We start from the raw sequence: 72,089 nt of genomic DNA, 5'->3' as shown, positions 1-72,089 counted from the left end.
AAAAAATATTATCGAAATACCAAAAAACTTGAAAAAATGCCAAAAAGTATGATGAATTACCTAAAAATACGAGGAAGTATTAAAAAATATGAGAGATTACCTAATCTTGGCTTGTCTTATAAAATTTGTTTTATTTATTTAATTTTTGATTATTTTTAATTTCTTATATATAATTTTTTTAACTGAATATAATATGCAAACTTAATAATTTAAAAATTACAAATAATTTGCCCTTAACAAAATCTCTTTATTTATTTTTTAAATAGAAACAATATTAAGCGATTACAGAAATAAATAAAAAATTAAAACTCTTTTAGATTAACTCTCGCACAGCTTGAAGAGGTTCAAAAAATACCTATAGACTAATAAAATGTATACCAGTATGCTTAGCCATGAAATCCGCAACTACATTATGATATCTAGGAATATGACGGATACAAATTTTCTAATCCCTTTGTAACAATGAATGGATGATGGCTCATATTTCCATAAGAGGGCTATCAATAATTTTGCTAGACAAAATTAATTCCATCAAAAAAACATTATCAAATTCAAGTTTAATCTGTCAATATCACTTTTCCCAAGTCAAATGTAGCCCTTCAAACATAGACCTCGCTTCTATCCTGAAAACTTCATCTCTTCTTAATATTATTGAATAATATTTTTTATATTTAAAAGTTAAATTTGAAAACATACCAATAATTATGAAAATATTACGAGATAATACCATGATAAATCAGTAAGTAAAAGAAAATTATGATTTTAACAAAATAATATTTATTTTATAATTTTTGGAGATTATTTGATAATTTATTTTAAAACTTCACAAGCTTTAATTTGTGGCATGTGGATGAAAAAAAAAACACTTCTACAATTTATTTTTGAGAAAAAAATGGCATATAAAAACTTTTAAATTATTTTTCATTTTTTAAATATAAAATAATATTTTCATCTCATAAAAATAAAATCATTATACGTTAAATAAAAATAAATTCGATTTAATTCGAACAATCACAATGTTTTAATTTGTATTTTAAAAACTATCTAAGCTTCTCGATTTAGATCGATATTTGATTCCTTAATTTTTCTTGCTTAAAACTTCTAATTTCAAATAGGATTATTTGTCATGTTCCTTCTATTACGTATACCATTAATAAAATTCTAATTTTTTTTATTGCATTAGTGTCACAAATTAACTATGCACTAACTCAGTTAAGAAATTACAAAAATGATTTTCTATATTTAAAATAAATTATATTATTTAAAACTACTTTCATTTTTTTAATTAGAAGCAACAAAAACATGTATATAGTGAAATTTGAACTCAACCCAATTACATTGCAAAATTTTTAAATTTACCATTCAATCAAAATTTTATTTTAATTTACTTATACATTTCAATTTTAATATGTGCACTTTATTATCTCCATCAATTATACATCTATGTTATTAATAAAATTTCTTTACTGAATTGATATTACGAGTCAACTGGGTACCAACTTGATTGGAAAATTACAAAAATGATCTTCCGTATTTAAAACAAGTTATTTTATTTAATGATACTTTAAAATTATGCATGTGTTCTAAATACGTGATTTTTACATGTATACACATATAATAGAGTTTCTAACACTATTTTATAATTTTTAAACTAAACTTAAGAAATAAATTAAAATAAAATACTATCTAGCTTAAAAAAAAGTTTAATATCGTTTATTTATTGTTTAATAAATTTTCCAGAACCTCAAACTTAGATTTTATTAAAGCATGGAAATATGGTATTCTAAAACCGTGTCACTTCATAAATTTATTTTTTTAATTTTTTAAAATTAAATTTTTATACTTTTTCAAATACATTTTTTTAATTTTATATGTTATATATTTTAAAATTTTTAAGTGATAATATGACACAATCTTAAAATAATTTATCGTCGTCATAACAGAATTCAAGTTTAGGAACCAAAGTGAAAAATTTTACCAAATGATGAGACTAAATTAAACCAAAAAAATCAAAAACTAAATTTAAAAAAAACAAATCAAATAGAAACTTGTTTTTTTCAATTTAATTCATCCTCATCACCCGTGACAATTTTGGTCTTACATCTGAATTATTCAACAATGAGATACAAGTATGGTCTGTTTCGAAGGTCAAAACCGTCTTCACAACTTCATACAAAAAGAAGGCCTGGGCCACTGGGTTACCCCACGATAGTGGATTTTCTCAACTGGAAAAGCCCAAGGTTAGTCCAAAATAAAAACTTAATACAAGTTAAAATAAGTATAGGCCCTTCCCCAACATCTATCATTGAATTTCAAACCTAGGATATCCAACAAGACCAGTGATACATTTTTTGATCTACCTTTAATCTAATAATAGAAAGGGCATTCCATACATCTAAGTTCACTTCAACTCATAACTTCCATATTTGTAGTCAATATTGATGTTAATTGAGCAAGCACTTAATCGATTTTATGACTTTTACTTTAAAAAGTAGATAAGATTATTCATGTACGACTTGATTTGTTGAACCAAATGATGAGACAAATTGATAAATCATCGGCAAATAGAAGAGAATAAAAAAATTGCCTAATCTCTCGCATTTCACTATTCTGAAGGCTTTATCCTGATGAATCATGTAGGGTATTAGTGCAATCAAATTTGTATGGAATGTTGATTTCCTATTGTGTGAGAATAAATAAGATTGTACAGAAATTAAGTTCAAACCTAAGATATCAAAATTTTCAAAACGTTAACCTTAATCATTAACCTAAGATTTCATTGGCAATTCAAACCTTAAACCTTTCAAATATGTTGGGTGTGGGCCCAAAAGTCCCACTATGTAAGAGCCGATTTGTTTGTGTGCCCTACATATATATATACAAATGTGGGGGCAACAACTTTCTTTAAGGTGAAAAGTGTGTGCATAGAGTTAAAAGAAAAAGAGAGAAAAGTGCGAGAGCAAAATAATTCTTTTTACATAGATCGAGTTTCATATTTTTTTCCAATCAGAAGCAATGGAGCTGTTTTTTTATGGTAGCTAGTGGACTCGAAGATTTTTAAAGTGTACATTCCGATTTTCATTTTGGGTACTATAGCTTAAGGTTATTGACTTTCAAAGTCAGCCTATTTTTGGTGATATTCTCAAATATTTTTCTCTTAAAGTTTGCTTGAGATTATTTGTTGATAGCTTTGTTTGAGTTGTATATTCTTGATTGTGATTTAGTTGTGATTTTGTAGCAAGACTTTGATGATAGTGAAACTTAGATGAACTTTCAAAGTCTCGTGGTTTTTACCCTTTGCTTTAAAGGGGTTTTCTATGTAAAAATTTCATGTCTCGAATTATTATTTTGCTTGCGATATTATCATTTATTGGAATCGATTGTTGATATATTGTGTTATTGAGTTTGCCATAGTTACTGAATTGATTTTTCGAGAGAAAAATATTGGTTGTGCTTCCGTAGTATTTCATCGGGTTCGATTTCATCCCAATAATCTGGTATCAGAGAAAGGGTTACAATCAAAAAAAGGGGATTGACTTTGAAAAGATATTTTCTTCGATTGTGAAGATGTTCTCTATCAGAACTACATTAAGTTTGGCAACTTATTATGACTTAGAGGTTGAACTAGTGGATGTGAAAACTGCTTTCCTTCATAGTTATTTGGAGAAAGAGCTATACATGGAGCATTCAGAGGGTTTTATTGCACAAGGGAAAAGTATGGCTTGAAGCAAGCTCCAAGACAATGATACAAGAAGTTTTGAGTCTAGTATGGGGGAGCATGTGTAATACCCTGAAAAATTTTATAGTAAGATATTATCTTTGATATAGTAAAATAAGGAAATAAAGTGCCAAAAAGGAAAATTTTGAGTTATGACAACATTGAGAAGTAAATTATGATATCTTGATTCAAGAAAGGACTAAATTATAAAAGTGAGAAAAGTTTTGTGACCCAATAGTAAATACTCAAAATTTGAGGGATTAAAGTGTCAAATATGAAAAAATTGAAGGACTAATAGTGCAAAAAAATTAAGGGTGGAATAATCTAGAAACCAAGGAAAATTGATGAATTAGGACCAAATTGAATAGGTGAAGAATTATGAGGGACTAAATTACAATTTTACCAAATTTAAATGATGACTCAAGGATGGAATTTTAAAAGATCATAAAGGGCAAAATGATCAATTGGAAAGAGAGAGAATTCTAGAAGGCAATAATGATGCTAGAGATATTTTGATATTTTATAATTATTTAATTAGATAAATATTATTTTATTAATATTTTAATAAGATATTTTATTAGTATAAAAGGAAGGAAATATGAAGAATTTTCATAATCTTTCCCATGCAATACCAACGTGAGAAGAAGAAGAAGAAAAGAAGTTTTCATTTCTTTACAATTTGGTTCTTCTACAAAAATTCACCATTTTCACTCAAAAATCAAAAGAATTTCCATAGCTACCAAGAGAAAGATGACAAGAAGACTATGAGGAGCTAGAATATCAAGTTAGATTCAAGAAATAGAAGCTAGAGGAGAGAGAAAATTAAGTTAAAGATTGAAATCAATGAGACAAGGTAAGAACATCAAGATTTCAATATATTTTTAAGTTTGATATTATTGAAAAAGCATGGGATTAATGTTAATGTAGAGTTTCCTTACATATGGTCCTATTTTCTTGATATGTTAGTGAAGAGAAAATAAGAGAAATAGTGTATAGAAAGAAATAATGGTGTTATAAACATGGTAAATAAACATCTTGCACTAAAACAGTTTTGGATACCAGCAGTAGGCTAACTTTGAAAAATCACCATAAATTGTGGAAATCGAATTTGAGGATGTACAAACTATGGAATTAAAGATTATTGAGTTTAGTTTCTTATAGAATAAATAGTGTAAGCAATTGAATTGTGAATTATGAGAAATAATAAAATTTGTGAGACAAGGTCAGAGTGACTTCGGGTTCCCCTAATCTAAATTTGGAAAATCATCAAAAATTGGATAAAAATAATTAAGGGCTTAAATTTATATTTTTAAAATCCTTAATGAGTCTATTTTCAATAGAAATATATGGGAACATCATTTGAATCCTGTACGAGGAGATAATTTAGTTTTTAGTGAAGAAGCATCGGAACTGTCAGACAGCAGAACATGGGTGAATTTAAAGAATAAACTGTACTTATTGGCTGAATAAAAAATTATGAAAATTTTATGATAAGAAGATACATAAATCTAGTTTCATGGAAAATTAGCGGATCTTAATTTCGAGTTCTGTAACTCAAGATATAAATAATTTAGTGACTATGATGCAAATGGATAGTTTTAAATATACATATAAGTAAATAGTGAAATTATTGATAATGTTACTTGTAGTGTGACAGCCCTAAATTGACCCTAGTCGGGAAGTGGTTTCGGGACCGCTAAACCGAGTCACCGAAGTATTTGAATGTGATATTTATTGTCTAGAATATGTGAATATGAATGTGTGAAAGTTTTAAGCTTCGATTTAGTCGATTGCATGTGAATTTAGTTAATAGGACTTATGTGAGAAAATTTAGAAATGTGCTAGGCAAATGTAAGTGGCCTATTAATGCATGTTATAAAGATGATGGGTTTGCATGTCAAATTACCCAAAATTTAAACTAGTGGCCGGCCATGCTATGGGTTAAAAGGTATTATAAACATTTTATATTAGTGTTTTATGTTAGGAATAATAAAATAAGGAGCATGGGTGATGAAAAAAAGAAGAGAAAAAGTTCTCATTTTGCTCTTCTTGACTGAAAAATCAAATGAAAGAAAGGAAGAAAGGTTGAAGAGGTTCGGCCATGCTTGTAACTAGGCTAAGGTATGTTTGATGTTGCTCCATGAGATTCATGCATATTTTTAGTTGTTAGCTTGAGTTCTACCTAGCCCATGGTTTAAATCTTTGCTATGTGAGGGAGATGATACTCGGCCATGGGTGTTGTCTTCTTGGTTGGTGTTTGATGTTGTGTTGATGAGGTATGAAGATGATAGAGTTTGAGTGCTCAACAAAAAGGATTGGATGTGAGTGTGTGTGAGAATTTGAAAAAGGTAGGTCTTAGCAACTTCATGAAGCATTCGGCCATGGTAGGAAGTAGAAGAGAAATATAGTTGTTGTTCATGTTAGATGAAGTAGAGAAGTTGTGTACTAAGGCCGAATGTGACTTTGAATATTATTGAGTAATGTATGTGTTTTGAATTGATGGAATGGAGAGGATGCTTTAATTGTGTTATGAACAATTATATGTTAAATTAAGGGTTGCTAAGCTAGCTATTAAGGTGAAGTGCAAATGTTAGTATTTGATTACTAGTGTATATATGTGTTTTAGCCGAGCTTTGAACTTGAAACAAAATGGTAATTAGTCAATACAAGTGACCATATTTGTAGAATGTATTAAGTATACAATCGGCCTCAACATAGACATGCATATTCGGCCACATGAATGAATACATAGATTGATGTTGTACGTTCGGCTATAGGTAAGCATATTGATTACTTTATCTTGACTTAGAAAATCGGCTAAAGGAGAATATTGGCTAATATGTTGAATTTGATTCATGATTTCATACCCATATGACTCTAATGCCTAATATACATGGGCTAAGTACCTTGAGTTTCTCTTTGATGTTCAAAAGATTAAATCAATTTATTTGTTAAATTAAGCTCAAGAACAAAGGGGAACTAAATCTGATAAAGGAAAGGAAAAGGTGATCGAATAGCCGTGGAAATCGTTCGACAACATCCGAGGTAAGTTTTCGAGTAATGGAACTTAGATTATGATTCGATTAGATCATGTTATGAGCAAATCAAAATCATGTTCTTTGTATGTAGTTATTGAGCCGAAAATGATAATGCTTGATAAGTGGCTTGTGTTTGAATTCTAGTGATGCAAATGAAATATAGATGTGATATGATTTATTGATATACGTGCATGAATATTCGGATAATAACCGGGCTAAGTCCCGAAGGCATTTGTGCGAGTTACTATATCCGGGCTAAGTCCCGAAGGCATTTGTGCGAGTTACTATATCCGGGTTAAGTCCCGAAGGAAATTGTGGGAGTTACTATATCCGGGCTAAGTCCCGAAGGCATTTGTGCGAGTTACTATATCCGGGCTAAGTCCCGAAGGCAGTTGAGCGAGTAGCTATATCCGGCTAAATCCCGAAGGTACTTGGTTTGGGAATGAGCGATCTTGCTGTAATAATTTCAATTAATGCGCTCGTAAAATCCCAACGATGAGGTATGTTTCGTATATGCATTGGAATAGTTGATTCTTTTTAAATAGTATTCGCTCAGTCGATTAATAAGCTTCCGGCCTTTGGTTAAGTTGATCCCTTATGTATGAATATAAGGGTTGGAAATGTGAAGTAGGTATGATTTTGAGAATATGTGTAAATGAAATTATCCGTTTAGTCATATGAATGCTATACTTCAGTTGTGTCTAATTTCATTGCTCAAAACTTATTAAGCATTAAATGCTTATTCTGTTTCTTTGATCCTCTGTTTTATAGATTTTGGTTCGTCAGCTATCGGACTCGGGAGTGTCAAAGTCGAAGTCGCCCACACTATCAAAGCCCTTTTGGTACTCTTTTAGTTGAACTCTGATAATGGCATGTATAGGGCTGCCCTTTTGTTGTTAGTCAAGTACTTTGGTATTGTATATATTTGGATAGCCATGCGAAAATGGCTTATATATTTTGAGCATAGCGTTATAATCATTTTGTATATATATGGTTATTGAGAGGTGTGGAAATGCTTGGCAATGATTAGCCATTGGAATGGTTAATCACGATCATATTTTTGTGCTATGTATGTTAAAGGGCTAGTTGAATCATGAAAATTATGAAATAGGTAAAGTCTACCTTAAAAACAGATACCGATAGCAGCAGTAATTTGAATATGAAAAATCACTAAAAATAGTAGGAATAGAATTAAATTGTGAATAAATTATGTAATCAAACCTTGATGAATCTATTTTCATATGAGAGTAACGAAACGATCATATGAGCCGTATTTTAGGAGATGTTTAAGTTTTTGTGAAACAGGGCCAGAGCGAATTCTGGATCCCCTGTTCTGACTTTGGAAATTCATTATAAATTAACCAGAGATAATTAGAAGTCATACCATATATTTATAGATTTCTTTTCGAGCCTAGTTTCTTTAGAAACAAACGGCATAAGTATTGAAGCCCTGTACAGGGAGATATCTAAGTCGTAATGCATGAAGGTCAGAGTAGTCGAACCCTGAAACAGGGGAGACTTTAACTAACAAACTGTACTAATTGGCTTGACCAAAAATTCTAGAAAAAAATTTATAGATGGAAATATGAGTCTAGTTTCAGGAACAATTTATGGAACTGGTTTTCGAGTTGTGGAACTTGAGATATGATTTTTAAGGTGACAGTGACGCAGTTAGCCAGCTTGTCTGGAAATTTTAAAATGGACTGTGTAAATAAATGAATTAAGTCTGTTTGCACCTCGTGTTCGACTCCGGAAACGGTCTCGGGTACGGGGTGTTACAATTTTATTGGTATCAGAGCTACGGTTTAGTCGATTCTAGGACTACCGTAATACGTTTGGGTCTAGCTATACATGCCATTATGTGATTATTTGATAGTGTGGTGATTTCTGACAATTGAAAATGTGTTTATTTATAGTAATGGATCCCGATCCCAACCGAGCGGTAGCTGATGATCTTGAGAGTGTAGCGCCTGCTCCCGCACAAGGGACAGCGCCGACGGACTCTCAACCTATTGCTAGTAATCCGAATGATGAAGCTAGGCAAGCTTTTTATAGCGTGATGAATGATTGGTTCAACCAATACATTCGAACTAATACGACTGTTCCACAACCTCCATTCCCGACTAATACAACCCCCGCACCTACAATACCTCCGGTAACTGACCAAATAAGGTCAAATAAGCCCCCAGTTGACAGAATCCGAAAACACGGGGCTACTGAATTTAAAGCTACGGACAGCGACGATACCGAGCAAGCTGAATTTTGGTTGGACAACACTATTCGGGTACTTGATGAACTGTCTTGTACACCCGATGAATGCCTAAAGTGTACTATCTCCTTGCTACGTGATTCTGCTACTATTGGTGGAATACGTTGATTTCTGTCGTGCCCAGAGAGCAAGTAACTTGGGAGTTTTTCCAAACCGAGTTTCGAAAAAAGTATATCAGTCGGAGATTTATTGATAAAAAACGGAAAGAATTTCTTGAACTTAAATAGGGTTCCATGTCGGTTACCGACTATGAACGAAAGTTTGTAAGGCTCAGCCGGTACGCGCGAGAATGCATTTCTTCAGAAACTGTGATGTGTAAACATTTCGAAGATGGACTGGACGATGATATAAAGCTGTATGTTGGCATTTTAGAAATCCGAGAATTTGATGTACTTGTCGAGCGAGCTTGCAAAGCCGAGGAGCTCAGTATGGAGAAAAGAAAAGCTGATATGGGAGCAAAGGAGCTTCGTAAGAGGTCTTCGGGGAGGCCCTTTCAATAGTCATCAAAAAAATTTAGAGATGATTTAGGCTGATCTAGAGACACTTCGGGCTTTTCTAGACGAGATCGTGATCGACCCCCTGTGAGTACACGAGTCACTTCGGTCGCCAGTGTTGGAAATGATCTTCGAGACAGAACGGAGTGCCAGTATTGTGGTAAATGGTATTCGGGGAGTTGTAGATTCCATGACCGCTCCTGTTACAAGTGCGGATCAGTTGACCACTTTATTAAAGATTGCCCGAGATTGTCTGAACAGAATGTAAATCAGAGTGGGAAAACGGGTGCTACCACTGCTCGGGGTAGACCATCTAGGAATACGGGAAATGCTAGTGGCAATCAGAGAGGATCTAGAGATGCTACAACCAGATCTGAGGCTCATGCTCCTGCTAGAGCTTATGCTATACGCGCACGCGAGGATGCTTCCTCGCCAGATGTTATTACCGGTACTTTTACTCTCTTTGATACTAATGTGATTGCTTTGATTGACCCTGGTTCTACTCATTCTTATATATGTAAAACCTTAGCATCCAGTAAGACTTTACCTGTTGAGTCTACTGAGTTTGTAATTCGGATGTCAAATCCCTTGGGTCGTTATGTGCTTGTCGACAAAGTGTGTAAGAAATGTCCTCTAGTAATCCGAGGTTCCTATTTTCCGACCGATTTGATGCTTTTACCGTTTAATGAATTTGATGTTATCCTCGGTATGGATTGGTTGACCGTACATGATGCAATTGTAAATTGCAAAAGAAAAACCATCGATTTGAGGTGTGTAAATAACGAGATAATCCGAGTTGAGTCTACTGACTTGAATAGGTTGCTAGCTGTAATATCATCGATGTTGGCTCAGAAATATGTAGGAAAGGGGTGTGAAGCATACCTTGCGTATGTACTTGATGACAAAGGGTTAGAAAAGAAGCCTGAATCTGTGCCGGTGGTTTGTGAATATCTGGATATTTTTTTCCGAAGAATTACCGGGTTTACCACCTGTTCGGGAGGTAGAGTTTGGCATCGAGCTTGTACCTGAGACTACACCGATTTTGATAGCTCCGTACCGTATGGCACCAACGGAATTAAAGGGATTGAAAGCTCAGTTGCAAGAGTTGATGGATAGAGGTTTCGCTCGACCAAGTTTCTCACCTTGGGGTGCACCAGTATTGTTTGTGAAAAAGAAGGACGGAACCATGAGGTTGTGCATCGACTATCGTCAGCTGAATAAGGTGACAATAAAGAATAAATATCCGATACCGCGCATTGACGATTTGTTTGATCAACTAAAGGGAGCTTCGGTGTTTTCAAAGATAGATTTGAGATCGGGTTATTATCAGTTACGAATTCGAGATTCGGATATACCCAAAACTGCTTTCAGAACGAGATACGGTCACTACGAATTCTTAGTGATGCCGTTTGGGCTCACTAATGCCCCCACGGTATTTATGGATCTGATGAATCGGATCTTCAGACTGTATTTAGATCGGTTTGTAGTTGTGTTTATCGATGATATTTTGGTCTATTCGAGAAATGAAACCGATCATGCTGAACACCTGGGATTAGTGTTGCAAATTTTACGGGATAAGCAGTTGTATGCTAAGTTCAGTAAGTGTGAGTTCTGGTTAAGAGAGGTTAGCTTCTTGGGACATGTGGTATCTGCATCGGGTATTCGAGTTGATCCGAGCAAAATTTCAGCCATACTTAACTGGAAGCCTCCGAGAAATATTACTGAAGTTCGGAGCTTTTTGGGACTTTCCGGTTACTATAGACAGTTTGTAAAAGGTTTTTCGATGATAGCCACACTAATGACGAAACTACTTCAGAAAGATGTTAAGTTTGAATGGACAGAAAAGTGTCAGAAAAGTTTCGATCAATTGAAAACTCATTTGACGGAAGCTCCAGAACTAGTGCAGCCCGAATCAGGCAAGGAGTTCGTCATTTACAGTGATGCATCCTTACTTGGGTTGGGTTGTGTATTGATGCAAGAAGGTCGAGTTGTAGCTTATGCTTCGAGACAAATTGAAGCCACATGAGAAAAATTATCCAACCCATGATCTCGAATTAGCTGCCATCGTATTCGCTTTGAAAATATGGCGACATTACTTATTTGGTGAGAAGTGCCATTTATTTTCGGATCACAAAAGTCTCAAATATTTGATGACTCAAAGAGACTTGAATCTGCGACAAAGACGTTGGCTCGAGTTGTTAAAAGATTATGAGCTTGTCATTGACTATCACCCAGGAAAGGCTAATGTGGTTGCGGATGCTTTGAGTCGTAAATCACTGTTTGCTTTACGAGCGATGAATGTACACTTGTCTGTTCTATCCGACAATGTGTTAGTAGCGGAATTAAAGGCTAGACCATTGTTGATTCATCAAATTCGGGAAGCTCAGAAAGTCGATGATGAATTAGTTGCAAAACGGGCTGAATGTGTTTCGAATATGGAATCAGAGTTTCAAATTGATGATGACGATTGTTTGAGGTTCAGAAGTCGTTTGTGTGTTCCAAGAAATTCAGAACTTATTTCGATGATTCTGAACGAAGCTCATTGTAGCCGAATGTCAATTCACCCGGGGAGTACGAAAATGTACAACGATCTGAGACGTCAGTTTTGGTGGCATGGTATGAAACGAGACATTTTCGATTTTGTTTCGAAGTGTTTAATATGCCAACAAGTGAAAGCGGAACATCAAGTGCCTACAGGTTTACTTCAGCCGATCATGATACCTGAATGGAAATGGGAACGAATTGCGATGGATTTTGTATCTGGGTTACCATTGTCGGCGAGTAAAAAAGATGCGATTTGGGTTATTGTTGATAGACTGACTAAGTCAGCTCATCTTATTCCCGTACGTACGGATTATTCATTGGATAAACTAGCTGAATTGTATGTTTCTCAGATTGTGAGATTACACGGGGTACCCATTTCTATTGTGTCGGATAGAGATCCGAGATTCACCTCGCGATTTTGAAAGAAATTGCAAGAAGCTTTGGGTACCAAGTTGCATTTTAGCACCGCTTTTCATCCCTAAACCGATGGTCAATCCGAGCGGATAATTCAGATACTCGAGGATATGTTAAGATGTTGCATCCTTGAGTTTAGTGGTTCATGGGAACGATATTTACCTTTGATTGAATTCGCTTACAACAATAGTTTTCAATCAAGTATTAAGATGGCACCTTACGAGGTTTTGTACGGTCGTAAATACCGTACACCATTGTTTTGGACCGAGCTCGGTGAAAGTAAAATTTTCGGAGTTGATTTGATTAAAGATGCTGAGCGGAAAGTAAAAATAATTCGTGAAAGTTTGAAGGCAGCATCGAATCGTCAGAAGTCGTACGCGGATTTGAAACAAAAAGACATTGAGTATCAGGTGGGAGATAAAGTGTTTCTTAAAGTTTCGCCTTGGAAAAAGATACTCAGATTTGGGCGTAAGGGCAAATTGAGTCTGAGGTTCATCGGGCCATATGAATTATCCGAACGAGTCGGTCCAGTTGCGTATAGATTGATTTTACCCCCTGAACTTAAAAGATTCACGACGTCTTTCATGTTTCGATGCTTCGACGTTATAGATCTGATCCATCGCACATAATTAATCCATCAGAGGTTGAAATTCAATCCGATATGAGTTATGAAGAAGAACCGATTCGTATCCTAGCTCGTGAAGTGAAAGAGTTGCAAAACAAAAAGGTTCCTTTAGTAAAAGTGTTATGGCTTAAACACGGGATGGAAGAAGCTACCTGGGAACCCGAGAACTCTATGAAAGAACGATACCCAAACCTATTTACCGGTAAGATTTTCGGGGATGAAAATTTCTTAAAGTGGGGGAGAGTTATGACAGCCCTAAATTGACCCTAGTCGGGAAGTGGTTTTGGGACCGCTAAACCGAGTCACCGAAGTATTTGAATGTGATATTTATTGTCTAGAATATGTGAATATGAATGTGTGAAAGTTTTAAGCTTCGATTTAGTCGATTGCATGTGAATTTAGTTAATAGGACTTATGTGAGAAAATTTAGAAATGTGCTAGGCAAATGTAAGTGGCCTATTAATGCATGTTATAAAGATGATGGGTTTGCATGTCAAATTACCCAAAATTTGAACTAGTGGCCGGCCATGCTATGGGTTAAAAGGTATTATAAACATTTTATGTTAGTGTTTTATGTTAGGAATAATAAAATAAGGAGAATGGGTGATGAAAAAAAAAGAGAAAAAGTTCTCATTTTGCTCTTCTTGACCGAAAAATCAAATGAAAGAAAGGAAGAAAGGTTGAAGAGGTTCGACCATGCTTGTAACTAGGCTAAGGTATGTTTGATGTTGCTCCATGAGATTCATGCATATTTTTAGTTGTTAGCTTGAGTTCTACCTAGCCCATGGTTTAAATCTTTGCTATGTGAGGGAGATGATACTCGGCCATGGGTGTTGTCTTCTTGGTTGGTGTTTGATGTTGTGTTGATGAGGTATGAAGATGATAGAGTTTGAGTGCTCAACAAAAAGGATTGGATGTGAGTGTGTGTGAGAATTTGAAAAAGGTAGGTCTTAGCAACTTCATGAAGCATTCGGCCATGGTAGGAAGTAGAAGAGAAATATAGTTGTTGTTCATGTTAGATGAAGTAGAGAAGTTGTGTACTAAGGCCGAATGTGACTTTGAATATTATTGAGTAATGTATGTGTTTTGAATTGATGGAATGGAGAGGATGCTTTAATTGTGTTATGAACAATTATATGTTAAATTAAGGGTTGCTAAGCTAGCTATTAAGGTGAAGTGAAAATGTTAGTATTTGATTACTAGTGTATATATGTGTTTTAGCCGAGCTTTGAACTTGAAACAAAATGGTAATTAGTCAATACAAGTGACCATATTTGTAGAATGTACTAAGTATACAATCGGCCTCAACATAGACATGCATATTCGGCCACATGAATGAATACATAGATTGATGTTGTACGTTCGGCTATAGGTAAGCATATTGATTACTTTATCTTGACTTAGAAAATCGGCTAAAGGAGAATATTGGCTAATATGTTGAATTTGATTCATGATTTCATACCCATATGACTCTAATGCCTAATATACATGGGCTAAGTACCTTGAGTTTCTCTTTGATGTTCAAAATGATTAAATCAATTTATTTGTTAAATTAAGCTCAAGAACAAAGGGGAACTAAATCCGATAAAGGAAAGGAAAAGGTGATCGAATAGCCGTGGAAATCGTTCGACAACATCCGAGGTAAGTTTTCGAGTAATGGAACTTAGATTATGATTCGATTAGATCATGTTATGAGCAAATCAAAATCATGTTCTTTGTATGTAGTTATTGAGCCGAAAATGATAATGCTTGATAAGTGACTTGTGTTTGAATTCTAGTGATGAAAATGAAATATAGATGTGATATGATTTATTGATATACGTGCATGAATATTCGGATAATAACCGGGCTAAGTCCCGAAGGAATTTGTGCTAGTTACTATATCCGGGCTAAGTCCCGAAGGCAATTGTGCGAGATACTATATCCGGGCTAAGTCCCGAAGGCATTTGTGCGAGTTACTATATCCGGGCTAAGTCCCGAAGGCAGTTGAGCGAGTAGCTATATCCGGCTAAATCTCGAAGGTACTTGGTTTGGGAATGAGCGATCCTGCTGTAATAATTTCAATTAATACGCTCGTAAAATCCCAACGATGAGGTATGTTTTGTATATGCATTGGAATAGTTGATTCCTTTTAAATAGTATTCGCTCAGTCGATTAATAAGCTTCCGGCCTTTAGTTAAGTTGATCCCTTATGTATGAATATAAGGGTTGGAAATGTGAAGTAGGTATGATTTGAGAATATGTGTATATGAAATTATCCGTTTATTCATATGAATGCTATACTTCAGTTGTGCCTAATTTCATTGCTCAAAACTTACTAAGCATTAAATGCTTATTCCGTTTCTTTGATCCTCTGTTTTATAGATTTTGGTTCGTCAGCTATCGGACTCGGGAGTGTCAAAGTCGAAGTCGCCCACACTATCAAAGCCCTTTTGGTACTCTTTTACTTGAACTTTGATAATGGCATGTATAGGGCTGCCCTTTTGTTGTTAGTCAAGTACTTTGGTCTTGTATATATTTGGATAGCCATGCGAAAATGGCTTATATATTTTGAGCATAGCGTTATAATCATTTTGTATATATATGGTTATTGAGAGGTGTGGAAATGCTTGGCAATGATTAGCCATTGGAATGGTTAATCACGATCATATTTTTGTGCTATGTATGTTAAAGGGCTAGTTGAATCATGAAAATTATGAAATAGGTAAAGTCTACCTTAAAAACAGATACCGACAGCAGCAGTGATGTGAATATGAAAAATCACTAAAAATAGTAGGAATAGAATTAAATTGTGAATAAATTATGTAATCAAGCCTTGATGAATCTGTTTTCATATGAAAGTAACGAAACGATCATATGAGCCGTATTTTAGGAGATGTTTAAGTTTTCGTGAAACAGAGCCAGAGCGAATTCTGGATCCCCTGTTCTGACTTTGGAAAATCATTATAAATTAACCAGAGATAATTAGAAGTCATACCATATATTTATAGATTTCTTTTCGAGCCTAGTTTCTTTAGAAACAAACGGCATAAGTATTGAAGCCCTGTACAGGGAGATATCTAAGTCGTAATGCATGAAGGTCAGAGTAGTCGAACCCTGAAACAGGGGAGACTTTAACTAATAAACTGTACTAATTGGCTTGACCAAAAATTCTAGAAAAAAATTTATAGATTTACATATGAGTCTAGTTTCAGGAAAAATTTACGGAACTGGTTTTCGAGTTGTGGAACTTGAGATATGATTTTTAAGGTGACAGTGACGCAGTTAGCCAGCTTGTCTGGAAATTTTAAAATGGACTGTGTAAATAAATGAATTAAGTCTGTTTGCACCTCGTGTTCGACTCCGGAAACGGTCTCGGGTACGGGGTGTTACATGTAGCATGTTATATAAATTAAGGATGTGGAATGGGGAGGAGGAGGAGGAAAATAAATATATGAATTTTCAGCTAGCAAGGGTTTTGTTGGGTTTTTGACACAGGAAGAAAAACATAACCAAGTTATCCGGATGAAATATGAAGCTCTTGTTGAAGCTAGAGCAACAAAGTAATAAAACCGGATAAAGTATGAAGTAAGTTTGAGGTTCAAGGACTTGAGAGTTGCAACCAAACGAATAGAAGCAAAAGGGATGAAAAATTGAGAGTAGTATTTCATCCAGGTAACATACATACTGTTGTTTGTTGCCACCTTTAATAGGTTTACATTTAAAATGGTAATTTTTATGTTTTAGACTCAGGGACTAAATTTAATAAAAGAAGAACTGTAAGGGCAATTTTGTAAAAATGCCAAAAATGACCAAAATGAAAGAAATGAATTATTTTATTGATTAAATTAATATATTGAATGAAATTATAAATTTGGATCAAAATTAGGTGAAAATCGGGGAAAATGAAAAATTTACCAAAATACCCCTGAATCTTGATATTTTTGAAATTTTGCCGGTAAGTTCGTGTAACTTGAATTATATTCTTAAATGTTTCAAATGTATGTTATTAATGTGAATATGATTTGAATATTCATTGTATGCTAATTGGTGAAATATTGATAATATTTGATAAAAAAGGAAAATAAATCCCTGTTGGATGGAATGGATTTCAATGGATCTCTGGAAAGGAATTGACGGTAGAAAGGATCTAGCCCTGACGGTGATCCTATCCTGATATAGCCCTCCTAAAGAATACATGTAAAATGGATTTAGCCCGGACGGGTAATCCGAATTAGGGTCTGAATTTAGTTTAGATTGGTAATTTAGATCCAAGCTCATTAGAGTAATTGTCGTTGCAAGAGATTTAGCCTGGACTGGTAATCCCGACAATACTCTATGGGTTTATATTACAGGGGATTTACCCTGGACTGGTAATCCCGCTGTAAGTATGAGGTTCGCGGGAGTGTGCTTACTGAAATGAAATGTGTAAGACCATGGTTGAAAGATACCATGACAACATGAAATGAAATGTGTAAGACCATGGTTGAAAGATACCATGGCAACGTGATATGAAAAGAATAAGACCATGGTTGAAATATACCATGGCAACGTGACATGAAAAGAATAAGATCATGGTGGAAAGATACCATGGCAACGTGACATGAAAAGAATAAGATCATGGTTGAAAGATACCATGGCAACATGACATGAAATGAATAAGACCATGGTTGAAAGATACCATGGCAACATGACGGGAAATAAATAAGACCATGGTTGAAAGATACCATGGCAACATGACAGAAAATGAGTAAGACCATTGTTGAAAGACACTATGGCATCATGTCGAAGATAAATAAGATCGTGAATGAGAGACGCCAAGGCATCTATTGAACAACGAATATTCAGGTAATATGTACCAAATGACAAATGGTTATATGAATTGGTTATACAAAATGGTTGTGTGAAATGTTTACAGGAATTGGTCATATGGAAATATATGTACAAAATAGTTGTATGAAATAATTAAGAAGATAAATAAATGAAAGAAGTATAGGTACATAGAATTTAATTTACGTTAAGTTTAATATGAACTATTATCGAAATAAATATACATAAGATATATGGAAATGATGGTGCATGAAATATTGATATAACGAAATGAATATTATATGCTTATGAAAAAACGGTAAGAGAATAATATGGTTCGTGACATGTACATATATGATTATCTTTGATATGTTGATACAAGGAAATTATGTAAGTTGAGACTATTATTAAACTCAAGTGTGATATGGCGAGAAAATAGGTATATCAATGCTGAAATTTTATGAAATATGTACAAGTATACTAATAATGTTGTTGTTTGATTCTTAGACAAGTGCGCTATTGATTGAATTGGTAAGTATTCAATTGAAATTTTTGTTAAATGATATGTAAATCCTAATAATGCCCCGAAACCCTGTTCTGGCAACGGATACGGGTTAGGGGTGTTACAGCATGGCTACAAGAAAACTACTTCCAATCATTGTGTTTTTGTTAAGAGATTCTCTGGTGATGATTTTATTATTTTATTGTTTTATGTTAATGATATGCTTATTATTGGTTGTAATGCTTTTAGAATTGTCATGGTGAAGCAAGAGTGAGTAAATCCTTTGTGATGAATGATTTGGGACCAAGAAAGCAAATTTTCAACATTCGGTTGACACCTGATAGAAAGGTAAAGAAGTTATGGTTATCACAAGTGAGGTATATTGAGAAAGTACTTCAAATACTTAATATGGATAGAGCTAAAGTGGTGAGAATTGCCTTTGCTATGCAATTCAAATTGAGTGTCAAGCAAAGTCATTCAACAAAGAAAGAAAAGGAAGACTTGCAAAAAGTTCCTTAGTCTTCAACTGTGGGTAGTTTGATGTATCCGATGGTATGCACGAGACCGGACTTAGCTTATGCGGTTGGTACTACTAGTCAATTTCTTTCTAATCTAGGCAAAGAGAATTTGAATGCGGTGAAGTGAATTATGAGATATCTTTGGGGCATTTCCAACATGAAACTTTGTTTTGGCAATGAGAAACTCGTTTTAGTTGGATACACAAATTTAGATATGAGCAGAGGCATTAACTTGGATCTACTTTAGGTTACTTGATCACTTTTGCAGAAGGAGTTGTGGCTTGGCAATCTAAATTGTAAAAATGTATCCATTACTGAGTTTGTGCTTATTGCATCTGCTGAAGCATGTAAAGAGTTACTTTGGATGAAGAAATTTGTGCAGGAACTCGACTTTGCTCAAAAGAGGTGTAACGACCTGAATTTTAAGGTTATCAGAAAATGTATTTTCGGGTCTCCGTTTCTGAAAAAATGGATTAGAAATAATTATTAAAAATATTTATGAAGTTAGTCGAGTGGTTAATTAGAGTTTAATGAAGTAAATTTAGCTTAATTAAGGATAAATGGATAAAATGATTAAATTGAATGAAGTGTGAAAGTTTAATTATAGAATAAAGAAAATTGAGGGGATTAAATAAGCAAATAAGCCAAAGTGAGTGCCAAGTGTGTGATAAATAATGTACATACATTTGTAATACATGTATGTATTTACTTATTATTTAAGTAAGTATTAATATATTTATTATTATTAAATTGATATTATATGATAAATAAATAAAAGAAAGACAAGTGTATGGAAATGATTTGATATAAGTGTATAAATAAAAATATACACATTTGTAATACAAGTATTTGATAATAAATAGATATTTATTTAAATATTAAATTATGGCTATAATTATTAATTAATATTAATATTATATTATATTATGAAATAAATTAAAATAGTGACAAATGTGTGGTAATTATAATATACATGTGTAATAAATTGAATACATACATTTGTAATATGTATATTTAATTATTAGTAGATATTTATTATTTATAAAAGATATTTATTAATTAAATATTTATATTATAAGATTTTTATGTAATAAATATATTAAATTATGACAAGTGTGTGGATAATAAATGGATACAAATGTAAAATAAATATTTGATATTAGTTAGGTATTTATTAAGTTAACATATTATATATATAAAGTAAAACAAAAGAAAAAGAAACGAAACAGAGAGCAAGGAAGGAAAGAAAAGAAAGAAAGGGAGAAAAGGGAAATTTGAGATTTCAAGGTTTGAAAGTTTAATTGTCAATGTGGTACTGGAAATCTCGGCTAAAAAAGGACAAGACAAAGTCAATGGGAGTTAGCTCGAAAATTACGGTTTGTATTTCTATAACCCGAACTTAATATTTAATTATTGAATTTATTATTTATTATGTATGGTAGGTGCATTGATTAAATTATTTGAAATAAAATGAATATTGATTGAAATTGAAGGGTGAATTTAATTAATAATTGTTGTATTTTAATTGAATGTTATGGTAAATAATTAAAGTATGAATTATTGGTATTGTGTTTTTATTGAAATAATTTGATTTGAAAATGTGGTGAAATAATTATGAACATGTGTTTATTGTGAAATTGAATATTTATTAGTGAAAAGTGAATGGAATTATACTGAATTGAAAAAAAAAATTAATTAATTAAAATATGAATTAATTGAAAACTGAAAAGTGAATTAAATACCCTATTAACTAGTCGGGCTAGTCGGATATAGTTGGCATGCCATAGGATATGAAAGAGTACGGGTTTTTGCCGGCTTACTCATCAGGCACTTATGTGCCGACTACTGTTATTGTTACCGTTACTGTTACCGATTCAGCACTTTGTGTGTCGGATATTGTTACTGTTACCGTTACTGTTACTGTTTCAGATTTGTTCCGATGAGGTACTCTGTATACCGTACTGTTACTGTTCCGGATTTCTTCCGATGAGGTACTCTATGTACCGTATTGCTACTGTTACTATTACTGTTACTGTTTCGGCTTCGGCCGATAAGGCACTATGTGCCGTACTGGTGTGTTGGTTGGATCCGTGTATCTGTTTGAGTCCAGTCATGTTAATAGGGGTAAATAAAGGAACTGGAAAGATCGACTGTTACTGAATAATTTAATTGTTACTGAATAACTGATTATTGTTGAATAATTGATTATTACCGAATAACTAGCTGTTACTAAATAAATAATTGTTCTGATTGACTGGTTGTTAATGAATATTACTGATTGATTAATTGCTATTGAAAAATAATAAATGATTTTGAATTTAAAGTAGACCAAAACATTGGTTGGAAAGTGAATGTTTGAATACTCATTGAGTTTGAGTAGTTCAATATATAAAAATTAATATGTTTTATAATTGTTTAAGTGTTCGGATTATAGAAATACCACTGAGTGTATACTCAGCGTACGGTTTGTTTCCGTGCGCAGGTTAAGGTTAGACCATTGAATCAGCATCCCGGACCGATCCCGAATTCAATGAGGTAAAGTATGTTGAGTATTGGTAATGGTATATACCTAGGATGTCTTATGAGAGTCATTTAGGTTGTGAAAGTATTGATAAAATAAGTAAATTATGGTTAGCAATGGTATATAGTATGAATTTGAAATTTGAAAGAAAAATTCGTAGTAATTCAAAATTAGTTTCGAATTGATTTTACTGTTCATATTAGACCGCGAGGGCCCATTAAAGGGACGACATCTTAAAATTATGATGAGTCTGAACGTTTATATTTAATTAATGTTTGTATTGTACTGTACTGACTGGTAATGTCTCGTAACCTTGTTCTGGCGACGGTATAGGGTTAGAGGATGTTATAGTAATGGTATCAGAGCTATCAGGTTTAGCTGATTCTTGGACTAAATCGAGCTCAGAATTGAGTCTAGAGGTACATGCCATAATTGAGTTGAAATTGAATCGGGATTGGATGCTGATATATTTGCTTGTCTCTGTTTTGTAGTGAAAATGTTAGACAAAAATATTGATAGTATTGATCTTGAATTGTATACTGAAAATGAAAAACCTCGTGAATTAGATAAAAACTGAATTGATAACACTGAGTAATAACTTAATGAGTAATTAACCACTGAGTGTCCACTGATTGTTGAATAATATAATAATAGAGAAAGAGATAATATGTAACTGTTTAGAATTATAACCGATGCTCTTCAGTGAATAGAAGAAACTGTATCTGTTATGATATTTGCCCCTCCTGTTTCTCAATCGGTTCCTGAAGTGCTTCAAGGTACAGAATTTGTCTGAACGGGTAAGATATCTGCTATTAATAATCTGTACATATAGTGTGGAAGAATTGAAAATTATAGCTGAAAATGATTTTGAAAGAAATGAAATCTGGTTAGAGAATATTATCGGCATTGTAAATGAATTGTTCTGTTCACCGATTAATTGTTAGAAAGGTATGATATTTATGTTTAAAAAAAATTCAGCTTGCCAGTGGTGGAAAATATTGATTTCTGTTGTGATTAAGAAAGGGTTATTTAGAAATTTTCTGAGATGAGTTTTGAAGGAAATATATATATCAGTCAGAGATTTCTTGATCAGAAACGTACAGAATTCTTGAAGCTTAAACAAGATCATATGATCGTAACTGTGTATGAAGGGAATTTGTTTAATTAAATAAGTATATCAGAAGGTATATTTCGATAGAAACTATAATGTACAAGTGGTTTGAAGATGGTTTAAATGAAGACATAAAGCTGAAGAATGTAGAATAAAGAGTGAAATATGTGATTAGATATGATTCTTCTGAATATTATTTTAGTGATTGCTCGAAGAAAGTTGAAAAGATATTATTCAGAATTCAAGACCAATAACAAAGCTATCAGAGGCAGATTACTCTGTAACTCCGGAAATACAGGTGATAGTCGAAGTGTGATAAAGGACTTCACTGAAAAATCAGGAGCATGAACATCAGCCACGGATATGTTAATCATATAAAAGAAGATATTTCTCTGTCGGATGTCATTACAGCATCCATTAAAGATTTGCCTGTTGAGTTCGCTGAATTTTTGATTGAAGTATCAAATTTTCAGGTCAGTATTTATTGATTAATAAAATCTGCATAAACTATCTGATAATGATACTAAGGTACTGTTTTTTGATCAATTTGATGTTATTATTGTTCGATGTGATTCTGAGAATGGAATGGTTAATTTTCCACGATGTTTGTGATAAATTATAAGCAGAAGTATAATATGTTGCAAGATCAGGATGATGAAATGTTTTGTTTTGAACAAGAGAAGATTAAATGATTTGTTTATTATGATATTAATTATGTCAACACAGAAGTGTGCCAGAAAAAGGTTCATGGTATTTACCTTGTTTATGTATTGAATATTAAAGAATTTAAGTTAAGGTTTAAATCAGTGGCAATAGTGCGAGAGAATTTTGATGTGTTTCCAGAAGAGTTGCCCGAACTACTGTTGATTGAAGAAGTTGAATGTGCTATAGATTTTGTGATTGAGATGATAGTGAAAAATATATTTAAAATCAGAGGTTTTCTAAAACTAGTCGGTTATTACAGAAAGATGTGGAATTAGAATGATCTGATAGACGTTAGCAAGGTTCTGATTAGTTGAAAGCTCAGTTAACTGAAGCACTAGTTCTGGTTCAGTCTGAAATCCGGTAAAGAAAATTTGTAATTTACAGGGACAGTAGTGTTTTGATACAAGAAAGTGAACTAAGGGTTATGTTACGAAAGGTTAGAATCATATGGAAATAATTATTTGACACATGATTCGGAAGTGGTAGCTATTATCTTTGCACTAAAAGATCTTAATTTGATAATTGAATATCATCCAGGAAAAGCAAATGGAGTTATGAATACTCAGACTTGAAAGTTTTACTTTGTGTTATGAGCTATGAACACTCGATTGTCATTACCTGATGATCGCTCAATTCTAGTTGAAATAAAGGTTAAACTTACTTCTTTACAGCAGGTCTGCAAAGTTCAGAAATGTGATAATGAGTTACTGGTTAAATGGGTATAGTGAACAAATGATTTTGATTGAAAATTTCAGATTGAATTTGATGATTGTTTGCTATTTAGAAATAGAAGCTGTATTGAAGAATTCAGAGCTTAGACAGAATAATTTGTATGAAATTTATAGCAATACTATATCTATGCATTCTGGAAGAAATAAGATGTACAGTGATTTGAGGCAGATGTGTTGAAGATTGGGAAAGAAAAGCAATACTTTGAAATTGTATATAAATGTTTATATCAGATACAGATACCTTCAGAACTGTTACAGCTAGAAAGGATATCAGAATGGAAATGGGATATAATTTCTATGGGTTTGAATTGGAATTATCTCGATCTTCGAAAAAGAAAGATGGTATTTGAATAATCGTCGAAGGTATGGTAAAGTCTGCAAATTCTATTTAGGTATGAATAAATTTCTTACTTAATAATTGTCTAAAATATAGGTTTATGAGATTATCAGATTACATGGTATGGTGGTTTCTATTATTTCTGATTGAGATACGTGGTTTATACTCTAATTATAGAACAAGTACAAGAAGTTCTAGGTATGTGATAACAGTTTTCAGTACTGTATGAGGTTCTGAATGATTATGAGTGTAAAACTATATGAATCTGATTGAATACAGTGAGAAAAAGAATTTGTGGAGCTGTTTGATTCGTGAAATTGAAGAAAAGTGGAAGTGATTCGAGATAGACTGAAAGCAGTTTTGACAGACAGAAATCATATATAGTCTTGAAACATTGGAATATTGAGTATTTTGTTAGTGATATGGTATTTCTTAAAGATTCACCTTGGAAGAAAATTTTGAAGATTAGGTTGAAAGAGAAATTGAGTTCGTGTTTTGTTGGGCTATGTGAAGTTGTAGAAAAGTCGGACCGGTAAAATATTGTTTGGTTTTGCTTTTAAAGTTACAGAAAGTTTATGATAATTTTTCATGATTTGAAGCTCAGAAGATGATATAGATCAGATCTCTTGCATGTTATATCGACAAAGGATATTGAGATTTGATGTAATCTATAGTATGAAAAAGAGCCGGTTGAGATTCTAGCCTGAGCGGTAATGTCATAATATTGAGGAAGCAATACGGGAACCGAGAGAAACAGCGAGATCTTTGTATTTATACCCCCACCTCTCTCAGGTAAATTTTGAGGACGAAATTTATAAAAGGGGGGGAGAAATGTAACGACCCGAATTTTAAGGTTATCAGAAAAATGTATTTTTGGGTCTCCGTTTCTGAAAAAATGGATTAGTAAATAATTATTAAAAATATTTATGAAGTTAGTCGAGTGGTTAATTAGAGTTTAATGAAGTAAATTTAGCTTAATTAAGGATAAATGGATAAAATGATTAAATTGAATGAAGTGTGAAAGTTTAATTATAGAATAAAGAAAATTGAGGGGATTAAATAAGCAAATAAGCCAAAGTGAGTGCCAAGTGTGTGATAAATAATGTACATACATTTGTAATACATGTATGTATTTACTTATTATTTAAGTAAGTATTAATGTATTTATTATTATTAAATTGATATTATATGATAAATAAATAAAAGAAAGACAAGTGTATGAAAATGATTTGATATAAGTGTATAAATAAAAATATACACATTTGTAATACAAGTATTTGATAACAAATAGATATTTATTTAAATATTAAATTATTGCTATAATTATTAATTAATATTAATATTAATATTATATTATATTATGAAATAAATTAAAATAGTGACAAATGTGTGGTAATTATAATATACATGTGTAATAAATTGAATACATACATTTGTAATATGTATATTTAATTATTAGTAGATATTTATTATTTATAAAAGATATTTATTAATTAAATATTTATATTATAAGATTTTCATGTAATAAATATATTAAATTATGACAAGTGTGTGGATAATAAATGGATACAAATGTAAAATAAATATTTGATATTAGTTAGGTATTTATTAAGTTAACATATTATATATATAAAGTAAAACAAAAGAAAAGAAACGAAACAGAGAGCAAGGAAGGAAAGAAAAGAAAGAAAGGGAGAAAAGGAAAATTTGAGATTTCAAGGTTTGAAAGTTTAATTGTCAATGTGGTACTGGAAATCTCAGCTAAAAAAGGACAAGACAAAGTCAACGGGAGTTAGCTCGAAAATTACGGTTTATATTTCTATAACTCGAACTTAATATTTAATTATTAAATTTATTATTTATTATGTATGGTAGGTGCATTGATTAAATTATTTGAAATAAAATGAATATTGATTGAAATTGAAGGGTGAATTTAATTAATAATTGTTGTATTTTAATTGAATGTTATGGTAAATAATTAAAGTATGAATTATTGGTATTGTGTTTTTATTGAAATGATTTGATTTGAAAATGTGGTGAAATAATTATGAACATGTGTTTATTGTGAAATTGAATATTTATTAGTGAAAAGTGAATGGAATTATATTGAATTGAAAAAAAATATAATTAATTAATTAAAATATGAATTAATTGAAAACTGAAAAGTGAATTAAATACCCTATTAACTAGTCGGACTAGTCGGATATAGTTGGCATGCCATAGGATATAAAAGAGTACGGGTTTTTGCCGGTTTACTAATCAGGCACTTATGTGCCGACTACTGTTACTGTTACCGTTACTGTTACCGATTCGGCACTTTGTGTGTCAGATATTGTTACTGTTACCGTTACTGTTACTGTTTCGGATTTGTTCCGATGAGGTACTCTGTATACCGTACTGTTACTGTTCCAGATTTGTTCCGATGAGGTACTCTGTGTACCGTATTGCTACTGTTATTGTTACTGTTACTGTTTCGGCTTCGGCCGATAAGGTACTATGTGCCGTACTGGTGTGTTGGTTGGATCCGTGTATCCGTCTGAGTCCAAGTCATGTTAATAGGGGTAAATAAAGGAACTGGAAAGATCGACTGTTACTGAATAATTTAATTGTTACTGAATAACTGATTATTATTGAATAATTGATTGTTACCGAATAACTGACTGTTACTGAATAAATAATCATTCTGATTGACTGGTTGTTAATGAATATTACTGATTGATTAATTGCTATTGAAAAATAATAAATGATTTTGAGTTTAAAGTAGACCAAAACATTGGTTGGAAAGTGAATGTTTGAATACTCATTGAGTTTGAATAGTTCAATATATAAAAATTAATATGTTTTATAATTGTTTAAGTGTTCGGATTATAGAAATACCACTGAGTGTATACTCAGTGTACGGTTTGTTTCCGTGCACAGGTTAAGGTTAGACCGTTGAATCAGAATCCCAGGCCGATCCCGAATTCAATGAGGTAAAGTATGTTGAGTATTGGTAATGGTATGTACCTAGGATGTCTTATGAGAGTCATTTAGGTTGTGAAAGTATTGATAAAATAAGTAAATTATGGTTGGCAATGGTATATAGTATGAATATGAAATTTGAAAGAAAAATTCGTAGTAATTCAAAATTAGTTTCGAATTGATTTTACTGTTCATATTAGACCGCGAGGGCCCATTAAAGGGACGACATCTTAAAATTATGATGAGTTTGAATGTTTATATTTAATTAATGTCTGTATTGTACTGTACTAACTGGTAATGTCTCGTAACCCTGTTCTGGCGACGGTATGAGGTTAGGGGACGTTGCAAGAGGTATATCTTGTTTTGTGATAGCCAAAGTGCTATTCCTCTTGGTAACAATTCGACTTTTCATGCTTGGTCTAAACATATTGATGTGATGTATCATTGGATATGAGAAGTTCTTAAGGATAAGTTGTTAGAGCTTGAGAAAATTCACACTGATGATAACGGTGCAGATATGTTGATTAAGGCCTTACCAAGAAGAAAGTTTGAAGCTTGTTGCTTGATCATCGATATGGCAAACATCACCACATAGTAGGAGGGAGATTTTTTGGGCATGGGCCCAAGGGTCCCACTATGTGGGAAGCCATTTGTTTGTGTACCCTACATATAGGGCAAGAATTTTTTTACGGTGAAAAGTGTGTGCCTAAAGTCAAAGAAAAAGAGAGAAAAGTAGGAGAGCAAGACAATTTTTTTAAAGAGATCAGCTTTCACGTTTCATTTCGATCGCAGGTCCATTCAGTGTCTGATAGAGCTAATACTTTTACAGTAGTTGGTAGAATTGAATATCTTTAAAGTGTACGGTTTAATTTTCGTTTTGGGTACTGTAGTTTCAAGTTTTTAGCTTTCTAAGTTAGCTTATTTTGGGTGATATTCTCAATTTTTCTCTTAAAGTTTGCTTGAGATTATTTATTGATAGAATTGTTTAAGTTGTATACTTTTTATTGTGGCTTGATTGTGATATTGTAGTAAGACTTTGATTATAGTGAAATTTTTTGTAGACTCTTAAAGTCCTGTGGTTTTTACCCTTTGGACTTTTGAAAGAGTTTTCCACGTAAAAATCACATGTCTCGATTTATTATTTTTGCTTGCGATATTATAGTTTATTTGCATCGATTGTTGATATATTATGTTATTGAATTAGTCCTAATTACCGAATTAATTTCTCGGGAGTGAAAGAATATCAATTATACTTCTATGGGATTTCGTCCCAACAAAATATACCTTTGGGATATATAAAATATTGGTCTATTCTAAATTTTATCCCTTTATTTTACTAAAATTGGAAAAAAAAATCTTTCTACTTTAATTCACCGGAATTTATTCTGGTGCTTCACGAAAAGTTAATTCAATTTCGTAGCACTTTATTGTTGTTAAATCATTCACCTAAAAATCAATAATTCACCGCTTTATATAAAACATGCAAGTAATGTGATTATGAACATTTAGACTGACTTTTTAATTTTTGCTAAGCATAAAAGTCAAATTCTAATAAATTAAATAGACTAATTGCACAATTTTCACAAACTAATAATCGAATCATACAACAATGACACCCTTGATTTTGAAATTCCAATCAAAGACCTTTGAGGCCTTAAATCAATAAAATCCACAATTAAAGCTAAGAGCTAGGAAATTTTGTGCAGCCAGTCTAATATCCAATCTTCTTTGAATATTTTCCTAGAAAATTTGCACACAGAGGACAACTTTTTTCAAAAGGAAATTGAAATACGAGAAGCTTAGGGTCACCATTTTAATTGGATTTCATTTTCTCTCTGACTAACCATGGACACAAAATTGTGGTCCAATCCTCAATATCGTACAAAAAAACTCTGATTTTGAAGTCCAAATTATTTTTATCACACAATTGTCTGTGCAATGAGATTAAAGTACTGTCTGCCCAATGAAGAAAATCCCTCATAGAGATTAAATTAAATTAACCTCTCTATTATTAAATAAATTAATTTAATCTTTTAATTTAGATTTAATTACACTAAATATATTTAAATTATGACTCTTATTTTAAATTGATCTACAAATTTCAAATCATTCTAATTACATCCAAAAATTATTGAAGTTATATCTGTCGAAACCATTTTTTGAAAACAGGTCGACTTTATATATTGAAAAGAAAATGAAAATTAAGAGCCGCCACCAATTTTTTTTATTGAGGTGTGATCGGGTCACCTCGTAATTTGATTTGTTTTAATAAAATGTTTTGTTTTCACAAAAAAAAATCGACTTTGGTCTACAAAATTCGAGAAAACGGGTCAGAGAGTCGGTTACATACGAGGAAGGATTAGCACCCTCGTAATGCCCAAAATTGGTACCTAATTGATTAATTAATGTCTTGATGTCGAAAGTCAACAATCCGTAAAGAATTAAAAATACGATCCTCCCTTTTTATTAATGTTAATTTTTTTAAAGGAAATGTTTGAATAAATCAAAGCTAATGCTAAAGACCTTCTTGTCTCGAAGTAATAAAATGTCACATTCAGTACGTTAGGATACGACATTCTAAACCCTCGAGAGTAAGCTTGTCTTTTGATTTTCAAGACTCATGCATCTTAATTTTAAAAGGACATTCGGTCATTTAGGTCACACAAGAAAAATCGAAACCCACTACGTTAGGGCACGATCTTCTCGATTATCCTAAATTCGAAATATTGCTTTATTATTGAAAATTTTCTTTTTTTACGAATTCGGGTAACGATTAATGTGACATGAATTTGTAGTAAAATGTAAAAATAAATCACGTTGTTAATATGCGTAACAAAATAATACATGCGTCAATATGAATAACAATAAGAAGGACAAGAACAAAATAAAATAAGCAAACCATAAATAATAAATAATAAAAATAACAAACACAAAAAAAAATCGAAGTCAAAGACCTAATATTATTTAAATGAATAAACATGATGTGAAACGATTTGAACAATAATAATATTAATAATAATGTTGATGATATTAATAATAGTAATATAATAATGAAATAAATAAAAGGGTAAAGTTTTAAAATTATATATACATAAAAAGATATATAGAAAAATATATGGTACGACAAAACAAATGTATATAGAAATTTTAAAGTAAATAAATATAAAAGAAATATAATGATAATAACGATTATGATGCGAAACTAAACAATTTGATGGTATGACAATAATGACAAACAAATATAAACGTGACAATGACAATAATGCTAAATTAATTAATTTGAAAATAAAATAGTAAAAATAATGAAAAGAGACCAAATTTAAAGCAAAATAAAATAGCCTTTAAAAATTATGTCAAAGAAGACATATAGATAGACGATAAAGGAAGATATATATGTGTGTATATATATATATTTAGGTAAATAGATATATATAAAAATAATAGCAATAATATGGCAAAATAATTAATTTGGTAATACGAGAATAAAACAAATAATTAAATGTGGAATGAAAGGTATAATAGTAATAAGAATATTAAGTTAATTAATTTAATAAATAAATAAATAAAAACCAAGAAAGGATTAAAATGTAACTTAAAGGGACTTTAGGGGTACATTTTAAAAACAAAAGATAAAAGGGGAGATTGAAGGGTTTTGTAATGGCCCAAATTTGAGGTTATCGGAACAGTGGTTTCGGAACCACAAATCCGATGAGAAAAATTTTATTTTTCTTATATTTTTATGGTCTACAATTTCACAAAATGATTTTTTGAAAATTTCGTTCGAAAATTTCGACGTTTGGGCACTCAATTTAGTCAAAAGGACTAAATTGTAAAAAGTGCAAAAGTGTTATGAAACTTTAAATTGGAGGTCATTATATGGTAATTATACCATTGGTAACTTGGTAGACAAAAATGGACATGAGATAAGTGAAATAGAAAATTTTTAAGTTAGGGGCAATTTGGTAATCTCGTAATTAAAATGAATTAAAAGGGAAAAAGATGGCAAAAATCATCATCTTCTTCATATGAACGAAATCAGCAAGGGGGGAAGCCATAGTTAGGGTTTCAAGCTTCCAAGCTCCATAGTAAGTGATCCCAAGCCCCGTTTTTAATGTTCTTTACGTTTTTGAGATCCCGGTAGCTTAATTTAGCTTATTTTAGCAATAATTTAACCTAGGGTTTATATTTGGAAAAATACCCATAGGTGAAAAGTGTTTATTTTGATGTTTTATGATAGAATATGAAGTTAGAAATTATGTTAAACAACATTTGCTAAGCGATTTTAAGTGAAAACGAGTAAAACGACATAATCGGTAAAAATACCTAATGTTCATAAGTACATGTTAGAGTGGGAATTTGATGTTGCCATAGAAGGGAAAAATGTTCAGAATGTTATAAAACATAAGAATAAGAGATGAAGTTTAATTTCCGAGTCTTGGGGCAAAAATGTAATTATGTAAAAGTTTAGGGGCAAAATTGTAATTTTGAAAAAGTTAGAGTCGAGGGCTGTTTTGATGAATGTGATTATTAAATAAGTTAAATTTACTATTTTAGATCAAGAAGTACGAAACTCGAGGTTAGACAAAGGGAAGAATAAAGTTGAAGACTAAGTTGGTGGATTTGGCTATAATTGGTACCGAGGTAAGTTTACAGTAAATAAATGCAATATTTCAATATTTATTATTAATGCTGTTATTTTCCAGCAATTATGAATTTATTTTATGAATTTATTTGATGATGATCCAAGCATGGAATGATAGAGAATTAAAATTTAAAAGTCCCGTTGATACATAAGGATGGTACTGGATACGAATGTCATGACATTTGGGTAAAGAGATCCCATGTAAGACCATGTCTGGGACATGGCATTGGCATCCTTAAGATCATGAGAGGTCCCCTGTAAGACCATGTCTGGGACATGGCATGGGCACCGAGACGAGAGGTCCCATGTAAGACCATGTCTGGGACATGGCGTTGGCACCGAGATGAGAGGTCCCCTATAAGACCATGTCTGGGACATGGCATGGGCACCATCACGAGAACATCCCATGTAAGTCCATGTCTGGGACATGGCTTTGGCATGTTATTATCAGAAGAGACCCGAGTATCCTTATTATTCCAATGTAGCTCAACGGGCTTGTAAACGAATCATGTTCATGAAAGTTCAGTTTAAAGCATAAATGGCAAGCTCAGGTAAGTTGTAAGACTTAAGAACTTATTATACTATCAATTGATGTTCAACGATGCAGCAAGGATTGAGTAAGTTATGCACACAAGTATTCTAAGTAAACAAGTAAGAGAACTAGTATGAGATTAACTAAAGAGTAAACTAGAGATATAGACATTGAGTTTAATTATTTAAGTTAAATATTGTTATTTATTTGCTAGTAAACTTACTAAGCTTTATGCTTACTTCTTTTATTTCTCTTTCTCTTATAGTATTGCAAAGCTACTTCAAGGATCCTAAAGAAGTCGGAGATCGTCCACACTATCAACTACAACTGCTCGGTATTTTATATCGAAACACGTTTGAGTTATGGCATGTATAGGGATTTAGTTATTTTGTATGTTTGTAATGATGATTTTGCTAATGAGTGATGTGTAAGTATTTGATGATGTATGGTTATTAAAATGATTAAGGATGAAGGTGTTTGTTGTTATGAAAGATTAGGTGATAAATTATGCATGGAAATCATGAAAGGATAAAATTTTACAAAGAAACAGAATTCAGGCAGCACAGTGACGTGAATTTGAAAAATCACCCAAGATAGTATAAAATGAATTAGAGGGTGAATGATATATGGAATTAAAGCTTGTTGAGTCTATTTTCATGAAAAAATAACGGTGTAGAAAAAGGAAATTTATATTTTAAGATATGTGAATTTTAGTAAGATAGGGTCAGAACTGTTTTTGGAGTCCCCTGTTCTGAGTTTAGAAAATAATTACAAATTGTAAAAAAATGGTTATGAGTTGAAATTTACATGCTTAGATTTCTTAATGAGTCTATTTTCTGTAGAAACAAGTAAGAACTTCACATGAAAATCCTACAGTGAGAAAACTTATTTTTAGTGACTAGAGGTCAGGGCAGTCAGGTGGTGAAACAGGGGAGACTTTAACTAATAAACTTTACTAATTTGCTGAACCAAAAATTCTAAAAATTTTATGGTGAGTAGATATATGAGTCTAGTTTCAGGGAAAATTTACGGAATTAAATTTCGAGTTCTGTAGCTCAAGTTATAATTAATTTAGTAACTGCTGCGCGATTGGACAGATTTGCTGCGAATAATGAAATAAATTTTCAAACCTAGTTTTTATGCTCCGAATTGGTAAGATAAGCTAAGTAATGCCTCGTGTTCGACTCCGGAAACGGTCTCGGGTAAGGGGTGTTACAGGTTTAATTAAAAATGCGCGCAAGAGTAAAGGGACCAGATGGGGAATTAATCCCAGTGCCTATGCGCAGTGTTTAGGTACGGGTCAAGATGTAACAAATCACAAATTATGCGGTAAGATTAAAAAGAAAAAAAAAGCAAACAAGGACCCAATTGAAAACAGCCTCAAAAGCGAAAGGACTGAGGGCGCAAATAGACCCTCAGTCCAAAAACACGCGGACCCTAGGCGGTTATGGGTTGGGTTTCGGGTCGGAGGCCAAAACGACTTTGTTTTTGGCCTCTCAAATTAATCCCCAAAACGGCGTCGTATGAGGCCATTATATAAGTCAATTTTTTTAAAAAATTTCATTTTTCCTTCTTCACAAAAAAAAATAAATAAAGTCTCTCCCCCTAAAATCCTCTCAAGCCCTTCCCCTTCGGCAGAGTCCCAGTTGTCGGACCACCGTGGCAGCCACCAGTTGCCTGCGACGGTGCCGCCGTCCACGGTGGCTGAAAATCACCAAAAAGACCCTTTCGTGTGCCTCGATACACAAAGCCCCGATCTGGGGTTATTTTTGCTAGAGCTCAACTCCAAAGGCAAAAAAAGTTAATGAATCCTTTCGGGTTGCCTTCGTTTTTGCCAAAGAGTATCATTCGCCATCGGGAACGGCGACCTCTTCCACTCGCAGTGCAACGATGGGGATTCGATAGGGGTAAGCTAACTTTTATTGCTTTCTTTTAGTTATAATAGAGAAAAGATAAAGAAAAAAAAGAACAACAAAAATGGTGGATCACCTTTCGAAAAGTATTTCGATTGCTCTCTGTATTTGATTTTTTGTATTGATTTCGTGTGATACAATGTTTTTTGTATTCAAAAAAATCCCCCCTTTACAAACTGATTTCATTTCGGCTTTATAGCCGATTACAATATTAGGAAAATATTGCTACTGTTTCTCTGTTGTTGCATTTCATTTTGGTTTTCTGCTCCTTGTCTGTACCCTTTTCTTGCTTGTTTGTAGGTGTGGCAAAGGAGTTGGTGAGCTTTGAGCGGTGTGCGCGCGCACATAGAGGAGCGGCACATAGGGACCTAGTGTTTTCTGATTTACTGAAAATTTAGCTTAGGTAATCGGGCCGGGGCCGTTAGGGTTTTTTTGTTGTTTGGGCTATTGGGGTTGTAATATTTGGACTGTTAATATTGGACTTTTATTTGGTTTTATTATTTTTTAATTTTGGTTTATAACGGGCCGGGCAAATTAGGCCTGTTGCAGCTGCCCCTCTTTGCTCGTTGTCGTGTAACGAGAATGGAACAAAGACCTTAAGAGGGCCAAATTTGCCTGGACCTGCCGAGTCTCGACTTCTTTTGATGCTTCTTTCCTTCAAGTAGCTTCATTCTAATCCACTGCATCCTCAGAGGTATAGGAACTGTTGCTTTGATCTACTCCACTGCGACTACTTGTAGCTTTAACCTGTTCCACTGCAACTTCAGGGAGATGAGGTTTGTGGCTTTAATCTGTTCTTCTGCAATTGTAGCTTGATCTGCTCCATTGCAACTTCAATGAGATAAGATTTATTATCTTGAGTTTGCTCCACCGCGACTTCAGAGAGATAAGACTTGTAACTTCAACTTGCCCCACTGCAACTTCAGGGGGATAAGGTTTGTGGCTTCAATCTACTCCACTACAACTTCAGGGAGATAAGATTCACCATGGTAGTTTGATTCGACCTACTGCAACTTTAGAGGTATAGGATTTATAGCTTTAATCTGCTCTACTACAACTTCAGAGAGATAAGATTTGCTATCTTCAGTCTGCTCCACTGCAACTTCAGGGAGATAAGGTTTGTGATTTGTAGCTTCAATCTGCCCCACTGCAACTTCAGGGAGATAAGATCCGTTATCTTCAGTCTGCTCCACTGCAACTTTAGAGAGATAAGGTTTGTGATTTGTAGCTTCAATCTGCCCAACTGCAACTTCAAGGAGATAAGATTCGCTATCTTCAGTCTACTCCACTGCAACTTTAGGGAGATAAGACTTGTAATTTCAACCTGCTCCACTGCAACTTCAGGGAGATAAGGTTTGTGGTTTGTAGCTTTAATCTGCCCCACTGCAACTTTAGGGAGATAAGATTCGCTATCTTCAGTCTGCTCCACTGCAACTTCAGGGAGATAAGACTTGTGGCTTAAATCTGCTCCCCTACTACCTCGGGAAGATAATATTCGCCATCTTCGATCTGCTCCACTACTGCTTAGGGAGATAATATCTGAAATTTTCAGTCTGCTCCACTGCAACTTCAGGGAGATAAGGCTGGTGGCTTAAATCTATTTCGCTGCAACTTCAGGAGCGGTGCATAGGGACCTAGGGTTTTCTGATTTATTGAAAACTTAGCTTAGGTAATCGGGTCTGGGCCGTTAGGGTTTTTTTGTTGTTTGGGCTATTGAGGTTGTAATATTTGGATTGTTAATATTGGACTTTTATTTGGTTTTATTTTTTTTTAATTTTAGTTTATAACGGGCTGGGCAAATTGGGCCTGTTACAATATCAATTAAGTCCTTTTGTTACTAGAATCATTAATTTAACTAAGTTTTCAAAAAATAGTCACTGTTATGGGAAAAATGTTACAATTAATTGGTTTTTGATAACTAATATGGTTTTTATAAAAATAGGCTAAATTTTTTAAAAAAATAACAAATATTTTAAATTGACTGTTTTATAAAACTTGATCTTTACTAGACTATTTTAATGGATAATATAATCTCCCAAATTTAAATCTAACGGGAAGGTTATAACTTTCCACTATATTTCTAACATGCTTTTCCATGGATCACCTTAACAACAACATGCAATTTTCCAGGCTTTTAATATGTCATTTCTTTTAAAGCTTCCATCTATTGCAACTTTTACCAAACTTAACAATTGTTGATTCTAACAAGTGGGCTTTGTTTATCTATTTTACTAAACTAATGCCACGTTTGGTTCGCTGTATTGGATTAGAGGTGTATTGGATTAGAGGTGTAATGGATTAGAGGTGTATTGGATTAGAGGTGTAATAGCAAATCAACTGTTTGGTTGAATGTAATGGAATAGAGGCGTAATAGTAATCTTGTGTTTGGTTGAATGGAATAGAGGTGTAATAGCATAATGGAAAAAAACTAAAATGACTAGAATACCCTTACCATAAATTTGTTTTGGTAAATGATTATTGTTATTGTTATTTAAATTTTAATAAGATTATTAATATCAATAATAAATAATTTAATCATATTTAAACATAATTATTATTAAATATATTATAATTAAAATATATAATTTAATAAAATTCTTAATAATTAATATTCTTATATGAATTTACTCAAATCATAATATATGATACTATAAAATATAAATTAACATAATTATTATTAAATATATTATAATTAAAATATATAATTTAATAAAATTCTTAAAATTAATATTCTTATATGAATTTACTCAAATCATAATATATGATACTATAAAATATAAATTAACATAATTATTATTAAATATATTATAATTAAAATATATAATTTAATAAAATTATTAATAATTAATATTCTTATATAATTTAATAAAACAATTAAGCAAAGATCCATTAAAACATGTTTTGAAGTTTGATACTACAATAGAGAATACAAACAAAAGAACCCATTTTTGAAGCACGCATACTTTTTGAAGCATATGAAATTACTGCAAGTTAGAGCATATGAAATTAAGCAAAGATCCATTAAAACATGTTTTGAAGTTTGATACAATAGAGAAGACAAACAAAATAACCCATTTTTATTAGCTGACCAATAAGTCCATTGGCAGATTTTACTCTATATTCTAGCCTAGTACTCATCCCCTTCATCTTCATCTCCTTCACTAGATTCCAAGCCCACTTCTTCATAATCTTTCTCAAGAGCAGCCAAGTCTTCTCTAGCTTCAGAAAACTCACCTTCCTCCATACCCTCACCGACATACCAATGCACAAATGCACACTTTGCATACATCAGATCAAACTTATGATCAATAGTATGAGCACCAAATTTGGTAGCCATAACCAAACCAGAATCAGATATGGAAACCATCTCCAGCAAAAATCAATGCAAACTACAATTTCCTGAAAAAAACTTAATACATTAGACAAATCTTTGATCAACTCAAAGAACAAGAAGGTTAAAACGTGATATCAAGATGCCAATATTCTTTGTTTGCATATCTATCCAGTGCATAATTCGAAACAAATACTCTTCAATAGAAAATAGTAAAAACCATTTTTCTCAAATATATTAGACATATGAGAAAGAGGAGGGCAGACAACAATATAGGTTAAGAAATTCTAGATTGAAACACCAAAAAATTCTACATATGCTACAAAGAAATTCAACAACATTTTGAATTGTGAAAGACCAAAAAAATCAAAACACTTCGATAAGAAAGGGAGAAAACATTAAACTTTTTTGCAGTTCTATTTCTAACCCAAAAAATTATTAAGAAAGTGCTTGAATTTTCAGGAATCATATTAAAATGATGCCCAAATATCCAAAAGGGAATAAGAGGATTTACAAAACATAGAAATACTCCCTATATGATCTAATGCAACAAGTCAATAGAAGGCAGCAATATTGTAGCTTATCAACCGAGAACCCCATTGAAAAAAAGAAAGAAGAAAAACTGAGTCCTTTTTAAATGTTTGAGGGTGTGATTGAGGAGGAGTACAAGAGCTTCAGTAGAAATGACAAAAGAAAAAAGATACAGTGCAGAGATAAAGACTAGTATAGTAGGTAAGAAAGAAAATTTGATGAGAGAGAAAGTGAGAAGTTATACCAGCTTGAATAGATAGTATAGTCCATATAGGAGGATCAACATAAGTCGTACTCCATGAACTTCCATTACCAAATTGATTGGGGAATTGGATTTTTCCTGCAATAATATCAAAATCGATTATATCAGGAAGAACTAGATAATATAACAGCTAAACATGAAAGACCATTACAAACAGAGTTAACTTGTAACTTATGCTACTCGGTTCACTCTTTCCTCTTCGTTTTTTCCGAGGGAAGTCAACAAACATGAACATGGCTAAAAGGCAACACTATTTCTACTATCAAAAGTAAACTCAAGAATTTTGTTGCCAAAAAGTTTTACATTTTCTAAATTTGTTTGCTTTTGTACCCAAATTCACTTTTTTTTTCTTTTTGGTTCCTAAAGCAAGTAAATAGCAGAAGTAACAAACACTGGTACATATTAAACAAAAAAATGATGAACAATTTGGGGAATAATCCAAATAATTAGCATTCTAATCTAAGAATTGGAACTCTCTCAAATTTAAAAGGATAATACGGGCTTGATCAGATTCAATGTAGCGTCACTGAATCGAAATTGGATTCAGGAAAAATAGCGAAATTAACAAAAATGATCACAAAAATTTAAAAATTGAGAAACATACTGGAAAGAGAGAACGGCAACGGAGTGGCGATAGCCATTGAAGTTGTTGGAGGAGAAACAGAAGTGAAGATGGAGTGGGAAGGGAGGCGAACTCTCCTTAGCAAACTAACGGCAGCTTTACGTAGATACATCTTCTGCTTTTGCAGTACGGCGGTTTTCTGAAATAAAAGAACACAAAAGAAACTGAAATAAAAATGACCCAATTATTTTTATGATTCTCAAGAGCAAAAACAACCTCAATAGGCATAATTAAATCCAAATTAAAATAACATCCATGGAATTCAATACAACAGAAATTAAAGGAGAAACAAAAAGAACTTGGAACCTTGAAGAAGGTGCTGGGTAGGAGAAAACTGGAGAAAGCAAAGAAAGATGTCGACTGGAGAAAGCAAAGCAAAGGAAGAAAGCAAAGGAGAAAGCAAAGCAAAGAAAAGAAAAGAAAAGAAATGGAGGGAGCAAATCGGGCGAAACAGAAGAGGCAAAGGGGAACAGAAGAGGCAGAGGGTAAAACAGGAAGGGTAAAGTGAAGCAGTACCTAAACTAAGCAAAAGGGACGGATTAGAAATCGGTGAATTTCACCGATTAGGTCAGTAATGGTTTAGCCCCGTAATAGTAATACATTGAACCAAACAACGGATTAAAGGCGTAATAAATGGGGCCCACCGATTAGGGGTGTATTGGCATAGCCAATACACCCAACCAAACATGCTGTAAGAATTTAACAACAATTAAGATGGAAATCTTACTAACCTTCAAAGATGGAAATCTCTTAGTGGAGAAGGAAAATATGAGGATGATTTTTTTTATAGAAAAAAAGACAAATTAAAATGAAAAACTTTAAAAAAAATATATTAGTGACTCAAAGTAAGAACATAATCTGTCTCAATTAAACTTCTAGCTAATTGCAGGGTTCTTCAAACCTATAAATTTTTGTAGAATTAATCGCCATACACTTGGACTATATGATCAATTACTATATTTTGTAACCTCGAAATATGACTACAATGACCTTTTAATTTTGACTCAATAAATGATGAATAAGATAGATTTGACTCAGTGAAATGACTCAATAAATGTTGTTTTAATTCCCACCGCTTGACACATACATATAAACCATATAATTAATATTAATTAAATCCAAATCTAAAGGCCACCATTTTTTAATAAGTTAATGAACATAAACGGCCAAGATTCACCAAGGCCACTAGTACTACTTAATGGCTAAATTATTATTTAGCCCTTGGTTCTATTGTCATTTAAAACCCTACTCAATTTCCAATTCAATTTCAACTAATTTTAATCACTACATAATTTAGTCCTGTATTTAATTAGTCAATAAATAATTTTATTTCTACTTTAAATATGAATATTTCTATTTTCTAATTTCGTATTGGCTTTGTAATAGTTCGATAAAATATTTTAGATGGTTTGGTTTAAGAAATTCGGATGTCAAAATCGACTTTTCCGATACAAGAAATATCAAGTTGTTATAAAATTTTTATCACTTGATAATGTTAACCGCTTTGTTACTATAATATTAAAATTACTTAAATTATTATTCTTATAAAATTTAAAAGTTTAATTTATGTTTCTTAATTATTCCTAACTCATATTTAATAATTATTTACGAAACTTAAGTTTCTTTTGATTATATAATTTCAAATCTTCCATGCTAAGCTAAAAGCAAAGGGAAATCCTTGTAATTAATTAAATTAATTGATTGTTTCTTCATTTGGGTAAAGAAGTGATGAAAATAATTTTGGGTTTTGTTTGACATGTAAGATAAATTAATTAATTAATTGCAAGTATTTTTCTTTGCTTTTAGCTTAGCATGTGATATTCAAGATCATATAATTGAAAGAAATGTGGGTTTCATAGGTAATTAAAGATGAGCTATTTGATTTGGTTTTAAGTTGGAAACATAAAATAAAATTTGAAAATTAGAATTTTAGAAGGAGATTAAATTAATTAATTTAATAAATTTCAATATTATATCATGGACAAAAGGTTATCGACAGTTGGAAGTGGAATGTGATAATACTCTCTTACTTGAATTGATTTTAGCTGACGGAGCTGCAGATAGTCATTTGTTTGAAATGCGTCTCACCCATCATTTATTGAGTCGAAATTGGAAGGTCCTTGTTTGTTATATTCAGAGGTCGCAAAATAGAATAGCTGATCATATGGACAAGTGTATGGCGGCTAATTCCACATAAATTCATTGTTTGAAGACCCCCCGCAATCAGTTAGAAGTTTAATTGAGACGGATTATGTTTTTGCTTTGAGTCACTAGTATAATTTTTTGAGTTTTTCGCTTTAAGCTATCTTTTTTTTGTACAAAAAAAATTATAGTAATATGTCAATTGCCACTATGAAGGAATAATTTTTTAACAATTTATTTAATTGATTTTGATGTTTTGAAATTTAAAATTTTAATATTGAAAAAATTAGAACTTTTGGCAAAAGGATAAAAAGTACGTTAAAACAAAATTTTTAATGCATTATTTTATCTTCATCGTTTTTTCACTTTAATCCTTAAAGCTTTTTTTATCCTAGTCAATAAATAAAAAAGATTTTTTTACGTGTGACCAAAATGAAAATGCATAAAAAGTTGAATGACAAACTGAGTAATTAGATAAAATTATTTCAAATTAAAATAAAATGTATCCAGTGTTAATAGAGAGCCTATAATCATAATAGGTATCAAGTGTTAAAGCAAATTGACGAGCTAATGAAATAGCAATGAGCCAAAATCTTTGGTTAAGAATGTTTTGCTTTAAACATGAAGGGACCTAATTTCGTGGAGAGCACAAAGCCAGAATTTTTGTTTTTCGATCGGTTTAAAGTTTTGATTTAATTCAGAGTTGAATCCAATTAAATCCTTAAAGGGGATAAAAACACTATATTTTCGGTCTATAAAATTTAAACCCAAAATTTTACTTAATGAGTAAACTATAAAAATAGTCACTTTTGTTTGCCTTAGATTACATATTAGTCACTTGTGTTTGAAATATTATGTTTTAGTCACTTACGTTATCATTTTGTTACGAAATGATCACTCTACCGTTAAACTCCGTTACCTCCCTAACGACAGTCCTACATGGCATTCTAAATGAGTTTTAAATGCTAACTTGGATGCCCAGTTGTTGGGATGAAAATAGGTTTTTAATTAAATAAATTTAATTTGGACTGCCACGTAGGACTGTCGTTAGGGAGGTAATAGAGCTTAACAGTAGAGTAACCACTTCGTAACAAAACAACGTAAGTGCCTAAAACGTATCATTTCAAACATAAGTGACTAAAGTATAATCTAAGAGAAAGAAAAATGACTACTTTTGTAGAGTTGAATTATAAAATTATTGCTTTATATTCTACTCCGTGAGACCTTTATTACGGCATATCATATGCTCAAAATGATTGAGTAATGAATAAGAAATTAATGCTCAAAGTAAACTACTTGTGAATTATATTGAGAAAAATGAAAAGCTTAGATCCCAAATTGGTTAAATACCAAGTTTGAGATATGTTATTGAATGATTAAGCTTTAAACATTGTTTCACACATGGGGGCTGTAAGTCCAAACTTGTCGGGGTTGAGGGTACACTTGCATAATGTGGGTGACGTGAAATGTTTGGAGTAGTCTAACCCAAAAAGGGCTTATGGATATTTTAGCCCAATATGTATTTTATTTTTCTCAACAGATATTACACAGAATCTGTATTAAAAGGAAAAATATCTCGATTTAATTTTATTCGAATCAGATTGATTTGATTTTATTCAAATTGATTTAAAGGCTCATTTAATGAAAAGATTTGTATCTTTATTTATGGAAATTTTCAAAATTCCTCCATATTGAATGCCTATAAAAGCAACATAATTCTTTACATACACACATAGAAATAACGAATTTTCACTCTAAAAAATTCTTTTCGGTTCCTCTCCAAAATTTTCGAATGTTTTGATGATAGAAGAATACAAGGTTTGTTCTTTGATCGCTACAAAGGTACTACTGCAGCGATCATTTTGTTGTTGTATCCTGGAAGACAGTCGACCAACGTTTCTCTAAGTATCATAGGAGCGGTGGAATTTGTCTTAAGGAAACTATGAAAACATGCCTCAACATCTAATAAAACTTGATTCCCTTTATTCAATTATTAGTTTTCCAAAATCTTGTTTATTTAATTGTTTTCAAATATGATGTTTTAAATAAATATAAATATTCATTTAATTTGTTTTATTTTAATCTGATGTTTTAATAGAAATATAAATATTTGCTTATATTAATTTATTTTATTTGTTTATATAATTATTTGTCGAAACCATTTTTTTAAACAAACGGGGTCGTCGACTTTTTATTTTGAAAATGAAAATGGGGCAATCTTTTTTGTTTAGATGTGATCGGATCACCTCGTAATTTGATTGTTTTAATAAAATATTTTGTTTTACTAAAACAACGAGTTTGGTCTACGAAATTCGAGAAAACGGGCTCGGGAGTTGGTTAAATACGAGGAAGGATTAGCACCCTCGTAACGCCCAAAATTGGTACCTAATTGATTAATTAATGTCTTAATGTAGAAAGTTAAAAATCTGTAAAGAATTAAAAAATATGATCCTCCTTTTTTATTAATGTTAATTTTACAAAAAATGTTTGGATAAATCGAAGCGGATGCTAAAGACCTTCTTGTCCCGAAGTAATGAAATGTCACATCCAGTATGTTAGGACACAACATTTTACCCTCGAGAATAAGCTTGTCTTTTGATTTTCAAAACTCATGCATTTTAATTTTAAAAGGATATTCAGTCATTTGGGTCAAACGAGAAAAATAGAAACCCAGTACATTAGGGCACGATCCCTTGAATTTTCAAAATTCGAAATATCGCCTCATTTTTGAAAAACTTGTTTTGAATAATAAAATGTGTAATATTTAAATGATGTATATTTATCTTATTTAAAGGTAATATGCGAATAAAATGGTCACGCTAACCAATAACAAGAAAATGAATATACTAAAAAAAATTCACAATAATCATGAAATATATACTACTTAAATAGTAATAGGAACAATCAAATAAAAAGTAACTAACATAAAATAATGACATAATAATAATAATAATAATAATAATAATAATAATAAAAATAATAATAATGAAGAATTTTGAATTTTGAAATACATAAAAATAAACGATTAAAATAAATAAACACAAAGGTGAAATGAAAGAAAATAAGAAACAATTTTAAAATGTAATGAAGGAAATATTAAATAAACAAAAAAGAATAGGTAAATGAATCTCAATAAAATATTTGAATAAAGACTAAGACAAAATAAATAAATAAAATAACAAATGAAGCAGTTTGCAAGGAAAAGAAGAAAAAAAAAAGATTGAAATTAAGTAAATCAAGTATTGAATTGAATATTGAAACAAAATTAAGGGGAATAAGTTGTAAATAATCAAAATATACTAAAAGGATTAAAATATAACTCACAAAAAAAAGAAGGGACCGAATGAGCAAATAATCCCTCCCCATATCTACGCCGTTTAAAAAGGACTAAAATAAAAATTTTAAAATTAAATGGGGTGAGTTTAAAAAGATAAAAGAAAAGGAAATAGGATTGTATTGAAAAAAATGTAAAAGGCTGGGGGACTTAAAGCGCAATTAGACCCCATAAAGCAAAACACACGGATCTAAAGTCAGACGGATTGGGTCGGATCGGGTCATATGCCAAACGACGCTGTTTTGGCCCATGCACATTGGCACCAAAATGACGCCGTTTTATGCGCTTATAAAGTCAATTTTTTACAAAAAAAAATCATTTTAACCTTCAATACCAAAAAAAAAAAAACAAAAACAAAAATCCTCTCATTTTTCTTTTAAGGACCTCCATGGCCAGCCTAGGGTTCTGGCAAGTGGTCACCGTGGCGGCCACCAGTCACCGGCGACGGCGCCGCCGTCCACGATGGCCGGAAAAATAAAAAAATCCTTTTTCTTTTGCCTTTTGAATCCCCGAACCCCTAAGAGGTCGTTTTTCATCGGAAACGACAAACCTCTTCCACCAACGGCGACGCAACACGAATGGCCAGGTAGTTTCGACCTCTCTTTTTATATATTTTTTTGTTTATTATTCTTTTTTAAATGAAAATAAAGCAGAAAACGAAGTAAAAAAGAAAATAAAGGAATCAAAAAGAAAAAAGGAAACACCTTTTTCAACTTTAAAATTGGATTTTTGATTGCTATTGTGCGCGTAAAAAATACATTTGTGTTTTGTGGGGCTTTTATAGCCGAATAATCTCTTTACAATTCGTTTTGTTTTTGTTTCTATTTTCTGTTGTGGCATTTGTTTTGTCTGCAGGTATTGAAGTACGGAAGCTGTACGAGCATGTCGAAGTGGAGGCGCAAGCGGTGGTGGCACTGGAGGTTGCTGAACCGGCGTGAGGGAACCCTAGGGTTCCTGAGAGTGTTAACTATTTGGGCCTATCGGGCCTTGTATTTGTTGGGCTAGGTTTATTTTATTTTTGGGTATCGGGCCATTGGGGTTTAGTTGATTTGGGCTTGAGAGCTACTTGGCCATTTGTATTTGGGATTTCTGATTTGAGCTGGTTATTTGGGTTTTGTAATATTTTGGGTTGTAATTTGAACTGTTAAAAATTGTGGACTTTATTTAATGTGTGTTTTTTGTTTTGGACCAGCGCTAAATTGGCCTATTACATTATTTATGTTTATATTTTTTCGCTAACGTGTATTGTCCAACACTTAATAGATATTAAAGTCATTTTATCACTTAAGAAATGTTGATAGCACAAATCCAAATGATTTTATTAGATAAGAAAGGTTTTGCTTGAAACATCAAAGGCCTAATTTTGTTTATACTACAAAGTCTGTTTTCTTTTTTTGTGTAAGATGTTTTCATTATATAATAGCGACATTAGAATCCAATTAAATTCAAGATTGTGCCCGATAAACTTTGGGGAGGGGTAAAGCTCTCCCGATACTATTTTCCAATCCACAATATTCTAATTTGAAAGCTTATTTTAAATAATATCATGATAATGCAAATTTAAGTAATTTTTATATATTTTTTTAGATAAATTATATAGTCAATCAAATTTTAACCCATTCCTATTTTAATCTTCGAATTATTTATTTAATTAATCAATCTCAAAATTTAGGTGAGTAGCTGGTTTTTTTTCTTTCTTTCACAATAATGGGTATCCCTCTCAATCTTTAATGATGGCATGTTAGGGAAGGAGGGTCGACACAAAAATATTTACTCATCAAGGAAAAAAAGGACAAAGATTGGACCACGGTGGAGCTGTGCAAAAACAAAGGATACCGTGGGGTGCAACTAATTAAGGAAAATCTTATGAGATTTTGTGTCACCGATGTGAAAGGAACAAGGGAAAACACCCCACCAGGACAGGAGAGATTAGTTTGTCAATTATGCGGGTCAGTTCATTTTTGTGTCATGTTGGTTTCGAATGGACCCAAGTCAGTTCATTTTTGAAATTTTTGGACAATTTAGGTTTAGGTCGATTCCATTTTCTTACTTTTTTCCTTTTAAATTCAAATCATTTTATTTTACTGTAGATCCTTTTTAATTTAAGGCTCAGGTTTTTTTTAGATCCTTTCTAGTTATTTGCTTAAATTATTTTGAGTTTAATTATTTGAAGTATTGATTTGGATTAAATTAACCTAAATTGTTATTTTTTATGATTAGATTAATTAAATTCAAGTTGGTTGAGTCAAATTTTTAAATTTAAATAATTTATTCAGTTTGTTAAAGAGAGACAAAATCCCAACATGAAAATAATGCATACCATTATTGTTAACATTATGATTAATGGCAGACAATTTTAATGGAAAACAATCCAAGTGGTGCAAGTTTAGCACCCTAAAGTTGACTTTGAAAAAGTGGCATGGGATAATTTTTTTTTGGTCCTTGAGATAATGGGCTATTTATTGTTTGGTCCTTAAACCTCAACTATAAATAGGCCTTCTCATTTCTCATTTCAATTTATCCCAACCAATCTTTCTCTCTTAGTTTTCTCTCTTCTCCCATTTGAGAATTCTTAAGGAATTCTATTTGTTTGTAATATTTTGGAGATAGTAAAGTTATCATCTGGTGTTAGTGCCCGAGGACGTAGGTATAATTTACCGAACCTCGTTAAAACTCTTATGTTCTTTTTGTCCTATTTTTCTTTCAATATTTGAGGGTATAATAGTAGTATTTAATTGTGCTATTAAATTACTATAGAAGGGATATTCTGACTAAGGAAAGACTTAGTATTTAAGAGATCCTTGTGATCCACCTCTCTTCCCTGGGAATTGAACTTTGTGTGATTTTTTAGTACAATAATTTACACGCTTCCGACCCTATTGGAACAACAATTATTAGTCTTTTGGCCAACTTTCTGAACAACACTTCAAAATTTTTTTCCTAATGAGTCGTCACCTGGATTTGTTTATGTGGATTGGAGTTGACAAAGATTACATGAACTGGGGTTCTATCTCTGGGCAGACAAGAGAGGGTCTGTTTTGTTTTGATCATACCTCTCTCGGGTCAACAAAAAGAGTTCTTGTTGTTGGGGTTTTTATCAACTCATAGAAGCTTTCCCTTTCTTCATTTTTTAACCCTTTTATACACCACAAATCTTCAGGGCACGACAATAATCTCCAATGAGGGATGTGACGTCTCAATGTATCGCTACCTCCAACTTCCGTCACAACAGCCTTACAATCCCTACACTTTGCAGCCATGTTATGCACCAGTCGGCACAGGGTCCGCACCAGCTTGCCCGACATTGGACCTTCACGACACACCCCGTATATGAAATAGAACCCAAATGGGTGCATAAAATCTGGTATGCCTCTCCATTTAAAGCATGGAACAAGGCTCCCCATCAACTGTGAGCTCTTGGTGTACATCAAACATGATGTTGGTGCATTGCCTAGCCTTAACTTGAAAACCTCCCCACTGTTCCACACACTAACCATTGCCCAACTACTAGGCAAAATTTCCCCCCATGATTCACCTCTCGGATAAGCCACCCATGTCCCTAAACTCAGCTTGTTTCTCAATATGTTACCGATATCGCTTGGGAAGAATTCCATCGACGACATGAATTTACGGTATAAAGACTCGGCTTCTTCAACCTTCAGCTTCTCGAACTCGTACTTGGACGATATCCGATACATTGGACAGTTAACGGGGTTTACGAGAATAGCCGGGGTTCGAAACTTGACATAACTGAGCTTCTCCACGAAAAGCTTGAAGGACGCATCGTTGTCTTTCTCCGTGGCCATGTAAGCATAATCGACGCCGCTTGCAATGAACCATTCTTCCAATCTGACCACCAGGCTTGAGCCGATCCCTCGTCGTCGATAAAGCGGGGCAACCCTTAACCCCAAGATGTACCCCACCCTGGCAAGATTCTTGGGTGGTTTGTGAATCGTCACGAGCTTTATAGATCCCTGGATGACACCAACCAGCTGGTTATTTAGCTCGGCTACCTAACATAGAACGTAAAATGAAGTCAGTGCAACAAATATAAATTCAGTCCGACCATAAAAAGAGAAGAAAAAAGAATGAAAAGAGAAGTACGATCATGTTGTAAATCGGGCTGTTTCGGATTCGGCAAATGGGGTCACCCAATGTGTCGGTGAAGAGAAATCCTCTCTCAGCTGGACCTACCTCGCATCTTCTTTCGAGATCTTCAACTCGAGCTCTATCCTTTTGGGGGTTATAGCTTCGTATGTTTAGCTCCCCATATCCCATAATCTAATGATTTTGATAAACCACAACAGACACCAGACAATAATGCTTCATATTTTATATATACACGCCCACACAAAAAAGAAGAAAATGAAAACACCTATGAACAGAGTAATGAAAACTTGTAGACAAGAATTGTGTGATTGATGGAAGGTTTTGGATGGAGATTCACGGTGATTGATGATTTATAAGGGAAGAGGTGGGGAATTGTGGAATGTTTGTTCTCTATCATTAGATTCGGCAGATATGATCCAAAGGGCTTCGAAAACTATATATTATTGTAGCAGACAAAAGGTGCTTAATGATAATAGTTAGGGGATAGGTAGTGTTGTCGTTTTTCCTCTTTTCTGAAAATTTTCGATATCCAATTAATTTTTTTATTTTCGATTAAATTTAAATTTAATTAAATTAAACTGTAAATACAAAACAATATTCTATCAATATTATCCTTCTTTTTTCGCAAAATTTCAACTTGAAATCTTGATGGAAGTACGGATGTTAGACTTAATTTAAAACCCGTCGACCCACGTTAGGATAAGCTCAGCGCCTCAGCCTCACGCCACTGTGTATATGTCGTTGGCCACCTAACACAAATCATCATCATCATCATCATCATCATCCAACTTTAAATAGTAATTGTACCACACATCCTTATATTATAGTAAATTAATGGAAATTTTCTAATTTAGCTTGAGCACTAAATATCAATATAAATCAAATTCGAAGCATATTTGAAATACATTAATTAAATTGTAACTACAGACTTTTTTTATATATTCAAATTATAATTTTTTTTAAAAATGTTATATTTAAGTTGTCCTATGTGATGACACATATATTTACAATTCGATACATTTTTTTATGAATTATAATAACAAAACAAAGCCCGAACAACAAACGCGATTAGCGCGGCTTAAACCTAGGTCACACCTGAGTCCTGAGGCGATGAACATCCTAACCATCAAACCATCACATGGAGTTCTAAATACATATATTTTAAATATGTTCTACATCATATTTAAACTGAAATTTAATGTTTTAATTAATATAATAATACTTAAAAACACTATTAAATTTGTAAAGTTTATAAACTAATATAAAATCCATCAATATATATACAAAATTAAACATCCAAACTCACCGAACTATATATGAAAACAAATATGATAGAATCTAATCATATAGTTTCAATATAATTAATCATTAAAGGATAACATTAATGATCTTGGAATATGCCTTTCTTCACCTTTGCGAGGGATACGTGTACGGTATACAGTACATGGGTTTTCTTAAAGGGAAAAAAAATTGTGAGGTGGGGGAATAAAATTAATCTAAAGGTAATTTTGGACGATTTTAGGGTTAATTGCAAAAGGCATCCTAAATATGACTTAGATTTTAAGTTGGCCTTTAAATTTTAAAATGCTTTACTTGAATCTTTAGTATCCATGTCGTATCAATCAAATCCTTTCATTAGCTTAACATAAACTTGGGTGTTAATTACCATGTCGAAATTTGGCATTGACTATATTTAAAACATGTGGATAAATTTTTCTATACACATATATGCCTATTGTATGGATAAATTAGATATGATGTGTTAAAAGACGTATAATTTGGCATTAGATTCATGTTCATAATGTGATATGTAGATAAGTGTTTAAAATTTTGGACAGATATATGTGTTTAAAATTTGATCCACTTATTTTGAGTGTACTCTATGTCATATTTGAGCTAACATTTATCATCAAAGCTGACGTTTAGGTTGATAGAAAGACTTGATTGATAGAATTTGATACTTTAATGACTCAATTAAAATATTTTAAAATTTGGAGACTAATTTAACACTTGGGCCATAGTTTGGAGATGTTGGTGTAATTAAACCAATAATAAAAATTATTTGGTATATTGTTAGTGGAGTTTTTAGACTCCACAAATAGGATGAGAGAATTAACAAGTGTCCTAAAGAGATATTATAAAATATTCAACAAAATAAATATTTAAAAAAAATACACATAATAATTTTTTAAAATTGTATTTTTAAAGACTAATTTTCTATTAATCTACAAGCTCATTATTGCATTGTCATGATTTATTTATCTTTTGAGGGAAGGCTTTGGAAAGTGAAAATGAAAGTAAACCAAAAATGCACTTAGAGATATGCTATTAACTTTGTACAAAAAGAAACGAGATATGCTTTTACCAAATCAAGATTGCATCCAAAAATATCAGACATTATACATATATAGTTTATTATACTGTGTTAGTTTAGTGAAATTTGAGAAACTTTGTAGATTTTTTATGAGACAACTCAGTGTTTCTTTGACCAAAAGTTTCTCGTAATCTATCAATCTTTGAGGTTGTATTATTTATAATTATAGATATAACGAAATTTCAATGAAAGCACAATTTTTTAGGGATACTTTAGATATGTAATTTAATTAAGGACATGAGAAACTAAAATGTTGAGGGTCAGCATTGGGGATTTCACTGTTGAGATTATTATGAGAGCAGTGATACCAAGTAGTTATAGTTATATCTGTGCTTGTAACTGATCAAAGTTTTAACTGCTCAAAGTTCACAACTTACCTTATAGAGTTGATAATCTTTTGAAAAAAAATAGTTGGATCATGACTTAGTTAATATTGGGGATGTGTGTAGGCCAATATTAGAAGATCGATTTTTTGGAGGAACAAATCATTGAAGATTGGATTGATCTGGATCAAGCAAATTAGATTTCTTGTCTCGTGGAGACTGGGTTAAATGATTTGAAAACATATATTGGAGATCTCTAAATTATCCTCGACTTTATTAAGATATTGGTAGTCATGTTTTATTGGCTACTTGGTGGGGATTAATAATGTAAATGGTTTGTATATTCACAAGTCCAATAATGCCTATATATTTGAAACTTGCATATGATTAAGAGAGAGAGTTTTAGCACTTACTTTGTTTATTAGGAATTGCTTTTAGAAAGTGCATTTTGTAAGTAAAACAAGTGAATCACTTAGTTTTACAAGCTAAGTTTTCAAGGGAAAACTTAGTGTAGAGTGATCTAAATTTTTAATGCAAGTATAAGGTTGCTACAGTGGCAAATAATAGGACTTAAATAATTCTTTGTACGAAGTTGAAGATAGTGGATTGGCTTTTTGGGCATAACCAATTATTTTTGTTGTTTTTTTTTCAATTGTTATATGCGCCTGTTATAATTGTTCATATAATCACTCAATTTTAGCATGCACAAATCAATTGTTTTCTGCAAAAGGTATTGGAGCTTAATAATTGACTTAGTAAGTGGTGTTCATGGTATTGATTTTTGCTACAAATGGAGGATTCATTTGTCTCAGGTCCTCCAATGTTGAATGGATCCAACTACACATACTGGAAGGTAAGGATGAAGGTATTTATAAAGTCAATAGATGAAATGGCCAAGTGTATTGGTCTTACTGGATAGGAGACACTTGCAAATGCAACGTCAGGAGTTAAAACTCCCAAATCTAAACTCCCTTAGATCATTGAGGAGGAGAATTTGGCTAATGCTAATTCAAAAGCTTTCTATATCATTTTCTGTGGAGTTGGTAGCTAAAAGTTCAAAAGGATATCCAAATGTACTTGGGAAAAAGAAGCTTGGGATATTCTTGATCATGCTCATAAAGGAATAAACACGATGAGACAGTCAAAGTTGTAGATGCTAACAAAAAAATTGAAACTCTTAGAATTCAGGAAAATGATATAGAAAAATACAATTACAGTTACAACTGTTCAAAATTAGAGGCAAAATTTTGTATGAAAGAGAAAATACCATAAGTATATTGTGTGTTTCTCTTTAACCCTTGAAGGCTACAGTCAATCACATATGGCATTTTGACAACAGATGTCTCACCACATTCCAGGTAATAAATCATACTTATTTGATTTGGCACAATTGCAAAATCCACCCTCAATGTTTCAGGTTTTTTTCACTTTAGCCCTTTTTTTGTTTCAATCTCACCCATAGCGTTGCAAAATATTTCAAATAAGACCAGAATTGATAGAATCCATTAGTAAACTAACAATCAACCATTCTATCCCATGTGGCATGCCACCTTAGTTGATATGGTTGACATGGCATGCCACATCATTGATGATGTGTTCTGAGAGTAAAAGAGAGAGAAAGATGCAAGTGGTGTCACAAACCCTAACGATTAGATTCGTGTTCTATCAATGGTAGGTAGAGTGATTTACAAGATTAACAAACTTGGAAAAGCAACAATGTATGTTTTTCCTGGTTTTGTTATTTTTTTAATTATCTAGCCTTCAAAATTCTTCATTTCCCTTTTTAAAATTTTTGCATATTTTATACACTAAATTTGAAATCAATGAAAGATTTGAAATTATTATTTTTTAAACAAAACATTGTCACAATTTCAATGGATTTCTTATTCTAAGCATTATGATTCTCATTTGATTTCATTAAGGAAAAATTAGTAGAACTAGAAAAAGAAGAGAATTTTGTAGAAATACAAATAGAAAGAAGTTTGATTTAAAGTGGTATCTTAAAGAGAATTTGAAAAATTTTTACATTTTTTTTAAAGTCTAACCCAAGCATATATAAAAGCAGTTGTAATCTTTCATGACACTAAACCTGTATCACAAAAAAATATGGTAGAAGAATATAAAGATGATGGTAAAACTAATGATAGAATTTTAAATTTTTTATTACGCTCAGGATCAAATTGGATAGCTAAGAATAGTAGATCATGTAACAGCCCGTTTTAGGGTCAAATTGGAAGAGTAGTTTTGAAACCACAAATTTGAAGTAGAAATGTTAATTTTATTATTAGTTTAAGGTCTACAGTATGACTGAATGATTGTGTGAAAATTTCATTAAGAAATTTTATCGATAGAGTGTCCAATTTGACTAATAGGACTAAATTGCAATAGGTGCAAAATGTGTATTCTAGAAGCTAGAGGTGTCTAATTGCTATGAAATTTTAAATTAGAGGTCCTTAAATGATAATTAGACCATTATACTAAGTTGGAAAAAAATGGACATGGTTAGATAAAATTTCAAAGTTTTAAGTGAAGGGCATTTTGGTCATTTGGTAAATAAAGACAAAAATAACTAATAAAAAGATGTCATATTCCCCAATTTAGTCCCCCATAGCAAAAAAGCACTAAGAGAGACATAGATAGGGTTTGGAAAACTTCTAAGCTTGATTTTTAAGTCTGTCTTTGTCCCATTTTTAATGATTTTTATGTTTTTGTGAATATTGTAACTTGATTTAGCTATTCTAAGGACTAATTTGAAAGAAAATCAAAGTCTAAAATTTTACCCATGTTGAATATTTTTGTATTTTGATATTTAATGGTAGAAAATGTATGTTTGGTGTTAGATAAACAACATTTACCAAGTGGTTTTTGATAAAAATGTCAAATAAAGACCTATTTGTAAAATTTGTAAAATGTGTTAAAAATGTGAATAAATGAAAAATATGGGCTGATATGAGTACTAATAATATTCGACCTGGATTGGGTAATGAAGAAATTGAATGAAAATCATTTTACGAGCCTAGGGACTAAAATGTAAAAAGTTGAAAAGTTAGGGGTAAAAATGTAATTTTTGCCATAAAGTGTTTTTAGGATTAAATTGAATAATGTGATGATTTAATAAGTTAAATATAGTATTATAGATCAAGAAAGACGAGGTCCTGACCTAAACCGGGGAAAAAATAAAGTTGTGGACTAAATCGAACTATTAGCCATTTTGTACCGAGGTAAGTTCGTATGTTAAAAATAAGCTTTAGAATAATTTTATTTAAATGCTTTAATATTGCATGAATTGCATGTTTGATTATGTGAATGAGTATAACTCTACGAACGAGTTCGACGACGAATCGACAAGGAAGAAATCTCGTTTGAACCTCAGGATTAGGGTAGGATACAAGTGGCATGTCACTAATGTCATTGTGTGTTATGTGATTATGTGATCCGGGTGTTGGTCTTGTACGTCCTACCGGTGGCTGAGTATACCGGCATATATTGCGGATACTTGACAGCTTGTGTGAGCAGCACCGCGTAGCTACATCTTGACTGACAGCTTGTGTATAGCTCGAGAGCGAGCAACTATGTGATATGAGACTTGGGTAGCTTTGGCTACATATGTGGCACTTAGTGTGCAAATTTCCCAAGTATCCAACATTTTTATTTCGAGTGATTCACGGGTACATCAAAGATGAAAATATGTGTAAGTTCATTTCGAGATGGTTTAGGTATGTGTGTAAAGCTCATGTTTATTAAATGCTTGAAATGATGAAAATAGGGTAAGTTTTGTGATGAAATGAATTATGATACTAAGTTTTGTGATGAAATGAATTATGATACTATGGTAAATTTACATTTAATTATGTTGTATTATTTGAATGTTATATGCATGGTAAGGTTGTTTATTTCTTGCATACGAGCTTACTAATCTATATAGCTTACTTAGTTTATTTTTCATGTTTTATAGTGTCGCCAAGCTAGCTCGGAATCAGAGATCGTTGGAGATTCGAATCACATTATCAAACTTTTATTTTGGGTATTGATGATCTTAGTATTTTGAAAGTATGGCATGTATAGGGACTTCGCCATTTGGTTATATGTGTCATTATGATTTTAGCCAATGTATTGGCTTGTAATTGACAAAGGCATGTAAATTGGCTTATTTTGGCTAACATGGTTGTAAGGCTAAGTATATTTATATATGTGCCAATGTCTTTAGTGACATGGTCATGGTATGCTTGGTGAATGATGGATTCTGATTCATGGCATGAATGTGAAATGCTTGGAAATGTGATATATTGATGAGATGATAAAATTGTGCAGTAGATTGAGTCTTAATAAATGTGAAATTTGCATGGTTTATTTAAGGCATAATAAATGCTGTGAATATGATGGATTTTACTATTGTATTGGCATGTGTTGGTCATAATTATGGATGTTTTCGTTGCCTAAATATGCCATTAATTGTGCTATTGAGTTGGTGTAAGTGTAGGTGTAAATGAGGGTGGCAAATGGCTTGGTAAATAGTCTTTATTTTGTCCATACGGGTAGACACACGAGCGTGTGTCTAGGCTGTGTGTGACACACGGTCTGTCCTACAGGCATGTATTCTGGCTGTGTGTCTCTTGCACCTAAATTTTGAGAAACGAAATGCTCAGAATTGACTACATGGGCAGAGACACAGGTGTGTCTCTGAGCCGTGTGAGGGACACGGCCCCAGGCACGGGCGTATGTCCTAGTCGTGTGAAGTCTGTACCTATTTTATGAAAATTAATTTTCTACATGGCTTAGCACACGGGCGTGTGACTTGGCCGTGTGACCTTAATTTGTTCATGGGTTACAAGTCAGAGAGTTACATGGGGTCAGGACACGGGCGTGTGTAGCCAGACGGCCTGCCCACAAGGGCGTGTCCCAAACTATACGGGCGTGTGACCTCTATTTAGGGCAAAAATTTTCTAAGTTTTGTAAAAATTTCTAAAGTTATCGGTTTAGTCCCAGACCGCTCCCAAAGCATGTTCAGGGCCTTGTAGGCTCGTATTAGGGACTTTATGATTAATTACAAATGGTTTTAATTTGGAGGCAAATTTATGGCTCGCAATGTATAACTGTTTGTGTGGTAAGTCCAGTAATGCCTCGGACCCTGTTCCGGTGTTGAATACGGGTAAGGGGTGTTATAGGTCAACAATAATCTAGTACCTGAATGTGTTTTGATCCACATTTGTAAGTTGGAGAAGTTGATTTGTGATTTAAACTCAAACTGATTGTAGGGAATTGCACTTTATTATTATAGAAATGACTATATCTCAAAAACCATTGTGAGGATGACTTAAAGATATATGACTTGAGAATAAGAATTACTCCAAAAGGTGGTCAGAAGGTCTTAAAAAAAATCTAGTGGAAATTACACTTGCAAAACCCAGTGATTAATCTCAAACTTTCCATAGAGAATTGCACTACTTTATGAAAACGACTATATCTTAGGTTACAAGCCACGAAATTATGTGATTCAAAAAATGTTTTGAAAATTACTTGAAGCTATACGATTTAAGCATAAGCATCATCCAGAAAAATGGATGGAACATCTCTAAAAGTCCAACTAAAGTTGACCTTTTGTAGAATCCTACGAGATTAGCTTCAAATTCTTATATAATTTCAATCATTGCTTTCAACCAATTAGATCTTCTTCACTATTCTGTAACTTACTTTTCCTTTTCCACATTTATATACTAGCACTCCCTAATGTGTAGTTTCTGTGCTTTTCGTTCAACATGCATTTAATGGAATTTATACCACCGTATTCACTCAATTATACTTTTCTATATATATTTTCTTTATTTAGTTACTGGTACTTACCTTTCAATTCGCCAATCTAGGCATATGCGTTCACATATTGCAGATCTTCTCTTAACAGTACTGAGGACTTGAGGGACTTAGCCAGTTTAATCTCAATGCACATAGGGGTACTTCTTTCCAATCTTCTAGGTTAGAGGATCGAGTATATTTATGCTCGGATACCATTATAATTGTAAGACCCCACACCCGACCCATTCATTAGATCCTGGCATGGAGCGTCACAATGGACCTATACTTATTTTTTGCCAACTTAACTACTTTAAATAGACTAGGGTAAAATAATCTAAAAATAATAATTATAATATAAATTCGTACAATTGAGGCCTCAACCACTAAATGTTTTGTCTTTCAACATTTATCTTTGAACGATCTGTTTGTTTACAATGAGACCATGATTTCAAAATCTAGGCTCTAAGGAGGTCGTTTGGTAACACCATGATTTCTCTTAGGGCGAAGCCTCCAATGTTACCCATTTCCTATGTGCATGACTTTAACAGTTTGCGATCCTCGATCTCGCCTCTATCTAGCTTGGTCCCTTCTCGAAGTCCTGATCTTTGTTAGTCCTTATCCTTATCAGTCTTGTAAACATCAATCAACTTCGTAAGTTCGAATGAACTTAGTGACTTCATTCAGTGCATCATAATTTAACCCTATCGTTCGAGGGTAACATATTAAAATAAACATAAATACTCCTTGTTCGTTCAACGTGAACGTTCTACATTAGGGTGGCGGACTCCATCCAATCTTTTGAATTACTTAGCTCGCTGTGAGTCCTTTCCCTGGTCGGACTCTCCTCTGGTCCGCAATCCAAACATCTCACTATATTCACGAGTTCTATCCTTACTTCTTGTCTTTCATTTCTTTTATACACCTACATTTAGGGTATTTTTCATCCTTTTCTTATTTGGTTGTACATCTATCTACTGTATCATACCTTAGTGGTAGCGCATCTCTCGCCATCTCGCTCAAGGGTCATTACGTCATACTTTTCCTGGTGGACTTCCATGATCGGGCCAATCCTTAGCGGACTTTCATGATGGGGCCAATCCTCAGTGGACTTCCTTTTTCCATACCTTAATCCTAAAAGACTTGTTGACATTCCCGTATGGTGCTGACCTTTAGCATGCCTCGCCATTCTAGAGAAGCAGTTCTCATCATCCATGCAAATATGCGAGTTTGTCATCTTACTTGCTCGTTTCCTTCTTATGACTATTATTGTGGCGGTGTTCTCGTACCAGACTTTCCTCCTTACGAGGGCTTTCACTCTCGTCATATTCCTTCTTTGCACCTTTTTTGGTGGCTCTTGATAGTGAATCTTATTTTTTTATTCTTGGATAATTTCCTTTCCTTCATTCTCGTAACAAGGCTAATTTTTGCATGATCTACCTTTCTTTAATTCTTGTTAGGTCATTGCCCCTGGCTTATTAGCTTCTATCACTTTTGGTAGATTCCTCAAAGTCCACTTGCCTTACTTATGCTTTCTTTTACTCTTCCTGTAACGACTCAAATTTCAGAGGTGTCGGAATAGTGATGTGAGATCACTAAATCCGACATGTGAGTTTAGATATTAGTAAGAAAAAGTTAAGTGTGATTTTAAAAATGTTTTTGAATTAGTGAAATTGTGAATTAAAGGAAATTTTTAGATAAAATAAGATAAAAACAAGGTATCGAGACCTCTAACTCCTAAACCGAGCCATAAATATTTTTAGAAATATTTATGGAATGTTACTAAGTTAGTATTAAAGTTTTGTTAAGAAATTTTAACATTTCAGTAGACAATTGAATAAAAATGACTAAATTGAATAAGATGTAAAATTCTGGGAAGTGATTAAATAGCTTAAATAATATATAAGAGAGACTTAAAGAGCAATTTGACCCGAAATAAAATGGGCTGGATGGTTAGGTAAATATTAGCTGAGAAATGGTGGGAACTAAGGGTAAATTGGTAATTTAGTTGAATTGAATAGTTAAAAATTGGATTAAATTAGGAAATCTAGAGTTTTCTTCATTTTCTTCATCCTTTCTAGCAAAAACACCATTGAAAGGGTTCTTTCAAGCTGGTCTCTCATATTTTTACAACATGTAAGCTCAATTTTTTATTATTTCTTGTAATTTTTGTGTTTTTGAGACTTTTACAACTAGGTCCACTTGTTTAATTCATTAGTTTTTGATTTCATAGGTAATTTTGAAAGTTTCAATGAATAAGTACTGAAATTTTATGATGATTTATCATGGAATTGGGGTTTTAATTTTATTATATGATGATTTTATGAAGAGATTTTTATAGGAATTGATTTTTAAGATCTAATTGTGAAAGTTGTTGGAATTAGGGTTTTGTGTTGAAATTTTAAATGTTAAAGGCTTTGAACTAGTTTATAATGTCTTGATAAAGTGTTATTTGAGAGGAATTAGCTCAATTGATGAATAAATTAAGCAGGGGCTAAATTGTAAAAACTAAAATGTTTAGGGTAATAGTATAATTGTGAAAATTAAAGGGCATAAATTGTGAAGTAGAATAGAATTGAAATAGATGCTAATGAAGGAATGATTTTATAATTATAGATCAAGAAAACGAAGTGAATCATGGAAAGGAGAAATTGCAAGAATAGTCTCTGAATTTCTACAACTTTTGCAAATTAGTCCAGGTAAGTTCATTTGGCTAAATTCAATGTTTTGGTAGGTAAATTTCATACTTGTCGTAGTATACTATGGTATATGGATGTCATTAAACTGTGATAATTGTGAAATAATATTTGAGTAAAAGTGCAAACTAAGTGGGACGATGGAATTGGGTACTTTCGTTCTGTGTTCAAGATGAATTGACGGAAAAGACTATGGTTAGACCATAGAAACATGTGACATGTGCTCCATTATAAGACCATAGCTAGACTATAGCATCAGTGTGATGAGATATTGTTTTCCGTATAAGACCATATCTGGGATATGGCATCGGTTATATATGTGCTTCTGTGTAAGACCATATCTGAGATATGACATCAGTGTGATTTTTGACCATGTAAGACCATGGTTGGGCTACGGCTTCGGTGTGTGACATGTGACTATGTACAAGACCATAGTTTTACTATGACATTGTGATAACGAAGTACTCAATTCCGTAATTGTTCCCTAAATTGGATAAGAAAGGTAAGCGATAAATGGGCCCAATAGAATAAATTTTTTTTGTTATTATGTGACATTGAATCCAAATAAGTGAACTTATCATGGATTTTTTGATTAACAAGAGCAATTAGTAAATTGTATAATATATGATTATTGTTAAATGTTCGGTAAGATTTATTTTCTATGTCTGTGAGCTTACTAAGTTTCTATAAGCTTACTTGTGTATGTTTATTTATCTTGTAGATTAACGTATATACATTCGGAGGATCGGATCTACATCGAGGATCACACTATCCAGATTTACTCCGGTAGATTTTGTTAAACAACTTTTTGATTTATATGGCATGTAAAGGGGTTGATTTGATAATGTAATAGGATGAACGATTAAGTATGCAATGTAGTTTGAATGTGTTAGTTATAATAGATAATGAATGATAAACCGTAATTTATACATATTTTTACCCCATGTTTAATACATTTTATGGATGATTTTCCATTAGAATTGGTGAATTCGATGCTCCTAATGCTTTAATTTCATATTTTATACATAGGAGAGCATAGGAGAGAAAAAAGAACGAGAAACGGGCCAAAAACAAAGAAAATGGGCCAAAGCACGAAATCAACACGGCCTGGACCTCCTCACACGGGTAGATCACACGGCTGTGGCAATTTGGCAGGTTCGAGCACGGCCTGAAGTAATCGAACACGGGCGTGTCACACGGGCGTGTCCCTGCCGAGCCCAAGTTAAGTCCAATTCGGAAAAGGCTAATTTTGAGGGCTCTTAGGCATTCCAAAGCCTATAAATACACCCTATAGAATAGGGGTAAGGAATTACCCTGAGGAAGCCGATTGATCGATCTCAGAAGCTGGATTCATCATCAAGACTGAAGATCTTTCCTCAATTTCCCTTCAGGAGTTTTGGGTTTTCTTTATGTTTTGTATTCTTTATTCTTCTGAGATGTTTTCCTATTTAGTTATGAACTAAACCCCTAAATACCTAAGGGGAATGAAACCTAAGATGAATCTTGTTATTATTTTCTAAATCGTATGATAAATATTTAACTTGTTCTTAATTAAGTGTTCTTAATTCTTGTTTTGATATCCCAGGATACTGATTCAAGACACGCTCTTATTCAGAGGAGGAATAGACTCTGTCTAAGAGTACATTTGTCATAATTAAGCGGAGTTGATTGCGCGCCTAGAAATAGGGTGACAAGATTTTGCCGGATTAGGGTGAAACCTAATAAGGGGATCTATAGATCGAGTTAATGCAACCATAGAGTGTTAATTAGAGAAAAGTCTCGGCTATTCAATCTAGGGATTAGACGTTATTAGTCTTGAATAAGGATAATAACATAACGTAGGGATCTCTACGGAACAAGTTAAATGAATAAATCATCTGATTCGAAGCTAGAATAACAAGTAAAGTCTAGGTGGATTTTTCCCTAGCTATTGTCTCAAGTCAATCGATTTTCCCAAAAGCAATTCCCCAGTTCTTTTCTCTGTGCGTTCTTAGTTTTAATAATTAGTTAATTAAAACAAACCATTTTTATTCTTAGGCTAGATAATAAAAAAGATAGTTATTACTAGTACTTTTGGTTCCGTTGGGTACGATATCCCGGTCTTACCATTACTATACTATTGTTCGATAGGTGCGCTTGCCTTTTCGTCGTGATAATAGTTAGTCTAGGTTTGATCTTTATTATAAATATTTGTTACTTGTTACGAATCACGCGATCAAGTTTTTGGCGCCGTTGCCGGGGAACTGAAATATTAGGAACACTAAATTTTTATTACTTTAGCCATTTATTTTTCCTGCAAATTTTATTTTATTTTACTATTTATTAATTTACTTTTTCTTTCTCTTGGCAGGTTTTTATAGTTTATGACTAGAAGAAACCCGTCGGGACCACTACTTTTTAATGAAGAAATTGATCGTACAATTCGCAAAAATCAAAGAGAAATAAGACGTAGCTTAAGATACATGGAGAATGAGCAAGAAGACAATACTCAACCCCCAACCGAAGAGATGGCTGAAAACCCAGGCGATCAGTTGCCTACTACAATTGCAACTAATTAAAATCCTACTCCATATACTATGTATGACTATGCTAAACCCTCTTTAATAGGAACTGAGTCTAGTATAGTTAGACATGTTGTTGCTGCGAATAATTTTGAACTAAAACCTAACACAATTCAGATGATACAGCAGTTTGTTCAGTTTGATGGTTTGCAGGATGAGGATCCCAACACGCATTTGGCGAATTTTCTTGAATTTTGTGATACATTCAAAATCAATGGCGTTTTTGATGATGCTATTCGTCTTTGGTTATTTCCCTTTTCACTACGAAACGAAGCTAAACAATGGTTGAACTCGTTACCACGAGGGTCTATCACTACTTGGGAACAAATAACCGAGAAATTTTTACTAAAATATTTTTCGCCGGCTAAAACGGCTAAATTACGTAATGATATCTCTTCTTTTGTGCAAATGGATTTAGAAACACTTTACGATACATGGGTGAGATACAAGGACTTACTGAGAAGGTGCCCTCACCATGGGTTACCGTTTTGGCTTCAAGTGCAAACGTTCTACAATGGTGTGAATCCTTCGACAAGACAAATGATTGACGCATCTGCTGGCGGAACCATCAACAATAAAACACCGGAAGATGCCTATGAATTTATAGAGGACATGTCACTGAATAACTATCAGTGGCAAGTTATGAGGACAAAGCCAACGAAAACAGCCGACGTTTATAACATCGATTCAGTCACCATGCTCTCTAATCACGTAGAACTTCTCAATAAAAAGATTGATGGTTTACTTGGTTCTACGCAGGTACATCCAGTAATGAGGTGTGACTCAAGCGGAAGAGGTGTGCATACAAAATACCAACCCTTCAATCCTACAACTGAAGAAGAACAAGTCAACTATATGGGTAACAATAACTTCTGATCTCAAAATAACCCATACAGTAATACCTATAATGCAGGTTGGAGGAACCACCCAAATTTTTACTGAGGTGGTCAAGGGAATCAAAAGCCACAAAATACTCAGGGTTTTTAACAGCCACCTAATCAACAAGAGAAGAAACCAAAACTTGAAGGGATGCTTTCTAAATTCATCTCGGTGTTAGAAACCCGTTTCCAAAATACCGAGACAGCATTTAAGAATCAACAAGCATCGATCCAAATACTCGAAACTTAGATAGGCCAGCTGTCCAAACTAATCTCTGAACGACCACAAGATAGCTTACCCAGTAGTACTAAACCTAATTCGAGGGAACACCTCAATGCAATTAGTACTCAAGATAATGAATGATTCATTACACCTGAGCCAGAATTACAGCAAGACAACGCGATGAACAAAGGACGAGAAGAGGTAAACAATAATAATCCCAAACAGGTAAGTACGAATCATGAACGTCGTGTCCCATATCCTAAAGCGATGACGGAAGACAGAACAGAAGAACAATTCGGTAAGTTTGTCAAACTCTTAGAAAAATTACATATTAACTTACACTTTATTGAAGTTCTATCGCAGATGCCCAACTCAGTAAAATTCTTAAAGGAACTTCTGAGTAATAAAAGAAAATTAGACGCTACATCGCATGTGGAACTCAATGCAGTCTGCTCAGCTATTCTAAAGAATAAGCTACCTAACAAATTGAAAGATCCAGGGAGTTTTACAATTCCTTGCTTAATTGGTAGTTTGTCTGTGAATAATGCTTTAGCTGATCTATGGGCAAGTATAAATGTTATACAGTATAAAATGTTTAAACGACTAGGTCTCGGTAAACCCAAACATACTAGGATGAGCATACAATTGGCTGACAAAACAGTTAGATTTCCTAAGGTATTATTGAAAACGTTCTCGTTAAAATTGATAAATTTATTTACCCAGTAGACTTCGTTGTCTTAGATATGGATGAGGATAACGAGGTACCTTTAATTTTAGGACGACCATTTTTAGCAACTGCCAGAACCATTATTAATGTAGGCACAGGAGAGCTAACACTTCGTGCAGGTGATGACGCAGTAACACTCCAAGCACGCGACTCAGTCAAAACCTCTAAGACTCAAGATAATGCTATAAAAACTGTCGATGATAAAACTAATATTCATTCATCCTTGCAGGAACTTCCTGGAACCAAGACAACAGAGACAGTGCACTACTATCATGAAGAGAACAAAGACGTCCATGAAGAACGAAGACTACGGATAGAGGAGCAAGACGAATGGCGAGAACACAAACTGAGAACACATGATAAACCAAAATTACGCAAAAACAATCTCGATACCTCTCCTAATAAACTTAAGGTCGGCGATACAGTCTTACTAGGTGCTGTTGATCCTCACATTGTCACTACCACACCAAATGAGGAAATCCCTTTTACGGTACTTAGTATTTTTCCATTCGGTACAGTGGAGGTGAGTCATCCCAAGTTCGACACTTTTAAGGTAAACAACACCCGTTTAAAACCTTATTTTAAAACTGACAACAAGAATGAGGAGTATGAACTCCTCGAACCACCATGATCATTCAACGGAGATGTAAGTCGAGCTTAGACTATAAACAAGCGCTTCTCGGAAGGCAACCCGAGTACTAACCATTTTAAATTATTTTAAATTCAAATTTTAAACATTTAGGTCACTAACAGAGTATTTGAAGCATAGGTTCCCAGCACCACACGGGCTGTAACACGGTCGTGCTTAAGGCCGTGTGCACCAACACGAAGGGAAACACGATCGTACGATACGGTCGTGTGAAAACAGGGAAAATGATTTCCCCAAAATACGGGATGCGATAAATCCCCACGGCCGTGCGACATGGCCGTGGGTGCATTTGATACATACATGGGCATGGGAATGGAAACCCACGGGCATGCTAGGGACAAGGCTCGATTCTGTTTCTTCGACACGGGTGTGAGATAAGCCCGTGCTGTTAAGCCGTGAACAATAATACACGAGTGTGGTACCTCAACATGGGCGGGGGAGAAGCGAACACAGCTAGGCACGACCGTGCAATATGGCCGTGTACCACACACGGGCATGGGATAGTAGCCAAGCACGACCTAAAATTACAAAATTCGAAACACACAGGCTCAACCTCATAAGGACACGGGCATGACCCTAGGCTGTGTGGCCCTCCTCTACATAAGCAAATCACTGTTCATTTTTTTCCTTCCTTTCCAAAGTGCTAGCCGAAATCTCCCCTTCTCCACTCCTTGATCCCTATTCTTAGCCACCACCACCTTCTTGTCCAGTTCATGTGGCAGCTTCATATGCTAACATATCTGAGGACCTCACCCGATTTGAGCTTTAGTGTGTTTAACAATTTGACAACATTGATGCTACTCTACAGCAGATTTGTCAGCATCTACCCATCCCATCTCCAGTCCCACCTCAAGAACCATCCAGTGATGAAGATGTTTAGAAATATTTATTTATTATTTTCTGTTCTTACTTATTATTGAAACTATTTCTCTTATTTTTGTTAGATTTTAGAATTTTATTTTTTCTCTTTATTACGACTATTTCTTTTCGAATCCTTATACTTCCTAATATCTCCTAAAAAGTTTCTGATTTTATCACAGTTATATAGAGCTCTTAAGCTCATCATTACATAGGAACTAAAACTCCACCAGGAAAGGTTCTCTACGACTGCCATGTCCCGCTCGACCACGACCATAGCTACCACTAGATATAATATTCTTTTGGCTTAGGACTGAACCTCTACGACCACCAGAGTATCTTTCTCCACTCTCGAACCGATCACTCTCCAAAACTCTAGTTCGAGGAATTTATCATACAAGAAGTTTCACTTCTCTCCCTATCTTATTTTTATACTCTAATATCTATCTTTTTACATTGAGGGCAATGTACATCTTAAGCGTGGGGGGATATTTATTTCATTATCAGAAAATCCCTGATTGATTGCCTTGTTCTCTTGAAAAAGCTCTCATATCATATTTAGGATAAATTTTGATTGATTTATGATTTTGATTGATATATCTTGAATTAAAACGTAGGCAATTATGCATTGATTGTTTAAACTTTAAGACATTAGAGAATCAAGCATGAGAAGTTGATTTTTAAGATATTAAAATCTTAGGTTGTTTCCCTAAAGTTTAGATATTACTTTGAATTGGAACTCACAAGTTTTTAACATAAAAAAGCCATAATTTTTGTGAGATTTTTGAGCCTTTTGAGCATCTATTCATCATTTCATACTCACCTTTATTATTGCTTTGAGTGCGTCAGTATTGAATTGTTATTCTAGAACTTGCTTGATTATGCATGTCAAGACCACACCATTTGATTTGATATATCAAAATGGTTAAGGCACTTAGGATTAACCCACTCATGCCATGAAAAGCCTACCTCCACAATTAACCCCTAGTAAACCCCCTTGAGCTCAACAAACTAATTCTTGTATTACCCTTAATATTAACCTTTAACCCATTATTGTTGAAATCCCCTAAATTAATCCCTATTTTTATCGAGATTTGAGTTGAATAGATTGCCTAGATATGTTTTGTCCTTGATATTTAGTCTATATTATTTAACTTGTTCTTAAAAAAAAGAGACTATATATTATTAATACCATATTCTGAGAAGAAGCCCTGTTGTACGCAAATAATGATTAACTCTTTTTCTAGTTAGGAAATTCAATTCAATCTTAATTCTAACCCTTTCTTTCAGCTTGGGACCACACCCCCTAACCAAGCCTCATTACAACCCTCTAAAGACCTTTTGATTGATTTATCATTTTAAATTATAGTGGTGGAGATTTGATTTTCATGCAAGCCTATGGTAATGACTTTTCATTATTGACTATAGAGTGCTTCATTTATTGTCCTTAAACACCTCGAGTGATTTGAGTGAATCTGTAGTGAGGATGTAAAACTCTGTGATATTCTGAATTGAAGGTTATTACTTAGATGAGGGGAGATACCTATATTTTCGGAATAAAATGTTCAACTTGGAATGATTGAAACTTTTATGTTCTTTTAGTTGAATTCTCAATGTATGATTACCTGTGAATTATTTTGAGATTTTATCGATAGATATTATAAGTTGAGAAGAATTTATTTTGATTATGAGTTGAGAATTTTTCTTGAAGACAAGTAAATGCTGAAGTGTGGGGGTATTTGATAAACCATAATTTATACATATTTTTACCCCATGTTTAATGCATTTTATGGATGATTTTCCATTAGAATTGGTGAATTCAATGCTCCTAATGCTTTAATTTCATACTTTATACTTAGGAGAGCATAGGAGAGAAAAAGGAACAAGAAACGGGCAAAAAACGAAGAAAATGGGTCAGAGCATGAAATCAACACCGCCTAGACCTCCTCACACGGGCAGACCACACGGCCGTGGCAATTTGGCAGGTTCGAGCACTGCCTGAAGTAATCGAACACGGGCGTGTCACACAGGCGTGTCCCTGCCGAGCCCAAGTTGAGTCCAATTCGGAAAAGGCTAATTTTGAGGGCTCTTAGGCATTCCAAAGCCTATAAATACACCCTATAGAAGGAAGAAAATGAGGATGGAGAAGAGGGGTAAGAAATTACCCTAAGGAAGCTGATTGATCCATCTCGGAAGCCGGATTCATCATCAATACTAAAGATCTCTCCTCAATTTCCCTTCAGGAGTTTTGGGTTTTCTTTATGTTTTGTATTCTTTATTCTTCTGAGATGTTTTCCTATTTAGTTATGAACTAAACCCCTAAAGACCTAAGGGGAATGAAACCTAAGACGAATCTTGTTATTATTTTTTGAATTGTATGATAAATTTTTAACTTGTTCTTAATTATGTGTTCTTAATTCTTGTTTTGATATCCCAGGATACTGATTCAAGACACACTCTTATTCAGAGGAGGAATAGACCTTGTCTAAGAGTACATTTGTCATAATTAAGAGAAGAGTTGATTGCGCGCTTAGAAATAGGGTGACAAGATTTTTCCCGATTAGGGTGAAACCTAATAAAGGGATCCATATATCGAGTTAATGCAACCCTAGAGTGTTAATTAGAGAAAAGTCTCGGTTATTCAATCTAGGGATTAGACGTTATTAGTCTTGAATAGGGATAATAACATAACGTAGGGATCTCTACGGAACAAGTTAAATGAATAAATCGTCCGATTCGGAGCCAGAATAACAAGTCTAGGTGGATTTTTCCTTAGGTATTGTCTCAAGTCAATCGATTTTCCCAAAAATAATTCCCCAATTCTTTTCTCTATGCGTTCTTAGTTTTAATAATTAGTTAATTAAAACAAACCCTTTTTATTCTTAGGCTAGATAATAAAAAAAATAGTTATTACCAGTACTTTTGGTTCCCTTGGGTACGATATCACGGTCTTGCCATTACTATACTATTGTTCAATAGGTGCATTTGCCTTTTTGTCGTGATAATAGTTAGTCTAGGTTTGATCTTTATTATAAATAGTCATTACTTGTTACGAATCATGCGATCAATGAAATATACATGTTTTGGCTTGAATTGGTTGATTGGTTGGACTTTATTGGTATATAAATGTAACACCCTCTAACCCAATTCCGTCGCCGAAGGGGTTATGAGGTATTACCTAATATAGCAAAATTAGACTGTACAATACTATGCTACCAAGCTGAATTTATAAATAAATATATTTCTAATCAAAATTTTAAGCTTATAAAAAAATATGTTATAAAAACTCATGCCAATATAAAATTACACAGTAAATTCAACATGTATATGCAAACATAGTATAATGTATGAGCAAAACAAGAAAATATGAAAAGAATTCATTAATAAAACTAACACAAATCAGTGTCACGGTTCCTTTTGTCTCTTTTGAACCTGGTTAGTTACCAACTCATTTGCTTATACTTACTTACAAAGTCAATTGACCATTTTACGAATTCATTTAAAAACAATTAATAGGTTAAACCGAATGCCATCAATGCTTGATATTTACTCAACAAAATAAGATATATATATACTTAACAAAAATTATGCGCATAAAGTAACGTTATAACAAAACCAAATGTGCATTATTTCTCATCAATGTTTAAGAAAAATGACCATGTCCATTTCAACTATTTTGAACGTCTATATAAAACCATATATGCTCAATGTGCATACCAAAATCATATATATATAATAAATTGAATATAAATACCAATTCATAAGCTTAAAACATACTCATGCTTGCCATTACCACCAAATATCAATATCCAACCCACAATTGATCAAATTATAAGTATAAATATTCGATCATCAACCAAGAACATATAAAACAACTCACTTATCACAACATATACATATCATGATTAAACTTACACCACCATAGCATATAATACTTAGACTCGATTAATGCTCATTATTCCATCATATTCAAATTTTACCAAACTAATATTATAACCCATATTGATCATTACGATAATCAAATACGCATAGTTTAGGTATCACAAATAAAGGCAAACTCAAACCACAACCAAACATAACCAAACTTTAACATGTTAATTAAGTCATTTTCGCATGACTTAACCATTATACATATATGAAATTTAAACATCTCCAAAAGAGTTATTAGCTTATACATGCCATAAGTACCAAACCAACTTTTAAAAGTACCAAAATATTGAAGATAGTGTGGATGACTTTACTAAGGATCCCCGAGCGCGTAACGATCTCCAAAATCTATAAAATAGAGACAAGAAAAACACATCCAAAATAAGGTACCATGGCTTAGTAAGTTATAAGCATCAAAAACTCCAAATTCAATTTAATAGTCTAGTATCATCTAACTACGTCATGCTACTAGGTCATTTAGTCAATATCTTACCACATTCAAGGCAATTTATTAATCATATACTCAATTTCAACTAAGTCCAATAAGCATCTGCTCAACCACAATATATTACATTACTCTCAAACATAAAACCAAATGCATTTAGCATTCCATCATCATATAACATTAATATATTCGAGCACAAATCCATTAAAACCAATCTATCATTATACATACTTTCAATTTATAATATCCATCACATAGAATCGATACTCACCTGCACAAACTTGAGCTATACATCATAGTTGTTCATCAAGAAATTTGAAGCTTTAATTCATTCAACCATTCCCAATCTACTCAAATAAATCGCCCACCTAGTGCTAATGTTTACTCGAAAACATATATCAAGTTTACACACTTAATGCTCGATATTTAAACTCGCACACTTAGTGCTCAATAACCACATTCGCACACTTAGTGCAAGATTCACATCCGTAATCGTTTATACTCGCACACTTAGTGCCTAAATTCCATTACTCAATACACATCAATTTAAATTCATCAATTCCCTTTGAATTCGGCAACATCAATCTTTCATGTAATTCAATTAGGCTCATATACTTAAATTGATTTAAATTTAATCAACAAAAAATAAATTACTTAATAACTTACCTCGGATATCGACGGACAGTTGAATTCGACTACTAAATTTTTTTTTATTTTTTCCGATCTACGTCTGATCTTTTTGGTTCTTGATCTAAAAAGTTTCAAATTAAGCTCATTCAAATAGAATTTCATTCATTTAAGTCCAAATACACATAATTGAGAAATTTACCAATTTACCCCTAACATTATGCACTTTTACAATTTAATCCAATTTTCACAAAACACAAAATATGAAGAATTTGCATATACAATGCTAGGGCAGAATGTTCACTAGGCTTATATAAGTCCTCCCATTTCACTAATTTCACAATCTAGTCCTTCAATTTAGTATTTTTGCAATTTAACCTTAAATGCTCAAAATTACCAAAAATCCCAATACCAAAAATGTTAATCTAATACAATTATTTTATTTTCTAACATCAAACATAAATTTCATCAAACTATCAACAATGACACTTCATGAATACATAATCAAATTTCAAAATTCCAAGCATGGGCTTTATAGTATTCAAAGCAACGATCTCAAAAACGTAAAAATTAATAAAAACTGAACTCAAATCACTTACCTAATTGAATTTGCAAGGACCAAAAATATCAAAGCTTAAACTTTCTTTTCTTTCTCTTAGTTTCGGCCAAAAATAATAAGAAAGATGAACACTTTCATTTTTATCAAATATAATATATTAAAATATACCATAATGCCATAAAATATAATAAACAATTAAAGTCATTAATTCATGCATATTGGCCGGCCACTAAATCCTGTTTATGGCCAAATTGCAAAAAACAATCATAATTTGGCCCTTATACATTAACCCTTAAATTTTTCATAATATAAAAACAATCATAATTTGGCCCTTATACATTAACCCTTAAATTTATCATTTTATGCAATTAAACCCTTTTTCATCAATCGACCTCCAAACACTAAAATTTTTAAATGAAACTTTCACAAAAGCAACTTCACACTTTTTAACATAGAAAATAATATTTTAATATTATTCTGAAACAGATTCATGGTCCCGAAACCACCATTCCAATTAGGGTCAAAATTGGGTTGTTACAATAAATGTGTTTTTGTGTAGGAGGTTAGTATGAGGGTGAGAAAAGTGGTCTTAAAAGGCCTATTTTCGTCCACACGGGTAGACACATGGGCGTGTATCTAGGTTGTTTGTGACACACAGCCTACCATATGGGCATGTGATAAGGCCGTGTGTCCCCTGCAACTTAAAAATGAGTAACAAAATGTCCAGGTTTAGGCACACGGCCTAGCACACGGGCGTGTG

At 32.9% G+C, this 72,089-nt stretch overlaps 2 protein-coding genes, 1 long non-coding RNA gene and 1 other non-coding gene across 5 annotated transcripts; 1 reads left to right on the top strand and 3 right to left on the bottom strand.

The window, feature by feature from the left end:
* Positions 1-37,364: 37,364 nt before the first annotated feature.
* LOC121224075 (uncharacterized) lies at positions 37,365-39,244 on the bottom strand. 2 transcript variants are annotated; one of them, XM_041106562.1, is made up of 3 exons: positions 39,092-39,244; positions 38,470-38,565; positions 37,365-37,762 (listed from the first exon to the last, which is right to left on the bottom strand). In XM_041106562.1, exons 1-3 carry the CDS (start codon positions 39,219-39,221, stop codon positions 37,743-37,745), a joined length of 246 nt encoding a protein of 81 aa, XP_040962496.1. In that variant the 5' UTR covers positions 39,222-39,244; the 3' UTR covers positions 37,365-37,742. The 2 variants fall into 2 exon arrangements, with proteins under 2 accessions (XP_040962496.1, XP_040962494.1); XM_041106560.1 differs by lacking the exon at positions 37,365-37,762 and having other exon boundaries at positions 38,247-38,565.
* A 5,658-nt stretch (positions 39,245-44,902) lies between these two features.
* On the top strand, positions 44,903-45,753 carry LOC121224074 (uncharacterized). Its single transcript, XR_005921521.1, has 2 exons — positions 44,903-45,171; positions 45,441-45,753. It is a non-coding gene; the product is annotated as an uncharacterized lncRNA (long non-coding RNA).
* A 1,649-nt stretch (positions 45,754-47,402) lies between these two features.
* Positions 47,403-49,102, bottom strand: LOC107963842 (probable N-acetyltransferase HLS1-like). The gene is made up of 2 exons (XM_016900337.2): positions 48,690-49,102; positions 47,403-48,598 (listed from the first exon to the last, which is right to left on the bottom strand). Exons 1-2 carry the CDS (start codon positions 48,861-48,863, stop codon positions 47,633-47,635), a joined length of 1,140 nt encoding a protein of 379 aa, XP_016755826.1. The 5' UTR covers positions 48,864-49,102; the 3' UTR covers positions 47,403-47,632.
* A 13,709-nt stretch (positions 49,103-62,811) lies between these two features.
* LOC121225251 (small nucleolar RNA R71) lies at positions 62,812-62,918 on the bottom strand. Its single transcript, XR_005923148.1, has one exon. It is a non-coding gene; the product is annotated as a small nucleolar RNA R71 (small nucleolar RNA).
* Positions 62,919-72,089: the final 9,171 nt, after the last annotated feature.

This window comes from Gossypium hirsutum, chromosome A03, assembly GCF_007990345.1.
Source record: "Gossypium hirsutum isolate 1008001.06 chromosome A03, Gossypium_hirsutum_v2.1, whole genome shotgun sequence".
NCBI lineage: Eukaryota > Viridiplantae > Streptophyta > Magnoliopsida > Malvales > Malvaceae > Gossypium > Gossypium hirsutum.
The sequence above is the reverse complement of the archived record's forward strand: the minus strand, read 5'-3'. Positions and strand labels throughout refer to the sequence as shown.

What these genes read in the sequence shown, in the direction of transcription:
- LOC107963842 (XM_016900337.2), bottom strand. Translation starts at nt 48,863, where the DNA reads ATGGGATATGGGGAGCTAAACATACGAAGCTATAACCCCCAAAAGGAT. An exon ending in GCCCGATTTACAACATGATC is followed by an intron (nt 48,599 to 48,689) that starts GTACTTCTCTTT and finishes GTTCTATGTTAG; the next exon opens with GTAGCCGAGCTAAATAACCA.
- LOC121224075 (XM_041106560.1), bottom strand. Translation starts at nt 39,221, where the DNA reads ATGTATCTACGTAAAGCTGCCGTTAGTTTGCTAAGGAGAGTTCGCCTC. An exon ending in GTTGCCGTTCTCTCTTTCCA is followed by an intron (nt 38,566 to 39,091) that starts GTATGTTTCTCA and finishes ATATTATTGCAG; the next exon opens with GAAAAATCCAATTCCCCAAT.